Genomic DNA, 60,948 nt, shown 5'->3' with positions numbered 1-60,948 from the left:
AGGTTTACTGACTTTATATTGGAAGGTGAATAGTTCCTTGAAATTTTTTATGTACCCCGTGTCTCTCAATGTAATTTTGGTAAAAGTTGCACAATGGATTCTCAATATCAATTTGACTGTATGCCAGGAATTTACATAACATTTGTTAATTAAATATATAAAAATTGATAATGATAATAAGAAAATGTGTTCTATAATGTAGGGACTTGGAGAGGGATATATGGTGCTTCTTGAATAAAAACTTCTTTGAGTACAGGTGTGTCAGTTGCTACAAGAGGCAAGTTTATTGAGGTCATGGCTCTGTGCATAAAACTGGGTTCAGGTCACTGATTTTGGATCAAAGAAATTTGTGGAAATAGGCAGCACTTGATGTTTAGCTCTGAAGAACCAATAGGTTATTAGTGAAAGTAAAATACTCTGAATTGGCTGTGAGGCATGGTGAGAAACATCAAAGAGATGTTTGTTGAGAAATTAAGCTAATCAGTTTCAGTAGTAATTAGCTAGGATGGCAGAGTTTAATGAGTAGTGGAACTGGCCACATGAGCAGGACCACCCTTAGTCCCCCAAGACTGGGAGAAGCCAGGGCCCTTGGGGGTTCTCTAACCCCAGCCCTGCAGCATCCTGGCTAGGGAATGGCCACTGCTTTCATTGTCTATGAGGATGACCCCTGGAGACTCGAGAACCACCTGGCACCTGGAGGATCTTAAAGGCCTGATTTCCTCCTGGGATATGAGGCCCAGGGGAAAAATATGGCTTCAAGGGCTGGGTGAACTTGCTTTTGAAAGTATAGAGAATGGAAGATGCCTTCACATCATAGAAAGAGATCAACCCTTTCTCATACTGTAAAAATATCCCCACTATTTTAAGGGGTGGGTTTTCAACATTAACAACAAAACGTGGCACAGAAAGGGCATCATACCTCCTATCAATTCGGGAAATGGACCAGAAACCATTCTCAGGACTGGTGTAATTATATGATATTTTTCGTTTAACTGAATCCAAGCAGAGCCCTACATTCCACGTGTACTTGTCTGGTACTTCAACCTCCCAGTAGTGATGGCCACTAGAGAAGCTCTTTTGGCCCAGCACAAATGGGGCAAGAGTAAATCGAGCAGATTTATCAGGAACATCTTGCTTCAAAGGCAGGGTTTCGACATGTTTCCCACCATGTGACACATGAAGAGAAGGGTGAGCTGTGTCTGCATCCAGTGTGATGTCCTCTGCAGAAGGAAGGAGATGAGTCACTTGTGAGCAATAAGAAAAGACACTGGGGGAGGGGGGGAGTTAAGATAGAGGAATAGAGAGGGTCACTTTCTTGGCAGTTATGTGGTATGAGACCAAGAAATACACAGGTAGATTCTAAGCAAGGTTGATCAACAAAATAAGGTGTGTGTGTGTGTGGGGGGGGTTCAATTGGAATTTAAAGCAGTTCAAGGACTCAGGAGGTTGAATATAATAAAATAAGGAAGAAATCCCCAGTGCAGCAGCCACTACTGGGGATGGAATCACCAGCCAGAGTGGTCCATCCACCAGCAAAGTGGAGGGAGAAGAGAATTAAAGGTACCTGCATTATAAGAAGGGTCCAAAGAGGTTAGACACCAAAAACACTATCCAGCTAATCTAAAAGTTACACTGCATTGCATCCCTTTGTGGGAAAGAAGCCCCTTCTCTCCTACCTACCTGAAGAGGACAGAAGAATCATTTTGTAGCTATGGCATGGGGGCAGCAGCTGAGGGCACCAATTCCTGGCTAACTCGAGTTTATCCCAAAATATAGGTCTGGCAAACCCACACTTCACTACACAGAATGTGCCTAAGTAACCTGGAGAAAATCAAACTGGGAGAGAGGTTTTCACAGGGGACATAGGTCCTTGAAACCCACCCAGCTCTTCCCCTCCCCCTCCAATCTGCTGCTTGCAGGACAAGCTTGGAGAGACCCACCTAGCTGGGAATTTGATAGTGTGGGGCTGGAAAGTTGGAGTTCGGAGGCTGAATCCAAGACCAGGAAATGTGAGGTCTGCAGGTGACATAGTGGACTGAGAATTGGCTCCTCCGTCACATGAGTGGAACCCTGGGGTGCAGATTTCAGCATGGACTGGCAGATGGAGATGCCTGATTTAAAATCTCCAGACCAACTGGCATGCAGTGAAGGGCCTGGAGCCCCCCCATGCCTAAATCCCACCTCTAGGAGTTCGACCAATGGCATTGCCTCTGTTACTCTAGCAACCCCACCAAGAGAGAGGAGCAAGCATCACACTCCAGAGGACCTCACCTAACACTGCTGAGAAAGGAGTGAGAATCTTGATCTGCAACAGAAAAATTCTGTAATTTTTCATTGAGTTTTTTTTCTTTGTCCTTTTCTCTGTTTAATTGTGACTTTAATAATTCATGGACATTTATACATATTCATATTTGTGAGTTTTTTTCTCATTCCTAGCAGTTTTGAAGCCAGTTATCTTTCATAAATTAGTTTTAGGAAGACTAGGATGTTTGATTAGTATATTTTGGTTTTTGAAAATCTTCTTTTATATTTATTTATGGAATTTTTAATTTATATATGTAAATATATTAAATATATATTATATAAAATATATATATATATATATTCTATCTTTTCTCTTTCCCTGGATTCTCTTTCTCTCTTTTCTTCTGCTAACAGCCAAGCTCTATTGTTCTCTCTTTCATGACTCCTTTAAGTTTTTACTTCTATCTTCTCTCCTCTTTTCTCATAGGCATCACATCTTATATCATTTCTGTTCTCTCCCTGTCCACCATATTTAAAATTGTAAACTCTTTTGTAAACTCATTTCTTTGTGTGTGTAGGCAATAATGTATCATTTCTATTTATTGTGACAATTAACATTTAGAAGTCATAGCAGGAACTTTTGTTTTAATGCTGTATATTGTTTGCATTGTTTGTTGTTATTATTTGTTTCCCCTTAAATGGTGAGGTACTGGAAACCTTCAGGGACAGTATAAGTTCATAGGGTAGAATTTCTATTGCCTCAGATCCATAGTGTTAGATTTGTACATACACACAAACAATGGGAAAAAGTAATGGGACAAATCAAGATGCTTGTTGTCCCAAACAAAGCAAGATACTTCAATAATTGACATCATAGTGGAAGAAATCTATTTACATCACAGTGGAAGAAATGTCAGAGAAGGAGTTCAGAATGTGCATAGTTAAGTTGATCTATGAGGTAAAGAGTGATGTCAGGAGTGAAATCAGAGGAAAAATACAGAAAGTGAAAGATCATTTCAATAAAGAGATAGAAATTCTGAAAAGAAAAATCAAGCAGAAATCCTCAAAGTGAAGGAATCAGGAAACCAAATTAAAAATTCAATGGAAAGCATCACCAACAGAGTAGACCACTTGGAAAACAAAATTTCAGGCAATGAACACAAAATGTGTAATCTTGAAAATATAGTTGACCATGGAGAAAAGATATTAAGATACCATGAACAGAACTTCCAAGAAATATGAGATAACCTGAAAAGACCAAATTTAAGATGTATAAGGATAGATGACGCCTCGGGGGGTTCAAACAAAAACAATGCCCAATCTTTTCAAAGAAGTAATATCATTTCCCAAATCTAAAGAATGAAATAAAAAATAAACTGCAGGAGGCTAACAGAACCACAAATATACAGAATTAGAACATGCCTCCCCAAAGGCACATTATTATGAAAATGCCAACCTGAACTAGGATAGAGTTTTAGAGGCAGCCAGATGACAGCTCACATTTATAGGGAAACCAATCCAGATCTCAGCTGATTTATCCACCAAGACCTTCAATGGTAGGAGGTCTTTAAATGATATATACCAATCTCTGAAACAAATTGGATGCCAGCCAAGAATACTATACCCAGCTAAATTAAGCTTTAGAATTGATGATGAAATAAAACCTTTCATGATAAACAGTGTTAAAAGAATTCACAACTAGAAAGTCTGCACTACAATACACACTCAATTAAGTATTTCATGGAAAAGAAATAAAAAATAAAAGTGAAAACTAGCAAAGGAGGGAAATACACTAAAGAAATAGTAAATCAAGGGAAAACTAATTCAAATTAAAAATCATAAATCAATCACAATGATAAGGAAGGAAAAATCATTTCTCAGTAAAAACATTGAATGTAAATGGCCTTAACTCATTAAGGAAAAGATATAGACTGGCATATTGTATTAAAAAATAAGTCTCAACTATGTGCTGTTTCTAACAAACTGGTCTCATAGGCAAAGACATCCACAGACCGAAGGTCAGAGGATGGGAAGAAAACACGTCGTTTACATGGATCTAGTAAACAAGTAGGGGTTTCCATCTTCATATCAGATAAAGTAGACTTGAAAGCAGAGTTAATCAGAAGAGACAGAGAAGGAAATTTCATACTTTTAAAAGGAATTATATATCTACAGGATACCAATCATAAACACTTATGCCACAAACAATGAAGCATCTATATATATCACATAAACCCTTCTCAATTTCAAGAATCAAATAGACCACAATAGAATAATACTGGGTGACTTTAACTCACCTATCTCACCACTGGATGGATCCCCCAAACATAGACTATATAAAGAAGCTACAGAACAAAAATCACAATTAATAATTTGGATGTAACAGACATATATCGACTATTTCATCCATCAATAACTAAATATGCTTTCTTCTCAGCAGCACACACATCCTTCTCTAAAAGAGACCGTAACTTATGCCACAATGCAACTCTTAGAAAATACAAAAAACAAAGATAATACCTGGCATTTTATCAGATCATAATAGACTAAAATTAGAAATCAATGATAAAATAAAAAAATAGAAGCTACTCTAACACTGAAGACACTTAAATAATATGCTATTGAATATCCAATGGGTAGCAGAAGAAATCAGGGATAAAATTAAAAATACTTACACGTAAATGAGAATAGTGATACAATATACAAAATCTCTGGAACACTATGAAGGCAGTACTAAGAGGAAAGTTCATTGTATTGAGCTCATTCATTAAAAGAATAGAGGGTCAACAAATAAATAGTCCAACATTATATCTTAAAGCACTAGAAAGAGAACAAATCAACATCAAAAGCACTAGAAGACATCAAATGATTAAAATTAGTGCTAAAATCAATGAACTTGAAACAAACAAAAAATCCCCCCAAAAAACCAATGAAAGAAAAAGTTGATTCTTTGCAAAAAATAAATAAATATGATAAACCCTTAGCCAAACTACAAAGAGAGAAGTCTCATATTACTAAATTACTTGCTATAATTAATTAATTATTTGCTATGAAAAAGGAATTATCACAGGGGACACTACTGAAATAGAAATAATAATCAGAAATTATCCTGAAAATTGATACTCTAATAAAATAGAAAGTCTTGAGATATCAGAAAATTTCTAGAGATATATGACCTATGCAAACTGAATCAGAAGGACATAGAAAATTTAAACAGATAAATTTCAAGCAATGAAATTGTAAATGCCATCAAAAGCCTACCAACAAACCAAAGCCCAGGACCAGATGGATTCTCAATGGAGTTCTACCAGACCATCAGAGACGAACTAACACAATCCTCCTCATTTTATTCCATGAAATAGAAAAAGAGGGAACCCTTTCAACTCATACCATGAAGCTTGTATCACCCTGATACCAAAACTGGACAAACATATGAAGAAAAGAAAACTTCAGAAAAATATACCTGATGAACATAGATGCAAAAATTCTTAATAAAATACTGGCAAATTTCCTACAAACACATATTTTAAAAAAATGGTGCACCATGATAAAGTGTGGTTCATCACAGGGATTCAACTATGGTTCAACATATGGAAATCAATAAATGGAATTTATCATATCAATACATTTAAATAAAAGAATCACATGATTAACTTGATAGATGCCAATAGAGAAAAACTGAAAGCATTCCTTGGAAAACTGGAACAAGACAGGAATGCCTTCTTTCCCCATTTCTATTTAACAGTCCTGGAAACCCCAGCCAGAGCAATTAGAAGAAAAAAATTAAAGGGTTATGAATAGGAAAATAAGAACCCCAAACTATCACTATTTGCTGATGACATGATTCTATTTTTAGAAGACCCCCCAAAAACAGCAACAGAAAACTTTTAGAACTCATAAATGAATTCATTAAATTAGCGAGATATAAAATTAATAGCCAAAGATCAATTGCTTCCCTACATCAGTGATGAATCAACTGAAAGAGAAATTAATAAACTACCCCATTTACAATAGCCCCAGAAAATGTTTGGGAATCAATCTAACAAAAGAGGTGAAGGACAATAAAATACAATGAAAACTACAGAACACTATGTTGTCACCTCAGAGCTTGCAAGGCCTCAGCTGGTAGGAGATGGGTGGAGCATGGAAACCCCTTGGGAAAGGTCTTTACCAAGGTTCTGACACTCAGAAGGTCTCCAGGTGTTAGCACTAAGAACACAGGGCCCTCCATGGACAGAAGGGACATAAAAGGAGGGTCAAGGAAAGTCAAGGAGATGATCCCCCTGCTCAGCTCAGAGGCAGAAGCTCAGCAGTGGGTTCAGAGGGCAGGAGACTGGCCAGTGCCTCAGGAGGAGGGAGAGGGAGGAGGTGGAGCTAGGAGGCAGCAGGAGGGTGTTGAGGACCACCGAGGACCAAGAGGGCAGTTATCAGGCTCAGGGTGTTTGTGGAGCTGGGGTGGGAAGAGAGCAGAGGGTACAAATTAGGAAGGAGGATGCACAAGTATGTAATGAGGCTGTTTTGGAGAGGGAGAGGGAAGTAGGAAAACAGCCCTATGGAGAGACTGGGTTAACTGAGATTGCTGTTTACTTTATTGTTAAGAAAACTAAGGAGAAAAAAGAGTGTGTGTCCTGTTGATGAGAATGACCTGAGGGACACGGAGGGCTTGATTTGAATGGAGATTCCATCCAGTTACCAGCAAATTCCATCTCTTCTTCATCACCCCAGAGAGTCTTGTGGTGGTGTTCACAAGGGGATGGTGGGGACTTACTCCTTATGGAGCAGAGCTTGCCTGTCAGGTCAGGAGGCCCTGAAGTGTCTGTTCTGCCCAGAGCTCATGCATGCATTTATGATAGTCTAGCTAGACCACCTCTCCCACAGTGGGACTGGGGTCCTAACCAACTTAGGTCCCTACATGCAGTGTCTAAGCATTGTCTTTGCCTACTTGTATCCTCTGGATAATTTGGGAAGAAATTTTCTTATACAATAGAATCCCGGATAGCTTAGAGGACAGGCATGAGGCCATTCTTAGCCACACCTCCTTCTCTGTGCACCTACCTGCATATCTCCGAGCTTCCTCCAGATCTGCAATGAGATGGACACATCTAGGGTTAGCTGGGTGACGGGGACAGTGAGGTTTTGCAGTAATGGGCATGAGGGACAAGGGGGATGAGCTTCACTTACCTATCCCTCCTATTGAACTTCGTTCCTCTGTAATCAATCACAGGGAGAGATCAGTGTTTGGAGGACAAAATAGCTGGAATTTTAAGTGAGCATAGAACAGAGACATAGAACTTACCAAGTTCTTCAGAGAGAATCTCTAAAGAGAAAACACAGAGGTAAATGGAAATGAGTCTCTGAAATTCCAAGCAAGTTCATCCTGGGTTTTGCTATGTGATGGGAAGGGACCACTGAATGTGTGGGACATGTTGCTGGACACTGAGGGGCACAGACTGATAGGACACCGTATCTTATGTTCCCACACTGGACATGCCCAGCACCTAAAATCCTGAATGCCCTGAGCCTTTACAATTTGCTTCTTATGTCCACCACATTCTGCTGCTCATCAGTGGCCATTACTCTGGGTCAGTTTATCTCCATGGCATTTCTGAGGTCACAGCCACTCTTTCCTGTCCACTCAGCACACACTTATTGAGGATGCACTTCAGTGCAGCTACTGCCCTATGTACTAGGGACATCACCATGAGAAAATAGGGTATCTTCCCCTCAGGGTCATTGAGAGACACCTGTCAATCATAGCTCAATGCTAGGAGCATGGGCTACAGAGAACAAAGACCTCTGCTCCCCTGCAGACTTAGCAAGTGATTTTATTCATTTCGAATTACACATAAAATTTTCTGCAGGCCAGTGCCATCCTCAGAAGCCCTGAGCAGAGAACTACCCAATGGGCTTCTTGGGCTGCACCCTACTAACAAGAAGAAAGGCTTTGTCGCACACCTAATGTTAATGATTTGTAGGAATGTAACTAAGTGACAGGCATTTGGCCTCTGTGTCTGGTTTATGGAACCACCTGAAATCCTGTGGGTTCAGGATGAGAAACTCATTAGCTCTGCCCATTAGCTCTTTAAGCAGACATCACAGATCCAGCTCTCCCAATGCATGTGGGTGTGAATTGGTCCCACCAATGCAGCCCCTCACCTGCAACCAGGTTCTACTACTCCTCTATGTTAGGGAATGGCTGCAGTGAATAAGGTCACATGGCCCCATCTGGTCACAAGCACAGAGCCATGCACTGTGACCTTGAGGGAGTCATGGCTGCCATGAACCATATCACATACACTGATTTGTCACATGCACAGAGCTCCATGTGATGTGAGAGTTAGTGAGACAGGGCTGAGAAGACTTGGAGAGGACTCAATCCCTCCAGAACAAGTGGTTCTCCTAGTCTGCATGGGCAGACTAAAGCAAGCACACAGTCCAAGATGAGGTCAAGCACTAGAGCTGATTGTGCAGGTGAATGACCTCTTCCTCCTCAGGTGATTCTTCTGCAATTGTAATGATAAAGGATCCCGAGTCCATTTCTCTGTGACCTTTACAGCTATCCCATGAAAATTCCAAAAATGATGTCAGCCCCACTCTTTCCATTTACCTTTGGCTTTTGTGGTCCTCATGAGGATAGCACCGATGACCGCCAAGCTGATAGCCACAAGAACATCAAACACAGCCAGCACCACAGTCCAGGGGCTGACCCTGGTGAACAGGTCACCTGGAAAACAGGACCATGGCGCTGAGATCTAGGCTGACTGCAGGTGGCCTGGCTGATGGGGACGAGTCCTTCCTGTTTCCTCATGGAGATGTCACCAGGCATCAGAGACCCCAAGCCTTCCCAGCACTCCTAAGAACTTCTGCTTCCTGCCTCTCTCCAGCCTGGGCAGGCCCCGAACTGCCCTGTCAAACAGGCAGCTGTGTGGACAGGCTGAAGAGAGGAAAGTAACCCAGCAGGCACTGTGAGACCAGCTCCACATGCAGTGCTCCTGCTGGGAAGCCCACTGGGTAGTTGTTTGCTCAGGGCTTCTGAGGATGGCGCTGGTCTGCCTGGGACGAGGGCTGAGCTGTTCAGGGTGCCTGAGGGAAATGCCAGGCATCCCAATGCCCCTAATTGTGCTGCCACACAGAGCTCACCTGGAGTAAGATCCGCAGGAAGTTCAGAATCATGTGAGACCCTCTGGGGCCAGCTCTTAGGGAACAGACTGCAGATACAATACACCTTCACCTGCCCTCCCCCTCCCTCCTGAGGTACTAACTGCCTTCATCATGGGTCCATTTGTCCAGTTGTTCTCGTCATCACATAGATGTGTGTCTAAGGGCAGGCTGAGGACTGAAGGGACACAGGTGCACACTGGGTGGGGGAGTTTTCCAGAAAAGAGAGCTCCTGATTTAGGTATTGAAGGACCATCAGGAAATGCCTCTTCAAGGGAGATACAAAGATAATGCCCCCTAGTGCCCATGAGCACCAGAGGGTGGGTAGGGACAGGTGCTGATGTGAGGTGCCAGAAATGGTGAGTCGAGCTGGGGAGAGAAGGGCCTGAGAACACCCTGGAGCAGAGACTGCACTCTGCTCCCTGATTGGGAGAGGGAGGGGTGGTGCAGGGCAGAGATGGGGGCAGGCTGTGTTTCCCTGACAGTCACTCTGCAGAGGTGGAGGGCACACCTGGGTGCTTGGTCCTCTCTGCCTGTGAAAAGAATTGTGTCATTAACCCTCATTCCAAAAAGGACATACTATTATTAGCCCTTTTTACTAGTCCTAACCTGAGCACAAAACAGTCTGCATGTGTCAAGGTCACAGAGGTGGCTGTGATAAGCACATTAGGTAAACTTGACAAGTGGGGGAAGAATCTCAATTGTTGTGCAGGGTGAGTCTGGGCAGTGGAAAGTTCCAAGGGACTCTGACAGACCCCTGTTAGCCCTGTTACCCTTGAAGGCTTTGGCATATCCACTTCTACCCTGTGAAATAATGACCTTGTTGACCTCAGCGGGAGTGCACAGGGGTACATCTGAGAAAGTCCCCACTCAAGAGTGACAAGGCACACTCTGGACCCTCATTGCAGTCTGTGTCAGGGGTCTCTGCTCCTCAAAGCTTCCTATCTGCACTGGAACCTCTGGACGAGCACCTGGGAGGGAACTGACCTGCCATGGACACGTGGCCCTTCTTCTCCTCATTGAGGACAGGGTTCCTGATGGTACAAGTCACATGTTCTCTGGAACTTTCTTCTACTGAGAGAGAGGACTCCACATGGAACAGGCCATCTCCTTCTACTGAGTTTGCCTCTGAGGCAGGTTCCAGTTGGAGTTGTCCTGGGCCACTCCACTGTACCTCTGGCTCTGGGTACCACCCAGAGGATGTGCAGGTCAGCTTAATGCTCCCACTGGGACCAGGTTCAACAAGAATATGAGGATCCAGGCCTGAGGCTGGAGAGAGAGAGAGAGAGAGAGAGAGAGAGAGAGAGAGAGAGAGAGAGAGAGAGAGAGAGAGACTGTTGTGTTAGGAGGCCAATGGCTCTGCCCCCTGAAGCCAATGGACTTTGGCTTACTGGTCAACCTGCAGGCTCTGAACTCTCCTGCTTGTGAAAGCTGGAGTATGAAAATTGTGCAACCAAAAGACGATTTTTATGTTTTTGAGAAAGAAATTGAATTTGTTAGACCAGTGCGTATACAAGTGGTCAAACACCATCTGGACCATTTTCTTTCCCACTTTCCTAGGACTCATGACTCATCCTTTCTTCTCAGGTTCACTACAGTAGGGCTGAGACCCTCCATCCATCCATCCACCATGGTTGAGAACTGAAGAGCACGTCTGGATTAGAGGCTCCTGTGGTAAACTGCTCCCCAACATTCACTCACCCTCCTCCTGCTCAGGCCTCCTGCAGAAATTCTTCTCATGGGGGAAGCCCTGGGGCTGTTGTCTGGTGCAATAGGTCAGGGCTCTGTGTGAGACACACTACCCAGGTGGCTGTGGGACTGGCATTCCTGTATGATTTATAGGGGTTAAGCTGCACCTGCATGGCCACATGCAGGAGGTAGCTGCCTTACCTGGGCAGTGCATTCTAGGGTAATGAACTTCTTAGCTGGGGAAGTGCCTACCCAGCTGTGGAGCACCTTCCCACCTCCTGCTCTAAGGAGTGGCCTTCAGATGCTGACAAGTCTGAATGGAAATGCTCTAGACAATATCAATAGAGAAAGGGGGTGTGGCTTCCCTCAGGCTATCTCTGTCCTCCAGATCTGAAGCATAGGGGTGGTTGTGAGACAGCTACAGCTGGGAGATAAGGGTGTGATATTGTCCTTAGTGGGAAATAAAGTTCAGGATATTTCTACTGCCCATGGTAAACTATAAATTCAACTATACTTTTGGAAATGCTGGAGATACTTTGGCTTCTTACAGTGTTGAGTGGGTTCCTGTGTGTTGTGCCTAATATATGCACATACTTCAAATTCGAAAGCTGAACATAGGCCCTGGTTTCTTTTAATTCTGCGTGTTTTGCGGTAACAAAAACATACCACGTTTTCTTCTGCTGAAGAGAAATTCTGAGGAGTAGTATATGGGAGAACCTCTACTACAATCATGTAATAAAATGTAGATTGCTGGGAATGCATTAGTGACCCACTGCTGAAGCTCAGAACACACATGTGCAAGCATTAGGCCCTGGTATCCTGGGCCAAGCTTCAAGGGGAAAGGTGTGTGCTTAGAAGGGATCTGGGGACAAAGTGGGACAGCTGTGGGAAGCTGTTCTCTGTTTGCTGGCAGAAGTCCTCTGTGCCATAGAAGAAGCATCTGGGATCTAGCAAGTCCAGTGTCTAGGGAAAGAAACCTTCCTCACTCTTTTACACCATCAGGACAGCAGTGGGAGCCACATCTCTGCAGAAGAGGGATGCAAGGCACAAACGCATGCTGTGACCTGAACAGACAAAGGTGTTTAAGAAGAGTGCACAATACCATGTCCTACTGCTCAGTGCACATCTGTGTACATTGGAATGAGGTCAGACAGTCAGGCTTGCTGGTGGGCTGCTCAGAACCCTCCTGCACATCAAGCTGCTTCTGGGTTTTGGAAGAGACATCTTCAGACAAAGAAGTGTCTCTAGGACATTTCAGACTTAGGACACACTGCTCTCTGCTCACACCTTCCCTTCAGCAGTCACATAGAGAAAGAAAAGGGAGGAGAGTGGATTTCTACTGAGACAAGGTACAGCCAGAGTGGGCCGCCCAGGTGACGCTCAGCTCTGGCATTCTGGATTCCAGCTCCCTGTTTGTGTGGACTCAGCCACCTCTGGCCATGCACACCACAGAGTGCTGTTAGGAAAAAACTACAACACACTATGTCTCAGAGTATTCATGCCAGGGCTCACCTGTGACTAACAGCTTGAACTGTGCTTCACTGTATCCTGTAGAGCTTGCAATTAAACACCTGTAGACCCCTGCATCTGAAGTCCGGATGGGCTGGAGCCTCAGGGCCACCTGCCCTTGGCTGATGTTCCCCTTCAGAAACTGGGTCCTCCCGCAATATTCTAGTTGCTGCTGCTCCACGTGTTCCTGGCCATTCCTATAATCGTGCACCAGGCCCGACTGATGATTTTTGTACCATGTCACCTCCATTTGCTGCGCATCCATGGCTGGCTTGAGGTGGCAGGAGAACACAGCCTCTTTTCCTACCATGGCAATGACTGGTGATCTTGGTCCCATCACCTGGAATTGCCCTGCAAATGATGGAGAGAAAGCAGGATGAAGTCATTCCTCAGTCTGTGGAAGGCATGGTTGGGACTGAGGAGAGAAGCAGACCAGCTGCATTAGCACCAAGAGCTGACCTAACACAGGGAGGTTGGCAACATTAGCAGAGGAGGCAAGAGAGGCCCAGATGCTGATGGCACCTCAGGAAAACCTGCAGATGTTCAACTTTGCTCTTCCAGTGGCCTAGGGTGGGAAGTAAGTTCATATAATCCATTATGATTTCCCATAAGAAGTATATGTGTTACAGAGATCAGCCTGATTGTAGATATAACGGAATCAGCCAATGGGTGATTCAGGTACTTGACCTATTGTATGTAATTATTAAGATGAAAAGCAAGCATTATAGTAATGAGTATACTATGTTTCTTTGCTTTAAAGAATGGAGTAAAATATAAGTTCGAAGAATTAAGATATATATTCTACATATATGCTCATACATATTTGTTCTACAACTATATATGTTCTACATATATATTTTATAATATATTTTCAAAGCAATTAGAATAATTTTATGCTGCAAAGAAATACTGACAGAATATTTTCTCAGGTATAAGATCAGTGTGCCAGGTCACACATTCCAGCTCCTGTGCTGGCTGGGCCCATGTCACCTCACCCCAGAGCTGGAGACAGCAGCACCAGGTGGAGGGGAGGGCAGCTCTGCCTGACTCTGGACAGACCTCAGGCTCTGAGCTGCTCCAGCCCCATGTGCCTCCTCAGGGAGGATCCCAAGGCCACAGGCTGGGAAGGTGCAGCAGGGCCTGAGACACTGAGGCAGAGAGCCTTCCTGGAGGTGGAGATGCCCTAGAGCAGCATGAGCTGAGCCCTGGATCCACACCCAGGGGCAGCATCACCAGGACTGATTGTGTTCCAAAACTGTGAAGCACTAGTGGAGGAAATTAAAGAAGCAAAAATAAAAGGAACTGTATCGCAGTATTTATGGACTGAAAAGATGAATTAATATTTTTAAAAGTTCCTACTGCCCACTGAGATCAACATGAGCACTGGTGTCTCTGGCATAAACCAATGTGCCCACAAGTCAGGATGGTACACTGTGTTCTCAAGTGTAGCTGTGAGGTCTCTCCACACAAGGACCACTATGTGCAGCAAAGTGGTTGCTAATTAAGTGGACATAACCATTACACAGTGTGCGATTTTCAGCACACACTGTGTAGGACACAGCACAGTGTTTTAAATTGATTTTAAAAAAGTAAATGTAAAATGGTTTATTCACAATTAATATACTCCAAATCCTGAATGAACCTGTGGAAATGCACAGCTCATGAATAGTGGACACCTTCCAGCAGGCAGAGTGAGGCAGCCTGAGCACAGCTGCTGGTTTCTAAGCACCTCAGTTCTGGAGTGAGCAGAGCACTAGGTGCTGTCATGGACACAGGCACACATCAACACAAGGGACAAGGAGCCCAAAGCTCAGCCCACACCAGGGCTGTGGTCTAAATCCAGCAAGGGTCCAAGAATGTGGACTGTGGAAAGGACACAGCTTAATGAACAGAGCTGAGTGAACTGCATATCCTCAGGTAGAAGAGTAAAATCTGACCCTCTGCACACCAGGGTTAGATAACCTGCATTAGGTGTAAGTGTAAAACCCCAAAATGTATCATTTTTATAAGAAAATGAAAAATGCTGCCTGGAATTGATGTTGCCAATAATTTTTGAATATGACACAAAAAGTAGAGAGGATAAAAGCCAAAATGAACCGGTGGGTACCATCAAATAATCAGCTCACACAGCAGAGACAAGCCCAAGGACACTCAGAGAGGAAAAAGCAGGTGTGCCAGGCACAGATGTGTCAGAGGCCAAAACTCAGGAAAATGAACAGTGAAAAATAAGCTAATAAAAAACCATAAAGAGATATGTGTAGAAATTTTCCAAGGAAAAAACAAATGACCAGCAAGGATATGGAAAGATTTTTATCAGTCATTGAGAAAAGCAAACCAAGCCACCAGGAGATGCTCCCTTTAAACCAAAGTGGAAAGGCTTTTGTAGAAAGAGCAGAAGCATCAGCTAGAGTGTGTAGGAAGGGAGCCTTTGCACACTCGTGCTGGGAATGTGCTGGAGCAGCCTTTGGCAAACAGAAAAATCATAGGATCCTGCAACCTCACCTTCCCGTGTGCCTCCAAGAGAAAACCAAATGATATATCACCTCACTTCCATGAAAAGGCAATTACCATCAGAAAAACAAAGAGAAGAAGATTGGTCAGGATGTGGAGGAATGGAACCCTTGTACACTGTTGTGGAGATGCTAATTAGTCTAGCCATTGTCGGGAACAGCATGGAGGTTCTTAAAATTATTAAAATTAGGCTGGGCATGGTGGCACATGCCAGTGGCTCAGGAAGCTGAGGCTGGAGAATCATGAGTTCAAGGCCACACTTAGCAATTTAGCAAAGTACTAAGCAACTAAATGAGATCCTGTCTCTAATCAAATACAAAATAGGGCTGGGGATGTGGCTCAGTGGTTGAGTACTCCCGAATTCAATCCCCAGTACCTCCCACCAAAATAAATAAATAAATTAAATTAAATTACAACAGGAGGCAGTAATGATTGTACTGTATACATAGACAAAGGAAATGAAATTGGTAGGTACAGTGGTGCACACCTGTATTCCCAGTGACTGGGGAAGCTGAGGCAGGAGGATCTCAAGCTCAAGACAAGCTTTGATATTTTATCAAGACCCCTTTCCGAAAGAAAGAAAGAAAGAAAGAAAGAAAGAAAGAAAGAAAGAAAGAAAGAAAGAAAGAAAGAAAGAAAGAAAGAAAGAAAGAAAGAAAGAAAGAAAGAAAGAAAGAAAGAAAGAAAGAAAAGAAAAGAAAAGAAAAGAAAAGAAAAGAAAAGAAAAGAAAAGAAAAGAAAAGAAAAGAAAAGAAAAGAAAAGAAAAGAAAAATCTGGGGGTGATGTGTCCTCACTTAGTGGTGCTGTGTCCCTGGGTGGAAAGGTTGAAAAAATTAAAATTAATGAAGTGAAACCCCAATCCCAATACCAGAGAGACTTCTATGCTCCTGAGTTTCCTGCGGCACTAAGCAGAGTATTCAGGATACTAAATCAGCCCAGATCTCCAGTAATACGTTGAGTGGATTAAAGAGAAGTGGCACATACACAGAATGGAGTTATTCCAGCTTAAAAAAGAATGAAATCTGTCCTTTATGGACAACAGGGTCGGATCTGCAGATCCTCAGGTGAAGTGAAAGAAGCCAGGCTAGAAGTTCTGCAGGACTGCGCTCCTACCCAGCACCCCAGCAGGGGGAGCTCCAGGAAGCTGAGAGCAGAATGGGCACAAGTGGGAGAGAGGGAGGAGCTACCTGGAGGCTGCACAGTGGGCCCTGGGCCCAGCTCTCTGGGTGGTGGGAGGTGGTGGGCTGCCCACAGCAGAGTATTGGAAGCAACAGCGACCCACTGTGCTTCTCAGAAGCAGAAGGAAGGTACTGAAGACTTCACCATGACAGGTGGTGTGTTTGAGGAGGCACAGATAGTTACCCTGGCTTAACATTTTGCAATAGATAAAAATATGAAAGCATCATATTGTACAACATGAAAATATACATATCTATGTTGATATGTACCAGATAAAATCAATTAAATCAATTAAAATTGAAAAGAAATTATCAAAAGCCTTGAAAGGTATGTGCACTACTTTCCTAGTCCTCAATTCACTTAACATTTTTAATGTTCCATTTACATGAATGAGTTGTTAAACTATAAATTTAAAAAAAAAAACAAAATTTCTGCACAGAAATCTCAGACAAAGCACAAAAACAAATCATTGGGGATTATATCATGTAGGCAGAAAATTAGGCAAACCGATTCATGGTTCCTTTGTCCAGTCCTTTTTTTGTCACATAAGAACAGGAATCTGAACTCCTGCCTTGTTCTTTCTTACATGGAGTCTCCCATCCCTCCCAAAGCCCCAGAAGACCATTTAATAGGAGTTCTGGAAATCTACCTAGTTAAAATTCAGTAATGGCCTGTAGGCTCATCACCTGTCTATACTGATAGGCTTAAGCTTCAAGACAGGCTTCACATTGTTTTTTAAGTTTTCTCTAGTGGACACTAGAAACTTTGGCATATCCACAAAAGAGTGCCAGTACTCTTTTTCCTTACTTCTTACTGTCCCCTCTGACCACTACCACTCTGTGGCTCATTCTAATGGGTTGGCTCCTGGCTGTCCTTACACATGGAGAGGGTGGCTTGGGAAGTGAGAGTTTGACCTATGGGCCACACCCCAGCCTCCAGGGACAGGAGGGGCCTGGAGACTGAGTTCTCTCCCCAGTGGGCAATGACTGGCTCAGCCAGGCCTTTGTGAAGAAACTTTCATGAACTCTGAAACATCCAGGCCAAGTAACCTCCACATGGTGAACACAGCAAGGTACTGCCAGGGGTATACCAGAGTCCACCAGGGAGGGCCCCAACGACCTTGCCCTGAGGACCTCCTGCATGTGAGTTTCCCACATTATATCCCCAGTGATGAAACTGGATGTTAAACATCATGCTTCTTTGAGTTCTGAGGGTTGTCACAAGAACCCCTAAGTCCATGGTCAGGAGAACAAAGGTACATGTAGCCCCTGCTGTGGGTGGTCTTGTGGACTGAGCCCTTAAGCTGTGGTTCCAGCAACTTTGAATGGGTGGTGTCATACCTGAGGCGACTCACTGCACACAGAGCTGGTGTGGATAAATCTAGAACTGAGTGGTGTCAGAGAAGGACTTAAAGTGATCTGACAGCCAATTTAAATGTAAGGGAATAATTGTATCCATCCCTAGGACTTTCCAGAATCAATGCACCATTGAAAATAAGTGTTACCTGCCTAAGAAAGTCACCAGAATGATATAAAACAACATAAAACAAAACAAAATGCTAACAGTTAAAAATGGTTTTCAAGCACCATAGAAAAGGTCAAAAATCAAATTTATTCTGTTTATTTTTTAAAGAGAATTTCCAACATTGAAAGCTAAAGCAGTGGTACTGGCCTGAACTGTCATCATTAGCGTGCTCAGACAGGTTTCAGAATTCAGTTTCTTTGGATTTTGCAATATTTGCATGAACTATACTAGTTCAGTATTCCTACCTGAAAATCACAAAACTAAAATGTTTCAAAACCCAAAATGCTCGATTTGGGAAACTTTTGAGGGTCATCTTGGCATTTTCTTAAAAAATTCCAGTTGTCAGAGCATCATGGAGCTCGGTTTTCAAGTCAGTGTGGCACAGCCTGTGACTAGGTTGACACTGAAGTCACCAGAAGATGATGAGACAGAGGAAGACCTGACCTTGGGGACAAAAGGACATTAAAATAACTAGGACATGGCAGGACTTGCTCGTGCTCTGACAGGAGAAGACCCCTCCTGTGTGTGACACAGCGTGACAAGAGGCCAGAGATGAGCACAGCCTGCTCGTCATCTGCAGGAGGTCCTTCATGGAGGACCTCACTTGTCTCACCTCTTTCAACAGGTACTAACAGTGCCACCAGGGGAGATAACAGAGATCAGGGACTCTCCTGTCAGGCTGCAGGACCTCATCAGGGGCAGCAAATGACAATTGTTTCCAAGAAGAAGAGGCCAGAAGTCCTATATCTGTTTTGCTTGATGACAGAGGACCTCAGACACAAGCTCCTTCTTCAGGTGCCCTGGGGGATGACAGAGGCAGCAAGACACATACCACTAGACCTCTAGGTGGCCCTCCTCCTGCTGGATCCCCTTAGACCCAATCCTGATCCCCTTAGACCCAATCCTGCCCTCATTGCTGATCATGGAACCAGAGGAAAGGACTTCAGAGAATCTTACAGCTAAGGGGAAATTCGAAAAAGGAAGTTTTTCACTGAGGTGACCAGGTTGTCTTGCAAGGTGCCAGGTGCCTTCTTGGGATCTTAACAGATGGTGACTTCTGAGGTGGTGGGCTGACACAGCCTACAATCTAAACTTGTCTCCTACCTGTTTTGTAAACCATGTCTACTGATTTTCTTGTCCATCAGGATGGCTTTCTTGGAGTAAATATGTATTTTCTCTAACATGCTTTGATCTTTCATTTTAATGTTGGTGGTTTTCATTGCAATGGAATGTCTCTGTTTCTATCTATAAGCTCCTGGGTCCTCATGTAGGTCAATTACCTTATTGGAAGTGAGCTTTGCTCTCACATAAACTCTTATTAAACACCAAAAGTTCAAGACATAGGCCACCTCCATGTGTCAAAGCCACTCAGGATGCTGTCTCACACACTGGGTGTACGTTTTTCCCAGTCAGGGCCAAACACAACAGGGAGAGACATAAGAAATCAAATTCTATGAGAGGAAGAAGCTGAAGACTCCGAGAAGGGCCTGCATATTGGGTGGGGGCAGTGGACCCTGGGGTCCCTGAGCTCTGTCCCCAGGTTTGTCATAGGGCAGCCAGTGTCTGCCCTATGACAAAGGCTCTGCTTTAGAGAAGATGCAAACAAAGTTTAGCAGAATTAATCAGAAAAGACCCCTAAGACATAGCTTCAGTAAAAGGTGAAAGATTTACATGATCCTAAAAATAAAGATACTGTGTGTTCATCTACAACTAAATATATATATTTAATTAAAAAAAAAACAGCTTCAGATACTTGGGTCACTTTATCCTCACAAAGGACTGAGAAAACAACAGGAATCAGCAAGAGCCAGAAGGACAGACTAAAATGAGAAGCACCTGGGCTTCAGCTCTAGCAAAGGGTATGAGCTGGGCTCAGGGGCACCTGAGGAGGAGGGGCCCTGAGCCAGGCACCAGGTAAAGGAAGGGACAGCTGTGCCCTTTGTCACTCACCTGCGCCTGGCCAGGGAAGCAGGAGGCAGAGCAGAAGGGTCCTGAGGCTCCTGTTCCAGGGCTGCATTCTGGGTGGTCTCAGACCTCTGTCCTCCCAGGGGCTGTCCTGGGTCAAGTCCTTCCTCTGGTTCACTGCTGTGCACGCTCTTCCTGAAACACTGTGAACAGGATCCCTGGACAGAAAGCTGTCCTCCTGGACACCTGCATGTGGGAAGCAGAAGCAGGAGATAAGTGGACTCTTCTTCCACCTGCTGCATAGTAAGGGCAGCTGAGGAGGAAGAAAAGTGAGGCAGGCTGTTGATCAACTGGGAAGCCAGCGCCTCAGGGCACGGAACATTCTGGCCCAGAAGGCTTTCTATTTTAGGGTCCATGTCGGGTTTTCTGATTCAGAATTGAAAACTGTGCATTAACTGGGGAGGTGACAACTTCATGTGACTGTTATGTCTTCAAATGCTGGTTGGGACAGCCAACCTAAAGCCACAGGAGGATACACTCTTATTAGAGGCCAAATAAAGAATGAGTAAGACTAGCGCCACCTACTGGTGGCCATGCAGGAGGTGCTTTTGAGCTGCAGCCACAGAGGGAACTCTAAAACAGAACCCTGGGGAAAGAAGGTTAATGCTGACTGCTGACATTCACTGACCAAAAGCCTGGGAAGGAGAAACAAGGAGGTCCAGGCAAACTCTTGCACATGGGTTCCTGGAAGCTTTGCCCTCAGAAGTGAGAGCTTAGAATCAAGGATAATAGGCCTGCTGTGGTGAGGATGGAGCTGGTGTCCTTCTGGGATGCAGAGACGATAAGGAAGAGGCTGCCAGGGGAGGTGAGAGGTCCAGTCCCAGAGCCACCTGGAAATGCTGCTTGCTGTATGAGCCACTCACCTGACAGGTGAGTGGGAAAAGGGAGCAGCTCTGCCTCCTGAGGAGGAAGCAGTTAGGCAAATCTAGGGATGGGTTTGAGACTCAGAATCATATAAGAAAATGGACCCATTTTACTGTGGCTGAACTCATAGAAAGACATGTGACTATGATGATGGCAATATAAATACCATAAATAATGCTGAAAATACACAAAACAAAAGAAAAATGTCTCAGTTTATTCAGCAATTCTGTTGATAAATGCAGCTGAACTCTGCATTTCTCTCTAATTGCCACAGAAACTCAGGTTTCCTAAGGACCCAGTGAAGGTCTTGGTCCACCCCCTTAAGGTTCTAGCAAGAACAAGAATCTTTCTTTTATGATGAGACACAACACTGAGCCTGGGTAGATGAAAAGCAGAGTGTTACTTACAGGTTGAAGAAGAGCAGGCTGCCAGGCAGGGCCACTGAGAGAGTTGTCCCCAGGGCCAGGAGACAGGCTGGGCTCTGGGGAGCATCTGAGGCAGGATTGGTGGGTTGGGGCTGTCTAGGGTTCTCTGCACCCTGTGGATTGGCTGATCTGAATAATTCCCCAGGTTCCAGGTTCCAGAGGCAGGGTTTCTGGCTCAGGGAGATAGGTAGGTACATGGGGCTCCTGAATGGGAGCCTGATAAGGAAAGGAGTTGGGGTGTTAACTTAATCGGCTGCTCAAGGAGGGAAGCCTTGGGCCTCTAGCCAGAGCCTCCAACTGGCTGCAGACACCCATTCTCCAGGAAGAAGCCATGTAGTGTTTTTACTTATGTCATGACACTGGTTCTGGACACAATTTGGGGAGATTTTGAGTAGTGTGCCAAGTCCAACTGGTTTTACAGAGGGGATTCTAATTTGCCCTAGGCAGAGAAGAAACATTTCATACTGGTAAAAATGAGGAAAAGCAATAGTGAAAGCTTGGCTTACAAGGTTAGAATGGAGTTTCTCATTATTATGGCATTGTTCATCAAATAGAGCTGAGATATTGGGTACTTAAAACAATATCTCAGTTATCAATGAATGACTGTCATTTTTTAATTGGTGCATTTCATTAATACAGAGCATTAGGATTTATTTTCACATAATTATAAAATCATGTAATATAATTACTCTAGTTCAGTCCCCAGAACTTCTCCTTCCTCTCGCATCCTGCTTTTCCTGATCCCTTCCATCTACTGTACTGATTTTTCTGCTATTTACTTTTTAAAAACAAAAAATAGTGCCTTGTGGATATACCTCAAGGTGAGACATAGTGTGGTACGTTCATAGGAAAGTTGGATCAGATCCATTCCACTGCTCTTCCCTTATTCTATTCCTCCACCCACCCCTCAATCCTCTTGATCTAGTTTATGAGGCTTTCCTCTGTTTTGGTGGAATCCCCCTCTTTCACCTTTCCCTCTCTCCCACTCTATGCCTTGCCTCCCTTACTTTGGACTGGCTTCCACATATCAGAGAAAACATTCATCCTTTGGCTTTCTGAGTGTGGCTTATTTGACTTACCATGATGTTCTTTGGTTCCATCCATTTTTCAGCAAATGCCCTGATTTCTTTTCTTGATGGCTGAGTAATACTCCATTGAATATACACCACATTTTCTTTATCCATTCATCTATTGACGGGCACCTGGGTTGGTTCCACAGTCTGGCTATTGTGAGTTATGCTGCTATAAACAATAATTTGGCTGCATCCCTATAGTATGCTGATTTTAGTTCTTTTAGGTAAATACTAAGGAGTGGGATAGATGGGTTATATGATAGTGCCATTCCTAGTTTTTCAACAAATCTCCAAATGTTTTCCATAGTGTTTGTAATAATTTGCAGTCTCCCCAAACAATGTGTGATTGCACTTTCCCCCACCTCCTCACCAATATTTACTTTTACTTGCATTCTTTAAATTGACATTCTCCCTGGACTGAAATGAAATCTTTATGTAGTTTCAACTTGCATTTCCATGATTGTTATTGATGTTGGATATTTTCTCATATATTCGTTGGCCAGTTGTTTTTCTTCTTTTGAGAAGTATCTTTTTAGTTCTTTTGCCCATTTATATTTTTTGGTTGTTTTTTTTTTACATTATTTGTATATTCTGGATGTTAATGCTCTATCTGGGAAGCAGGTGTCAAAGTCTTCTCCCATTCCCTAGGCTCTTGATTCATGCTGTTAATCACTTCTCTTATTACACTGAATCAGTTTAACTTGATGCCACCCCAATTATTGTTTCTCCCTTTTCTTTCTTATACTTTGGGACTCCTGTTAAGGAAGTCGGTTCTTGTGCTACCATACAGGAGTGTTAGGTACACATTTTCTTCTAGCAGTTGCAGAGTTTCTGGCTGTGGTAAAGGTCTGGGCACTCTCCCTTTAAGCTCCCTGGGGACTCAAGCACCACTGCCCTGCTTTCCCCAGCCACAGCCAAAATCTGGGATCCACACCTTTATATTGTGAACATTCAGGCACCTTCTCTGGCTTTGGCCCATGTGGGTGCATGGTCAGGGGGACAGTCTCTCCAGGTTTCTTACAACTCAGGCTCTTCCTGAGGAGAGCTCTAAGGTCCCCTGCCCCTTCCCTATGCTCAGGCCCTAAATTGCCTTGCTGCCCAGATCTGAGCTCTGACTTCCACCTCCTCCAGCTGTGGGCCTCTGCTGCTTCTCTGTCTGCCTGGTGGCAGCCTAGTTGAGTCCTGAGTCCTTCCTAAACTTCCCAGGTGGGCTGCTCCACCCGTGGTCCTTGTTCCTAGTCAGGGGCAGGGGGTTGTCGCCACTTTCAGCTAGTAGTGATCCAGTTACATGTCCTCTCTAGCTGGATTCTGAAGAGAACCCACTGCAGGTTGTTCTGGTTTAATCTGCTGCTGTCTGGAGGTGGGCAGAGGCTTTGTTGTCTAAGGGGGTCACTTGTCATCCGTGGACTCCCCACAACCATGGCAGTGCCCTCAGGGCTTTCTATTTACAGTTTTGTTTTGTACTGCTTGATCCACTGCTCGAACATCGGTGTACTATCACATTTTAATTTTTTTTCTACTTTTTGTTCCAAACTTGTGAATGGTTAACCTATGTGCTTTTCTCCTCCCTCTTTCTCTCTCTGTTGACCTTTCCCCTTCTCCAACCTGGTCTCGGTTTAGGTTTTAGAAATTTGGGCTTATTTTATTCTCTGAAACCAATCCTCAAGTCTCTGCAGGTCTCAGAGTATTTACTTTGCCTCCCATCTCCTGGATCTGCTATTTTTTCCCATTTTCTTTCTATTTCGATTGGTTTTGGAAGCCCTGGCCAGCTGTTAAGCCATTTGAGAGTGTTTTAACAACCCTCACAGGGTCGTCTGTTTCTTAGATCAATCATAGAGGTGTGGCAGTCATGCTATTGGCAGGTGTGAGTGGAGCTCAGTTATGTGTGCATGAAGGTTAGCAGCATCAGTGTGTTACCAAGGGGTGGTGACTGTGGTTGTGGTGGGAGGGACAGTGAATGGTGTGGAAAGAGGACACTCAGTAGGAGGCATCTTCTGCTTCAGAGGGCAGCGGAGGTCCTTAAGTGGGTGTCATACATGTACATTGTGTATCTTTTAATGTTGCATTTTGGTATGATTTCAGTCTCACAGAGGGTTTGAAGACCAGAAGTATCATGTAAGATCTTCATATGTGCTAAATGCATACACGTGCTACACACCATATATGTGTAGACTTTCTGTGAGTCACTTGGGAGTTACTTGGAAACTTCATGTTTCCCCCTCATTAAATAATTCAATGTGGATGTCCTAAGAACAAGGACATCTATGACTTCTCTGTGAATTGTGAAACCCAATGTTGACCCCATCACCGGCTCCCTCACAGTTCTGCCACTTCTGACAACAACATCCTTTTCACCTGTTAATGTTCTTATTTGGTGAAGAATTCAGGAGCCTGGGCTGCTGTTAGTGTCACTTATTCCATGCTCTTTACCCTGGGACTGTTCCTCTTTCCGTGACCTGAGGATTGCTGGATTGTTGGCTGTGTGCAGCACAGGGAAGGCACAGAACAGCTCTCGGGGATTACTGTGAAGGTTTCTTGAGATTGAACCATGAGAGGGGGTTCGTGGAGAGGCCGCAGAAGAGACTTGAAGCCTCCAGTCCTCTGTGTCAGGGGCGTGACACCATGGTGTCCCCACATCATCCAAGGGAACTGCCGTTGTGGGTCTAGCTGGTGTCCAGCAGGCCTGTGCATTGTGGACAGATGTGACACAGTACTCTGTAGGGGGATGATCTGAGCCCTTGTGAGCACATCACTCCATGTGACAGTTCTAGATTCCTTCTCTGTTTGTCAGCTCACATTCTACTGAATGGAGGAGTTTGTTCTCATGTGGCATAGGGTGCTTTACTCATTATCAATCTCTGTCAACAAGGAACATGGAATATTTATTTAATTATGAATTTTATTATGTTTTCCAAACTTGAACATAGGGCACCTCTTCAGCTGCCTCCTCTGTTCTACAGTTAGTCTCTGTTCATGTCACAGTCTGAGAGCTTCCCTCCTTTACAACAAGACTGAAGAGCCCAGCCCACATGGCTTGCTTGTTCCTGGAAGATACCTTTTCTCTAAAGACCTCTAGTTCCTTTGAATGAAGACATTTTACAGATCAACCTCTAGTCACTGGTGTGCTCACTGCTACTGAGTTTTCAAAGCAAACATCTTAATCTTCCCCTTCATATTTGTAGCTAATGTTTCCAACTATGAGAAACCCAGGTTTCATTTCCTTTAACATACTTTCCCATTTTTCTAAGCCTACACTACACAGATGTATTTCAGAATTACTCACTGATAGTGCCTCAAAGAGCAAACCTACTGATTGTAGGTCATTATTATTTACATGCTTGGTGACACACAATCCACAGACAATCTGCACCCTTCCCATCCAGCTAGGAACACCCCTCAGACTGAGTTAGGTGAGAGAGCCACAGCACTGCACCAGCCATGGTTTCCCCACTGTAGCTCAGGGATTCAGGCCTTGGTCAGAAGCTTCATCTCTGGATCTCTGCACACATTGCAGTTTGAGGTTGGCTCAGTGGGGCTGGAAATTTCACTTCAAGGCTCCTGGTCAACAAGGCTCTGAGCAAGAGACTCAAATTTCCCGGCTCCTCCACAGGGCCATGTGAGCATAATCATGGTGTGGTGCTGGCTTCCCACAGAGTGAGTACTGCTGGAGACCCATTTGGACCTACCCTTGAGGATGAACCATGGATGTGCACACTGTTATCTCCACCACTGGAGGGTCAGCCCTTACTCAATGAAGGCAGCAGCACCTGGACATCATGAACCACAGGAAGCAAGGACGATGAGCAGCCACCTTGCAGGACAGTGGCCAGCACTGGATGCCAGGACCTCCAGGGAGCAGGTGCTGACTCTTCTAGGTTTACATCATGCACCCACTTGGCACACGGGGAGCATTCCCCTCTCCAGACTGTCCTTCCTCCCATCCAGGTAGCCCTCCCACTCGTAACACCACAAACTGAGATTTTTGTGGACACAGGCTGGTTGACCTGTCAAGAATCCCACACATGATAGAGTACAGTCTTCTCAAACCCTGATTCTGTCACCCACCTCAGCTTCTCTGAGCGTCCTATTCTGGTTGAATGTGTCAGGGTTTCATGTTTTAAATGTCAAATTGTAATTCATCTTGTGCATGGATTACAAGTTTATTCATAAAATGTCCAAGTAACAGTACTGGTCCCAATTTTTAGATACTATTAATAATGCTGCTTGAGGTTTTGGTACCTGCTTCTGTGTTCACATGCATTCTTTTCTCTCTAGAATGTACCTGGTTGTTGGGTTGCAGATCATAAGGTGCTTGTCTGGATACCTTCATGAGAATCTGCCAGAACCTTCCCTGAGCTGCTGTGTGATTTGGCACTGTAACCTGAAAATGTGTGAGAGTTTAAATTTCTCTGTATGCTTCCTGGGGTTTTGCTAAAACTTGACCTTCTCTGTAGATACTGTTTGAGCTTTATATCTTGGACTCTGGAGAGGGGTGGCTTGGTTTGTCTCTCAAGGGTTTGGTTCATACTGTCATGTGACTCCAGGAAGAAAGAGATGTCCTGGAGCAGACACTCCTGCTGTGGTGACCATGGCCTTTAACCTAGTTTTGGAAGCTCGGGTTGACCACTTACCACAGAATCCACAGAATATATGCAAAACAAAGCCTGAGGATAGCAGAGGGCAGAGCATGGCTTCCTGGACCTGGAGTAGTCAGTGGGTACTGGAGGGTACTGACAAGGTGTACCCACTTTATATGGGAAAGTGAGTAGGTTTGGACTTTTAATAAACTATATGTGTCTGTTAATGAAAAGTGATTGTGATAAAAAATACACAATGGTCACACACATCCAATATTTTAAGCCATGAATTTACATATAACATTTGTCAATTAAATATATAAAATTTGATAAGGAGGCTAAGGAAATGTGTTATAGAATGTAGGAACTTGGGAGAGGCTTATAAGATGGTTCCTGCATGAAAAAGTCTTAGAGTCCAGGTGTGTCAGCTGCTACAGGATACAAGTTTCTTGAGATCATGATTCTTAGTATAAACCTGTATTCAACACTGGGCATCGTGGCACCCTCCTGTTATCCAGGGGCTCAGGAGGCTGGGGCAGGAGGATCTTGAGTTCAAATTCAGCTTCAGCTACAAGAAGACACTAAGCAACTCAGTGAGACCCTGTCTCTAAATAAAATACAAAAAAAAGGCTGTGGATGTGGCTCAGTGTTTGAGTGCCCTTGAGTTCAATCCTCAGTATATCCCATCTCACCCACAAAACAAAAACTGTGTTTCAGTCAGTTGTTTTGGCTCAAAAATAGTCATGGAAATAGGCAGCACTTGGGGTATACTTCTGAAGAAGCAACAGCTTATTAGTAAAAGTAAAATACTCTGAATAAGCTGTGAAGCATAGTGAGAAATACAGAAGAGATATTTGTTGAGAAATGATGTTCATCAGTTGCAGCAGTGAATCCAGCTAGGATGGCAGAGTTTGATGAGCAGTGGAGCTGGCCCCATGAGGAGGATCATTCAGTCGCCACAGCACTGGGAGCAGCCAGGGTCCTTGGGGGATCCTCACACCCCTGCCCCCCAGCATCCTGCCTGGGGAATGGCCACTGTGCCCATGGTCCATAAGGATGACCCTTAGGGAATGTTTCTCCATTCTTCTCTAGGGAAAAATCAGAAGCTCATGGAAAATGCAGGATGGTTAGGCCCTGAGTGCTTCCTGGAGTAGGAGGTCCAGGGTAGAAATATGGCCTCAGGGGCTGGGTGAACTTGCTTTTGAGAGTAAAGAGAATGGTAAGTTCTATCACATCATAGAAAGAGATCAAACCTTCTTCATATTGCAAAAAAATTCCAACTACTTCTGGCACTAGTGGGACATTGATATTATAAGAGTGCATTGAAAGCACCTTTAACTGACCATCCTCCAGGGAGAGGGTCCAGAAACCAGCTTCAGGACAAGACTCCTCGTAAGCTCTTCCTCTGTCTACTGAATCCAAGCAGAGGCCTATAGCCCACCTGATCTTTCCTGGTACTTTAACCTCCCAGTAGTGACTGCCACTAGAGAAGCTGTTCCGACCCAGCACAAATGGCATTAGAGTAAATCGCTCAGGATTATCAGGAACATTTCGATTCACAGACAGGGAATAAACTTGCTTCCCATTTTGTGTCATAAATAGGGAGGGGTGAGCCGTGCTTTCATCCAATATGATGTTCTCTGCAGAAGGAAGGACATCAGTTACTAGTAAGCAATAAGAAAAGACCCTTCACCTTCTCTGAGACGGGTCAAAGCAGGGCAGATGAACAAGGTACATGTGTTCTAGGCCATTTTCATCAACACAGAAAATAAACACCAAGCTATTAAAATCCAGGACTCCATCCCACATACAGGTTTGAAGGTCCTTTCCTAAAGGAAAGGAACAGATTTCTGTTGTCACCTCAGAGCTTGCAAGGCCTCAGCTGATGGGAGATGGGTGGAGCATGGAAACTCCTTGGGAAAGGTCTTTACCAAGGTTCTGACACTCAGAAGGTCTCCTGGTGTTAGCACTAGGAACACCAGGCTCTCCATGGACAGAGGGGACATAACAGAAGGGTCGGGGAAGGTCAAGGAGACGATTCCCCTGCTCAGCTCAGAGGCAGAAGCTCAGCAGTGTGTTCAGAGGGCAGGAGACTGGCCAGTGCTGCAGGAGGAGGGAGAGGGAGGAGGTGGAGCTAGGAGGCAGCAGGAGGGTGGTAGTGACCACTGAAGATCAGGAAGGCCATTGTCAGGCTGTGGGTATTTGTGGAGCTGGGGTGGGAAGGCAACAGAAGGTACAAATTAGGAAAGAGGATTTACAAGTATGAAATGAGACTGTTCTGGAAAGGGAGAGGTGAGTAGGATAATAGCCCGATGGAGAGACTAGGTTAACTGAGATTACTGTTTACTTTATTGTTAAGAAAACTAAGGAGGAAAAAGTGTTTGTTCCTGTGGTTGTTAGAGTCTGTAAACAAGTCAAAATAACACCTGATATTTTGCCAGGGGAATGTTAGAGTTTGTAAACAAGTCTGGATGGTGCCTGGCAAAATGCCAGAGGGAGTGGTTTGAGAAGTAACAAAAGTGAGCCATTAAGTGTGGAGATTCCTTATTGGTTGACTGATGTATCTAGTTTATGCTAATTAAGATAAGCTGTGCAAAATGTATAAATAGTTCTGTTGTCCTACAATAAATGGCTTCTACTCCTGCTGTATCAACATACACAAGTTATTCCTCACCCCCCTGATTATTCTGCTGCAGCCGGACTGCGGCAGTTGGTGAGAATGACCTGGTGGACACGGAGGGTTTGAAGTTGGAAAAGAAAGGAGAGACAAGAGACCTAACCCTTCATCATCTCTTCATCATCACCCCTGACAGTTCTATGGTGTTCCTAGAGAAGCTGCTCCAATCCAACTTCTATGGTGGTGGTCACAAGAGGATGGTGAGGACCTGCTCCTAACTGACGAGAGCCTGCCTGTCAGTGTTAGGAGACCCTGATATGTCTGTGCCGCCCAGAGCTAATGCCTTAGCCGACTTAGGTCCCTATATCCAGCATCTGAGGATTTTCTTTTTTTGCCTACTTGTAACCCATATATCATTAGGGAATAACCTAATGAATTCTCTCACAATAGAATCCCAGAGAGGTTAGAGAACAGGCATAAGGTTATCCTAATCACACTTCCTTCTCTGTGCACCTACCTGTAAAACTTCGAGCTTCCTCCAGATCTACAATGAGATGGACACATTCAAGGTTAGAAGAGTGATTGATAAAAGACTGTTGAAGGTAAATGGTTTGTGGGGTATCAGTGGTGTGAAATGTAACTTTGCTTACCTTTTATTGACAGAGATGTTCTTTTTTCTGCAACCAACCACACAGAGAGATAATTGCTTTGGGGGTATGGAGGCTGAATTTCCAATTTAGCATGGAAAAAAGATATAAAACTTACCAAGTTCTTCAATTATTTTCTCTAAAAAAAGAAAAATATATATATATATAAAAGAAGGGTTAGTTAGTGATCTGACACTCCAATAAGTTTCATCCTAGACTACATCTTTGTAGGATTCTAGTGACCATTTGATTCAGATTGCTGGACTCTGCGAGACACAGACTGAAAGGGTATCTTATTTTGTTTCCACACTGGACATCCCTAGATCCTGAGATCCTGAATGTCCTGAGTCTTATACAGTTTGCTTCTTATGTCCATCACAGTCTACTGCTCATCAGTGGCCACCGTGTTGTCTCCGTTTGTCTTCTTGGCATTCCTGAGGCCACTGCCACTCTTTCCTGTCCACTCAGTGAACTTTTTTTTTCTTTGTACCAGGGATTGAACCCAGGGGACTTAACGACTGAGCCACATGCCCAGCCTTTTTATTTTTAGTTTGAGATAGGGTCTTGGCAAGTTGCTTAGGACTTCAATAAGTTGCTGAGTCTGGCTTTGTAATTTAATCCTCCTGCCTCAGCCTCTAGAGCCATTAGGATTACAGACATGTGCCACCACACCTGGCCAGCAAACACTTACTGGACCCACATTAATCCAGGTTCTGCCTTCTGTACTAGGGATATCACCATGAGCAAGATAGGGTCTTTTCCCTACAGGGCCATTGACAGGCACCTGTCAATTATAGATCAATGCTATGAGCAGACTGCTATAGAGAATGAAAATGGGATCTCAGGTTCTCCTTTGGATTTTGACAAAGGATTTTATGCTTTTGTTGTATTACAAATACAAATTTTAAAAATAGCATATATTCATTTTATTAAACAAATCACATGAAGAGACAAATAATCCTATTGGATTTCAGTTACTGAGCTTTAATACTTTAATTTTTTAAATAAGCATTAGTATATTTTTTCCACTCAATGATGAGAAAGGATCAAATTATCCTTTGTCATTATCCAGTTTAAAAGCAATTTTCAATACTTATCATGAAAATAAGCTCTCTTCTATAGCAACACTGAATTGCTAAATAGTACTTACTTTTCTAAACTGTATACAGTGAAATCGTTCTTTCTGGTTATTTACTGACTCCCCACCACCGCCCCATTTTTTTTCTTTTCTCTTTTTTGGTGGTGGGGTTTGAACCCAGGGCCTTGTTCCTGCAACGGAAAACTCTACCAACTGAGCTATATCCCCAGCACCTGTCTTTTCCTCCTATTTAGATAAGTTCAAAGAAAAAAATCTCTATTTCTCATGATGAAAAAAGGGAAATAGAAATAAAATAGATGTGGAGAAAAATGACCTTTGGAGTGAATCAAGTTAAAATGTAAAAATTCAGCTTTTTGAACTTAAAGACTAAAGACAATGCAAAAAATAAAAATTTAAAAAATGAAAGAAATATGATTCAACCTGGCAGATGAGAGGAAAGATGGATTGGCGGTTGTTTATAGGTTTGGTACTCAAGCAAAAGGTACTGTTCCTCAGCAAGTTTGGTGAAAGAGGGATTTAGGTGAAGTTCAATAAGTGGCAATCAGAGTCTCTGAGAGATTTAGAAATTTGGGTGCATTGAACAGAGAACAAGAAAGTACATTGTAGTCCAGCTGGTGGTGGCAGTGGCACTAGCAGTGGTGCCAGATCCCTGGGAGGGGAAACATGAAACAAACAGAGAAAGAAACACAGTGGCACCTTTGGCAGAGAAAAACTGTATAAGAGAAAAGGATCCTCAACTTAGTGGGTTCAGAGGCTGCACAGTGAACTTGGATCTAAATAATGCTCTGTGTTTTTCATTTGGCAAGTGGAGAGCTAAGTGAAAGCCATCTGGAGAAGGTCACATTGACATTTGCTGCAAGAGATTATAACAAATATTGCCATGCTGCACCTACTGTATGATCTAGGGTGTACCTAGCAAAATGTGAGTGAAACAGGCAAAGAGAAGAGAGTGCCCAGTGGGATTCCAGTCAGAGATAAGGAGAGGAAAGAATCTGCTCCTCAGATAAACTGAGTCAAGAAACAATGCAACTTAGTCCCCACATATATTAACCAAATTCAAACTCTGTTGACACTTGAATACAAAGAGCAGAAGTGAAAAAAAAAAAAACCCAAGAAAATGAGCATGCCCCAGGAGGAATGGTTAGGTCCACTCATGAACATTCTCCTCTAGATGAAAATAGTATTAATACAAATGCTATTGATACCACACCCATAAGGGGTATCAATCTATATCATTCTAGAATACCTTGAAAAAAGAAAATTGTCTCAGTGGTCCACAGATCAGTGTGAAAGATAAATCCATCTCAACTGATGCACAAACCAATTACAGGAATGCAAGAAATATGAAAAAAAAAAAGGCAACATGACACCTGTAAAGTTTATACTTTATCAGTAATTGATTCCAAATATGAAGTGGATGAAAAAAATCAAAATAATAAAAAAAATCAAAAGAATGATTATACAAATTGTCAATGGATATCAATAGGATACAGAAAAACAACTGAATAAATTAAGAAACTCAGTACAGAATATGAATATAAAATTCACTGAGGTGGTACAGGTAATGAAAAAGAAATCTTGGGAATAAAAGATTCATTAAGTAAAATAAATATATTCAGTTAAATTTATCTCTAATAAAGTAGATCATAATGAAGACAGGATAACAGAATATCAGAACATTACTTTAGGAGAAAAAGTGTTTGCCTTGAGAATTCATACCGTATTAGAAAAGAGAAAACAAGTAAGCATAACCTAAATATACAAGAATACTTTGATGACATTAAAAGACCTGATTTCAGAATCAGTGGAATGGAACAGGATTGCCAGGTTTAGGCTAAGGACACAGATAACCTCTTCAGAGAAAAAAAATTTTTTTTTCAAACTGAAAATAAGACATTTTTCCAGATACAGAAGGCATTAAAAATCCCAAATAGACAACAAAGATCCTCTTCATGACACATTAAAATGTCTAACATGCAGAACGCAGCTTTAAAAATCTCAAGAGAAAGACATCAGATTATATTTAGAGACAAGCCTATCAGAATTAGTTCCAATTTCTCAGCATAAACTTTAAAACCCACTGGGACTTAGAATGAGACTTTCCTAGTCCTGAAAGAAATTAAGTGTCAACCAACATTGCTATATCCTATAAAACTATCCTTCAGACTCAAAGAAGAATTAAATTCTTCAAAGATAAGCAGAAAATAAGATTCATGACTAAAGCCAGCACTATAAAAAATACTTACAGAAATAATACACACAGAAGAAATTTTAAAAAAATCTCAGAGCTTACAAATGGACAAATCTCATTTGAAGAGTAGTTAAGCAAGTAAGAAACAGGACCAAATGAAACACTGAAAATAAATCAAAATTGCAGTAGTTAGTGAATATCTCTCTATAATAATATTGACTATAAATGGTCTCAAATATCCAATTAAATGATGTAGATTGGCAGGTTGTATTTTTTAAAAAAACTAACTGTATATTGTTTTCAAGTGAGTCACCTTACGGCACAAGACAGTCAGTGGCTGAAAGTGAAATAATATAAATTGATATAACAAGCAAATGGAAACCCAAAGCAAGCAATAGTAGCCACTCTCATCTCATATTGAAAAAAGCAGACTTCAAGCCAAAATTAATCAGAAAAAAACAAAGGTTACATCATAGTCGTAAAAAGAACAATTCAACAAGAATAGATAATGATAGTAAATATTGATGTCACAAATGTGGATGCACCTAGTTACATAAAACAGAAACTACTTGAACTGAAGATTCAGACAGACCCCAGTGATTGAAATCACTGAATATATTTGTCATTCAAGAAACAGGGACAAGTTTTTGTACTGCCTTTTCCATCAGCTCCCAGTGTACTCCCAGGTTCATTCTGGGCATCAGAAATATGTCCCCCCCACTCCCCCACTCCCAGCAGCTCCACTGCTCTGTTGACTCTTCCTCAGCAATGGAGCAGGACCTTCACTAGTCCTCCAGTGCCCTCTCTTGAACACACCAATGGATTCTGTAATGCAGTCTTTTCAAAGCCCAAATATATACAATAGCCAAGTATTGAACTAGTGAAGGTATACTTCAGGAGAAGAAAGTATAAAGAATATGTACACATGGAGTTTTACTCAGCCATAAAGAAGAATGAAGTATTATGATTCATAGGAAAATAGATAGAAATGGAGAACATCATGGTAAGTGAAACAAGCCAGAATTAGAAAGTCAAAGGTCAAATATTTTCTTTCATATGCATAAACTAGAGCAATAAAAGGCATAAAAAGAATCACATGAAAGCAGAAGGGAGATCAGTAAAACAGAAAATGTGGATGAGGGGGAATAAGAATGGGAGGAGAAGTGAAAATACTGGGAAATAAAATTCACCAAATTATATTGTATGCATTTATAGATATACCACAGTGGAACCAACTCTTATGTATAATTTTAATTCACCCATTAAAAATGAAATAAAGCGGTAGTGCGCTTGCCTGGCATGCGTGCTTGCCTGGCATGCGTGCGGCCCGGGTTCGATCCTCAGCACCACATACCAACAAAGATGTTGTGTCCGCCGAGAACTAAAAAAAAAAATAAATGTTGGAAATTCTCTCTCTCTCTCTCTCTCTCTCTCTCTCTCTCTCTCTCTCTCTCTCTCTCTCTCTCTCCCCTCTCTCCTCTCACTCTCTCTTTAAAAAAAAAAAAGAAAGAAAGAAATAAAGCTCAACTGTAATCATCATATTGTTAAACCACTCTCACTCTAAATCCTTGGGAATTTTTTACCACTTAGGGAATAAAATCTAAAATCCAAATATTGCCTAAGAGGTGCCTCATGATCCACTCTCTGCCTCTTTCCGCTTATCTTTTCTGCTGGTTCTTCCACAGCTCATCTGTTTAACATTTGTTATTTCTGTTTGAATATTGAATGACAGGTTTGAGGACCATTTCCATCTGGCTTACCCAAATGTCACACTGTGAAGAACAATATTTGCACAGGAGGGCTTTAGATTAGGTGTAAAATGACATCTATGTTGGTGAAACAACCTTCTTGTCAGGAATGTTTTCAGGTGACTCCCTTAGACTGCTTATAGATAAATGGTCTCTTCTTCCAGATTTTTTTTTCTAATTCATTCATTTTCTCCTTCACTGCAAACAGAACTGATTCAGTTCTAGGAATACAGGTTAAGCAGAATTACTGGGAATGTGAAAAAGTGGAGGTATCATTTCAGATGGGGATCAGTTCACAGTTGATGCTGCAACCAGCCTGAGTGGAGTTTTGTCCTTCAGGTCCACTGGGGACAGCTCACAGCTGATGCACAGCTTGTCTTGTGGGGAAGATCCTTCTCAGCAGATGGTCTGGATCTGAGTGTGACTTCAAAGTGAGAAAAGGCAGGGGCAGCTAAGAGAGCACCATCTCCCAGGGCTGGGCCAAGATCAGAACTGTGCCAGGTGTCTGAAGCAAGTAAGGCTGTGCACACAAACTTTGCAATGTTGTTTTTTACATGGTTTTCTTAGTTTACCACAAATGTGTTCACGAATAGAGAAGCCCACTTTGGAAAAGTTGTAGGAGAAGCAGGATTCTGGTGGAGGGGATTGCTCACTCTGTGGAGTTGGCAGCCACCCCAGAACCATCTCACGATGCAGCTGCACAAGGTCGGCAAGCTTTAGAGGGCCCAGCAGGCCCTGCAGTGGATCAGCTCTACCTCTCTGGACACCATGCCCTAGCTCTCGTGGTGGAGCATCGTGTCCTGGTGGCACCGTGTGCAACGGAGCAGACCCAAGTATTACTACAGAGGCATTGTAGGGAGGTGTGGCTGGCTCTCCCTTCTGAAAACCAGGGGATGGGTTCTCTTGGTATCTGCATTCACTGGGAACTTTATCTGAGGGTACAGTGTATGATCTGAAAAAGTAAAATTGCATTACACTGTTGTCTCTGAGGAAGGAACCCTGGGCAGGTAACTGGTACCTGTTGTCCACATGCTGATGTTTATGACATTGTGACTAGTATGCTCTAGAATTAGGAGGAAACCTCACTGAGGGTTAAAAATTTAGCCCACTGCCATTTCTTGGACAAATTATCAGGTTCATGAGGTTAGTAAAGATTTTTCCTACTAAAAGAAAATGGCTAATATAAGATGCCAATTTTTTAAAATCTCTTTTCTTTGTGACTTTTGTCAAGAAGAAAACTAACAAACGAAAAATAAAAATTACATGAACTAGTGAAAATAGAAATGTAACCAATATCAAAAATCCCTTCTCCATTCCATGTGTATAGGTGATGCCTGGGATCCTTGACACAGCAATACCACAGGCTTAGTGTTATCAACACCATCAGCTGGACCATGAAGCTGGAGCCGTCACGTGAGAGAAGTTTCTGTCCAGTGACACCTTGTTTTCTATGTGATGACTTAAATGAGTCAGTTTGTTCTTTAAACAGAAAGGTCAAAACTAAGCGGTTGCACTAAGTTCATTTTAGCCCCACAGGGTCCCAGATGTAGCTATAAAACCATCTCCCCTTCCCAGACCCAATAACTGCACAATTACCACGAAAATACAAGCTCTGTTTCGATCATATCAATTTTAACTGTACCCTTGTCTTAGCATTATTGAGGCCTTGTTGCAAAGGCAGAAGGTGCCCAGGAGGTTGAAAGTATTTTGAGAGATGGATGAAGCTACTAAGTGATAAGAGACATAACTTAAACCCAGAAAGTTTAGCTCCAGGGCAGGTTCTTTGAAAACAAGGATGAACATCACTTGCTCCCCTCCTTCCTAAGGCACATCAGAATGAACAATGAATCTAGCCATCCACAGCAAGACGAAGCACTCAGTTACACAGGATTCCTCCCTTTGGCTCTACCTCTAGTCCTTAAGTGGGTTACACACTACTTAATCTTCATAATGAACCAGGAGTGGACAGGAGTCGTTGCATTGAAGACCAAACACTGACAAGTGAATGATCAAGCATGACTTTTAGCTCTATTTACTCTGGTGACAACAGGACCTAACTTCCATGGAACCTTCCTGACTTCCTCCTGAAAATTGCACCCTAGTCACCTATCCTGTTCCCAGGGAATAAATGCCACGTCCCAAAGTCACTCCAGTCACAACAGCCCTTTTTTTGAATGAACCTTCCCTGTTCTGTCGCCCTCTAAATCCTTAGCAAGGTGGTAAAATGCCATGTGCCCTGGAGTCTGCTTTGGAGCCTTCTGAGTCTGTCTCCTGTCTACTGTTCATCTCCTCTGCTAGAAACAGGGGCTCAGCCACTCCAGGGTTCAGGGACTTCCTTTCCTCACATGTCCTGCTGCTCTCCTCGCTGTCCCCAGCCCTGTCCTAACCTCAGTGTTAGCTCGTCAGCAGCTCCACAGCCTGGTGACAAGGCTCAGCCTCACATCTATGAGCACTATTGTCACCTCCTTCATTACTTGTTAATGACCACACAGAACAGGTGGTCTGTGCTAAGTTCACGGAATAACCAACTTTCCCCTAATAGACATAGGCAAGCTCTGCAGCTTCCAGAAAACCAGCCCATCTCCTCCAGCTGCACATATGTGAAAAACTTCCCCGGGGCAAATACTTGTAGAGAAATATGTGTTGGCTGCTTCGTGCCTGAGGTCATAGAGGCACATTCAATTCTATGTGGACTCTGGTGTTCTATAATAATAAAAGAGCATGAACGAGGCAATGTTGGTTTTAAAGGTCCAACACTGCCTGTCAAACCTCAGTAATCACATCATTCACTCTGTCCACTGCTTCTGTGGAAAGAAACAGCAACCTTAACAACAAGCATGATGGAGAGCACCCTCCTCTCCCTAGTAGATGAGGCCCATCTCACCACTCAGCCCCAAGGACGAAGAAGCCCCAGGGCCCAGGCTTGTCAGCCCAGCTCAGGAGAGGCACAGAGAGGACTCCAGGTTTCTGAATAAACAACCATGTCCAAACTGGAAACCACCTTTAGATTTCCAACTGTGTTTACTTGGAATTAGGATGAGAGAGTGAATAGGATCCCTTCTCTTTTCAAGTTTTGTCTGAAGTCCCAAAGATGAGAAAATAGGTATTAATATCTATAAATTCTGCACATCATTCTCTGGGATTTCAGAGATTTGTATGAAACTAGCTTCAAGATTCTCAATCTCACCAGAGTATTTTTGGGGAGAATTTATAACTGACACACACACACAAATTCCACATTATAAGTGGAATAATTCAAAGGGAGGACTTCCTTAATGGACAGATTTCACTGGACAGAGGACTGGGTGGGGACTGCTTCATCCTCCCTTGGGAAAATGAGCAGGGCTCCTCTTCAAAGTCAAGCAACGGGCATTCCATAAAAGTGCACTTCATGTGTCCACAGTTTAAAAAAATAATAATCCTGTTGTTTTCTGATCCACACCTTAAAATGTCCCCAAGTACATCCTGCCCAGGTGTCATCAGCCACAGAAGGTGGCCTCAGTGCAACTCATGTAATCCAATCCCCAGACTCATTTGCCCCCAGATGGGCTCCACGTGGCCAAAGAACCACTGTCAGTTACACTGTCCAACAGTTGCATCCTCCAACACCTCGGACAGCTTCTCCATGCAGGAATTCCATGCCACAGGTTTCAGCACATGTCCTCAGAAGCCCTTCCACAAGTTCCAAAGTAGAAACTATCTAGTATGCTTCAGGATTGTGCCCAACCCATATAAACAGGCTTTTGAACAAAATTGGTCTCCATGTGATTGTATGACAGCCATGCTGGCCTTTGTGACGGTTTAAGAGCCACCTGAAAGCCAGGGGGTTGAGAAGGAGCAGACTCATTAGCTCTCCAATTAGCCCTTTCAACAAGCTCTCCAACCAGACCCCACTCTCTTTGGAATGTGGAGTCTGTGGCCCTGCCCATGCTCCCTCCCCTCCACCTGGTCTGTTGCTCCTCTAGCTCTCAGGATTTCCAATTCCCTGGTTCCTCTTGGTCAGAAAGCTTCAGACAGAGCACAAGGAGGTTTCAGACAGGAAGGAGAGTATGAGCCCTACAGGAGGATCATCTATGTGCTTAGAGGCCTAAGAACAATCTGGTCCTTGCAGGGCATTTGGTGGGTTCCTGGGTATTCCCGTATGGTCCATCTCCACTTATGTCCCCATGGGAGGACTGAATACTTCAGGACTGCCCTAAGACCCCTCCTCTTGTCCTTTCTCCTGCAGTCAGGTAGAGCCTGATTGGGTGTCCCTGGGCAGGTGCACTAGGCATCCCTGGCCATAGCTCTTACCTGGGGCTATCTTTGTCTCAGAGAAGGCAAACCCAAGGCATGAGGTTCAGGTCATTATGAGATCAAGTCAGAGAGGAGACAGATTATAAGACAGGAGAGATTTTGTAACTATTATATGTCATCTGACATTTAATCTATAGAACACCTGAGAAAACAGAACTCTTCATTCTCTTGACAAATATAACCCAGTAAGCACACACCGACACACACCAAATGTAGAGAAAGGAAGGAAACATTCTATTATGAATCATTTTTTCCCTCACCAATATTTCTGCATCAGGAGCCATGTACAGGTCAGCAGGAAGGCCACTAGAAAAAGTAGTGAAGAAGGAAGATGGGTTCTATTATGTGGTTCAGAGGTAGAGCTGGCCTACCAGGCCCAAGGCCTTGTGTCCCACGTGTAGGACCCAACATGTAGTAAAAAGGAAAAAAAATAAAAGACAGATGGAAGATGGTGGATGGCAGATGGTGCTTGGTGGATGGTACTTGGTGGACAGCGGATGGCCCACTCTTTTCCATACACAGAGTTCTCTGTGATGTGCCTTGAGGACAGAGTGTGTGGCTACAGGGTCCTGGAGAGCACCCAGAACCCTCCTTAATAAGCAGCTCACCTCTATCCTGCATGGAAAGCATGTTTTCTAGAAATTATCAAGAAGGAAATGAGTCAAGAAGTGGGTGAAGTGAGTACAAAGGCAAATTGAAGTTCAGACATAGCACCTAAGAGTGTGTCCATGGAGCATTCCTACTCTTCATGTTTTCCTAGTCAACAGTAAAAGAACCCTAAGTAGACTTATGATCTACATGTAAGTCTAATTGCTACACAAATGATGTCAGCCCACTTGTTCAAGCTTACCTTTGGCTTTTCTGGTTCTCAGGAGGACAATACCGGTGACCACCAAGCAGAGAGTCAAGAGGCTGAAGAGCACCCCCAGCACCACAGTCCAGGGGCTGACCCTGGGGAACAGGTCACCTGGAAAACAGGACCATGGCGCTGAGATCTAGACTGACTGCAGGTGGCCTGGCTGATGGGGACGAGTCCTTCCTGTTTCCTCATGGAGACGTCACCAGGCAGCAGAGACCCCAAGCCTCCCCAGCCCTCCCAGCACTCCTAAGGACCTCCACTTCCTGCCTCCTCCCAGCCTGGGCAGGCCCTGAGCTGCCCTGTCAAACTAGGCAGCTGTGTGGACTGGCTGAAGAGAGGAAAGTAACGCAGCAGACACCGTGTGACCAGCTCCAGATTTCACCAAAGCCTATATGACGCGAGTGGCACACAGTGCTCCTATAATAAGGAACAGGCTGCAGATGCCACAGAGACTCTCCTTCACCTGCCTGCCCTGCCCTCCTGAGGCCCCAACTGCCTTCATCATGGGCCTGTTCCTCCAGTTGTCCTCCTCATCACGAGGATGTGAGTCTAAGGACAGGCTGAGGACTGAGATCCTCTGGAGCTCTTCTCAGATTAGAGCAGGAACTGTGAGGTGTCAGCGCCTAGTCCAGGCACATCTCCTGGCCAGGTCCCAGAAACAGAGTTCCAGCTGGGCTGGAGGGGTACTGAGGTCAGTAACAGTGGCTCTGAGGCCAACACCCATCTGCAGAAGAGGCCCTGAGCAGCCCTCACTCCAGGCTGTTTCATTCAGTCCTTCAGCCAGATGGCTAGGAAATCGCCATGGAGCTCAGCTGGTCGTCAGGTTGTGAGTTACCGCTCAGCTCAGCAGACCTCCTGCACTCACATGAAGAAGGCCCTTCTCCTTCACATCCTCCATGTGGATTTCAAGACCTTCCACGTGAGGTCCTGAGGGTTGCTGAGGTTTGCTAAGCTCAGCCCCGACTCACCAGTGTCTCCCAAGTTTTCTATACACCTTTCTTCACTGTCAAAGTCTAAGGAAGAGTGAGTTAATTTTCCCCCATGGAGATTTGTATTTCCAAGAATGACATTTAGAAAAAAAAAAGAAAAGAAAGAAAAAAGCAAACCTCCCGCCCAGCACACACACACACACACACAAAAAAAAAAAAAAACCCTATCCGCTAATATATTTTCTTTTATTTTCAAATTCCCAACGTCATTTCAGTTCTCTCTTTCTAATGATCTACAACACATGTGACCCACATATGGGATCTGGTGGTCCTGATAAAGTCCTGTAGATGTTCACTTACACACCCACCAGGCAATCTGTTCTTGGGAGCAAGTGTCTGCTAAGAAGTGGGGAGTTCAAGGCCTGAGAGAGCCTCTCTTCAGGGGCTCACACACCCAGCCTGAGAGGAAGCAAAAATAATCCAGGGTAAAGGGGATGGGAAGAGGCACACTTGGTGCACATGGGATAGGGGAGTTCCCTAGAAAAGATGGCTCCTGGGTTAGGTCTTGAAGGACCAGCAGGAAAGGGCGCTTGAGGGAACATAGAAGAAAAGTGGCTCCCAGTGCCCATGAGCCCCAGCGGGTGGGTATGCCCAAGGAATGATTCCAGGAATGAGGAGGGAAAGGAAGGAAGGGTGGGGACAAGCTGAGAAGAGAAGGGCCTGAGAACACCCTGGAGCACAGGCTGCACTCTGCTCCCTGACTGGGAAAGGGAGAGGGTGGTGCAGGGCAGTGTTGGAGCCAGACTGTGTCCTCTGGACAGTCACTCTGTGTATGTGAAGGGCATACCTGGGTGCTTGGTGCTCTCTGCCTGCAAAATGAGTTGTATCATTAGCCCTCATGACAACTACATGAGGCCACACTATTATTAGCCCTTTTTAGTAGTTGGAAACTGGGCGCAAGACGGTCTGCATGTTCCACGGTCACAGAGGTGGCTGTGGCCAGCATTTTAGCTAATTTGACAGGTGGGGAAAAAGCCCATATTGTTATGTGTGGATAAGTCTGAGCAGGAGGTTTTGGAAAGGTTCCAAGGGACTCTGAAAGATCCTCTTGTTGCTGTCACTCTTGAAGGCCTTGGCATATCCACTTCTACCCTGTGAAATAATGACCTTGTTGACCTCAGCGGGAGTGCACAGGGGAAGTGGGTATATCTGAGGAGGTCCCCACTCAGGAGTGGCAAGGCACCCACTGGACCCTCACTGCAGTCTGTGTCAGGGATCTCTGCTCCTCACAGCTTCCTATCTGCACTGGAAACTCTGGACGAGCACCTGGGAGGGAACTGACCTGCCATGGACACGTGGGTCTTTTTCTCCTCATTGAGGACAGGGTTCCTGATGGAACAAGTCAGGTGTCCTGTGGAATTTTCCCCAACTGAGAGAGAGGACTCCACATGGAACAGGCCGTCTCCTGCTATAGTCCTGGTCTCGGAGGCAGGTTCCAGTTGGAGTTGTCCTGGTCCACTCCATTGTACCTCTGGCTCCGGGTACCACCCTGGGGACATGCAGGTCAGCTTAATTCTCCCACTGGGACCAGGTTCAACATGAATACGAGGATCCAGGCCTGAGGCTGGGAATGAGAGAGGGAGAGAGAGAGAGAAACAGAGAGACTGTTGTGTTAGGTGTTCAACGACTCTGGCCCCCCTGAGACCTATGGACTTGGGCTTCCTGGTGGATCTACCGGAGTCCGAACTCTTCTGCTTGTGAAAGTTGGAGTATGAAAATACTGTCTCCAAAATAATTTCTTTCCTATGTACTTAGAGAAATCAATTGAATTATCTATACCAGTGTGTGAACAAGTGGTTAAACACCCTCTGAACCATTTTCTTTCCCCCTTTCCTTTGAATTCAGGACTCATCCTTTCTTTTTATGCTCACTATAGTTGGGCTGAGACCCCTCCATCCATCCATTTAGCGTGGTTGAAAACTGAAGGGCACGTGTGGATTAGAGGCTCCTGTGGTAAACTACTCCCCAACATTCACTCACCCTCCTCCAGCTCAGGCCTCCTGCAGAAATTCTTCTCATGGGGGAAGCCCAGGAAGGTCAGGGCTCTGTGTGAGACTCACTAGCCAGGTGGCTGTGGAACTGGCATTCCTGTATGATTTAGTAGGGGTTAAGCTGCACCTGCTTCGCCACATGCAGGGGGTAGCTGCCTTACCTGGGCAGCGCAGTTTGGGGGTAATGAAGTTTTAATCTGTGGAAGTGCCTCCCCAGCTGTGGAACACATGTCCCACCTCCTTGTGCTTAGGAGTGGTCTCCAGATGCTGATGGAAGGCTCACTGGAATTTGTTGAGCCTCCTGTAGATGATGACCTTAATAGCAGGGAGCTTGCCTTTTCCTCAAGTACTCTTTATCTTCTAGGGCTAGGCACAGACAAGGCTGTAAGACATCTACAGCCCCAAGTTTAAGGCTACATTTGTTGTTGAGAAAATAGCCTCCAGGTGATTGATGTGGAAACCTGATATGTCTTGCACTCCTTTCGCCCTGTGCTCTTTCTCTGCAGGCCTCTGTGGGGAAGTGGCTTGGGATAAAGCACAGTGACTACCATTTCTGTATGGCACTGGATAATTATATCTCTACTGAAACAGTCTGAACAGAGCAGACAGGCCATCGGGCTGTGTAGGATCTCTATATGGGATCTGAGAAAGCAGAAGAGAAAGCAAGGAAAGGCAAAGGTTTAGTTTGGGAGATGAGAAGAGCAAGAGAAGGACATCCTTGCTGGCAGGTGTGCTGCTTCTCCTCCCTGGGAAGATTAAGGAGCCTGACAGAGGTAAAACTCTGGGGGTCTTGGCACAGACTGATTCTCCAGGGAACCCTTCCTGACCTGGCCAGGCCTCACTACTATAGGAAGGAGGGGACAGATGAAGAAAGGCATGCTAGAACCCAACCAGCCTAGAAAATTACAGGACAGCCTGAGGCCACAGTGGGGAGGACCAGGGCTTTGTCTGGGGCTGACCTTTGCCCACATGAGCACATATGACACCTACTATTTGCAGAGCCCAGGCACTGCCTTGCACTGGGCATGGGCAGTAGGTACTCAGGGAAAACACCCCAGGGTCCAGGAAGCCCCATGGACAGTGCTGGGCAGCAGGAGAAGAGGAGGTTGGCTCAGCACAGTGCTCAGGGTGACTGGTTCACCAGGAGTGTGAACTGCAAAGCCAGCAGTGACTTCCTACCACACTCTAGGACACGTACAAAAAGCAGCCTGCCTGGAAATCACAGAACCCTGAGCTCCTGGATGTAGGGACCAGAGAAACCTTCCCTTTGGAAAACTCTATTGGTTCTTCAAAAAACACCTGTGGTTATTTGTTATTGCAATATTTGCATCCAGACTTATATTGTAGCAGACCAGAAGCATCAGCAATTGCCTGCAAAGGTAGAAGAACATCTCACTCCTGAGCTCAGAATCCACCTCACTGAAGTGCTATCAGAGATGCCATCTGCAGACATTCAACTAGCTAGGATGCGAAATCTGGGATATTTACACAGCGTTTACAACTGACAAGAGAGTCAGCCCTGGGTTTGAAAGGACACAGTGCCTCCACAGAATGGTGATGGATTCATAGGCATGCTGCTGCACAGACACACAGTGCTAACCAGGAAGTCTGACACAGGCTTGAATTTGCATTAATTTTTTTGTTTGCATCCTTAAAAAATTAAAATCCTTTACTACTTTGTTTGGGAAACACCTATGCTTTCCTATCTGCTTTAGAGAAGTCAAAGAGTTAGTATAAAAATATTTCCTGCTATGGATTCATGAGACTAAAATATGTTAGGCACCCTCTGTTGAAGCTCAGAACACATTCATTTGCAAGGAGAAGGCCCATCAGCCCAGCCACTAGCTTCAAGGAGGGAGTTGTGTGCTTGCAGGGAATCTGGGGTATAGTGGGACAGCAGTGGGAAGCTGTTCTCTGTTTGCTAGTGGAATTCCTCTGGGCCAAGAGCAAAAGTATCTGGGATCAGGCAAATCCACCAGTTCAGAGAATGGAAGGACTTTTTTTTTCTTTGAAGAAACAGTACTACCAACTGGCTCTCAAGATGACAGCCACTAATTAGGTTTCACCAAAGCTTTAGGAAGTATGTGAAATACCTTTAGAAGTAGATGTCTCCTCCTGGTTTTCTCTAGAAATCATTGTCACAGACAAACCTCTCTGCCCAGAAAATGAGGACAAGCCACTGCACGAGCCCAGCTGGCCTGGCTCTTGAGGCTCTGGGAGGGCCTCTGGATGGCCTCTGCAGGTGGCACTCCACCACACAGGGCTGGCTCTTGCAGTAAGAACTCTAAGACCACCCTGGAGCCTGCTACAAGAAGGAGGCTTTCTCTAGCCACAGACAGGGATCACTGTCCTCTCTGAGACTCTACTGAGATTCAACTGGTAGATTTATAAAGGGTTTGGTTGGCAGAAGCTTTGGCACCAACTGTTGTTTAAAACTTGCCAGCAAGCTGCTTATCAGTATTTACCTACTGTCCAGGAAGAATCAGGTAAATGCTGCCATTTATTGTGTAAACTTGTTCTAATGTAACTAGGCCAAGCACAATCTCTGTGATGGGCAGATTCTTCTCCCAATCATCTTGACTTTCAGGATTGTCATTGAATGGCAGGTGGATATCTGTACACAGGTCACAGGGGCCTAGAAGAAAGCTTCCCTGCTCTGCAAGGTTATGAATGCTATGCTCCTTGAGATGGACCAGGCTGGTTTCTCCCAGGATTCATTCAAGGAATGGGAGAGAGAAACTCCTCCCGGAGACCGCACAAGGCTCTGTGCTGGTGTTGATGGAGGCTGAATCAGGCTGAGGTAATGTTTTCACTAGAAACCTTCCTTACTCTTCCACCCCGGCACCACAGGAGTTTCTGGGGTGACTGTGTGCACAGATGTGGGATGTAAGTGCTTCACCTTAGGCAGAGATGTGAGCACATAAGAATATCCCAGGATGAGTGTGCAAGTCTGTGCCCATCTAGGGGTACTGGGATTGTTGTCTCTGTTCAGCAGAGTTGGAGATCAGGACACAGAGATAGCAAGCAAGCATCCAGTTTATTGCAAAAGCAACAGAGATACAGAGAGAGACTTCTCCAAAGGGAACTGGCCCAAGAGCTGGAATCCAGTGTGGGAGGTTGGGCTGTTCTTTTTATGTGTCTAGAATTTCCTCCTTTTCTTTTTTCCTCCCCTGTCCACATTCTCCTCACTATTGTTGAGTGGTGTCCCCTGTGTCCATGCATCTATTCTGTTTTTCTATTGGATCCTCTGCTTAGGAGTACTAGTACGGAAATGTCTATCTGATGGGTCCCCAGCTTGTGTCCAAAAGCAATTTTGTCAACCAGAAAGTTGACTTCACCAGAAGACCCTCTCGAGACCCGCCCCTTTATTCTCACTGGCCATCTTGCCCTAGCTGCCCACACCCTTCTACATCTCCCTCAAAAGTCAGATTCCAGTCAACCAGGGCACATTCGGCCTGGATGGAATGAGGTTCAGAACCCAGGGCCTGCGGCTGGGAGATCACATTCCCTCCTCCTCCCTTGAGCTCCTCCTGTGTTTCTGAAATAAGAACAACATCTCTAGACAGAGACATGTTTCTGGGGGCTCTGCACAGACAGGCCACACTTAGATGCCCTGCTTACACCTGCCCTTCATCAGTGTGTTGGAAAGGAAAAGAGATGTCAGTGTCCTTTTATCAAAACACGAATCAGTGGGAAGACACTCTAGACGAATCTCAAACCTGGCCTTCTGGCACTCCTCCCTAGTGTCCTTGGGACACTGCCATCTGCCCTTACACACTGTAGGGTACTGGTTGAACAAAAATGCACCTCCAATCACCTGACAGCTTTCAGGCCAGACGCTCACCTGTGACCTCCACACTGAACTGTGCTGCACTGTGGTGTGTGGAGCTTGTAAATGAACAATTGTAGTCCCCTCCATCTGAAGGGCGGATGGAGCGGATCCTCAGGGCCACCTGCCCTTGGCTGATCTTATCCTTGAGGAGCTCTGTCCTCCCTCGGTACTCTGGCTGCTGCTTTTCCAGGATGTCCTGGGAACTCCTATAGTAATGCACCAGGTCTGAGTTCTTGGTGTGGAACCACTTGATCTCCATGTCCTGGGCATCTGTGGAGGGGTTGAGGTGGCAGGAGAACACGGCCTCTGCTCCAACTTTGGCGATGACTGGTGAGCTTGGTCCCATCACGTAGAATTGCCCTGGAAATCATGAAGATAAAGCATCACAGCCCAGGGCTGTCAGGGGAGGCTGCAAGTGTCTGATGAGAGCAGCAGACCAGCTCCCTGAGCACACAGAGCTGTGCCAAGCTATTGAGCAGACCTAACACCAGGATGCCAGAGCACCATTGGTATAAAAAGTCACAGCCACACAGAGCCACTGTGCAAGGGTCAGATGAGCTAAACCAAGATTCAGGTGTTCCCTGTTTGCCTAGAGTTTGAAATCAAATTCATATAAATTACATTATTAAAGTCTCATAGAGCTCTGTGTATTATAGAGCATTGCCCTCACTCTGCGATGAGAAATCTGAGTCAGAGAGTGACTTGGTAACTTGCCCCACAACCCATGATTAGTATGGCATAAAATGAGAATTGCAATACTATTCAGCAAATGTCCCCTTGCTTTAAATTATGTTACTCAATACATAAAAACAAATAGTGAGATATAATATGAAAGCATTTAAAGTAAAGATTTTGTGCTAGGGGAAAATCAAAGATGAGATGCCACAGAGTTTTCCCAGTGTCGTATATTAACATGAGGGAAAGGCCTAGGATAAATATCCTGAAACGTGACCTCAGGTTATCTCTGACACATCGTCGGGAGTGGAAAATTCAGCTGGAGCATCCCCAATCCAGTAGTCTGAAATTGAAGGACCAAGTCAGAACTTTTTGAGCATCAACATGTGGAACTGCCCACCTGAGGCAGGTCTCTGTCAAGACTAGGCTCACTGAGAATAATGCCACATCACCTGCAGGCTCTGTGTGTAAGTACACATATAACACAAGTGAATGTCATCGTTAGGGTCACAGCCCAAGATGTGCCATTTAAATATACAAAAATCCCAGCATTCGAAAACTTCTGATATTCAAAAGACTTCTAGTACCAAGCTTTCAGATAAGGGAAGCTCAACCTCTACAAATCCAAGGGAAAACATGGAACTTTCCTGGTGCCAAAACAGAGATATTTCTTCCCCTCTCTCTCCTTAGTCAGCTTCCTTGAGAATACTTGAGATTGTTGACAGCCTTTTTCTGTCTCTGTGAAATGTATGGAAATCTTCTAAAAAGGCACATGTGCCTCTTGCCAGTTTTAAATCAGCTGTGTTTGTCTGAAGGCCTGGGACTTTTCAGTTTTAACTGTGTACCTCACAGATGGAGACTCTTCTCCTTGTGGCAGTGCAGTTTGGGCCCAGGCATCTGGCCCCCGGTTTTGCTACCTATTTATTATAGCAGAGCGAGTTCCAATTTACCTTTGGAAAACAGCAAATAACTAAAACAAATGGCAACTTCAATTACAAGATTAATGTAAGGTGAAAGATGTGTGGCAAAGCTACTTTCACATCTTACTCAAGAGCAATGTATCAGTTGCTTGTTTTAGAGTGTATATGTGAGAGAGGGCATCTGGGGACCAGCACCCAGGGGAGATCTCATCCATCTCTGCAATGGCTGAGTGGGTCCCCTGGGGCCTGATGGATTCCATCAGCAGATAGCCTAGCATGTGCATCAGTTTTCTCTAATGTTCAGTTAAACAACGAGGTTCTATATCCTTTTTTCATTTCTGGAGACACTTTTTTGGCTTGGCAGGACACTTCATTTCTCCTATTTCCTCAATAATCTTTATATTTTTTATTATATACATATGTTCATATGTGACCATCATATCCCTAACAATCCAGAACCCTTCAGTTTCAGTTTTATGTATTTTAACTTTGTGTTGTCACATGGCAGGGAAACTAGAACTGTCAAGAAAGATGTGGTTTCCTCATCTGCACTAACTGCCCTTCTTCACTTACTGTGTGGTTCAAGCCTGCTGTGCAGAAATAAGGCGTCCACTGTTTGGGGACATACAGAAATGACCAAAATTGGCATCAGAAGCATTAAGTAAGAGAGAATGTCAGGAAGATCCCACTCAGTTTCTGCCTAGACTGCTTTTTCTACCTGATAAACTTGTAATTCAAATATTCAATGTTACTGCAGACACTGCTCTAGGAATTAGGGATTCACAGAGAACAAAGGAAAGTTGTTGTCAAGCTCACACATTCCAGCTCCTGTGCTGGCTGTGCCCATGACACCTCACCTCAGAGCTGGAGAGAGCAGGTAGAGGGGCGGGCAGCTCTGCCTTGGTCTGGACTGACCTCAGGCTCTGAGCTGCTCCAGCCCCATGTGCCTCCTCAGGGAGGATCTCAAGGCCACAGGCTGGGAAGGTGCAACAGGGCCTGAGAGGCTGAGAGCCTTCCTGTCTGATAGGTCCTCAGCTTGTGGAGATGGAGATTCCCCAGAGCAGCATGAGCTGCGCCCTGGATCCACACCTAGGGGTGGCATTGGCAGGTGCCTGAAAATGAGGAAACTCTTTGAGGGAAATAAAGAAGCAGAAATATATGGAAAGACTTTACACTTTAAAAATCTCTTTTTCCCATTGGCACCAACACAAGCAATGCAGCCTCTACTAGGTGGTGAGTAGAGGGCCATTCTCAAGGATGGTTGAGCTCTGGAAGACTTCACAGAGGGAGTGTCCAGCCCTCTCTCCACAAAGACAGCAACTACAAGAGGTCTCCATTGCTCCCAGCTAGACTTGACCACAGCACAGCATGTGTGCACTTCCAGTGCTGTACTTGATAAAGACACAGATTTATCTGTTGATGTAAATATACAAATATAATTCCTATGGCTCTTTTCACAAAAATTTTAAAAAGTTATAAACATTCATGCAGAAGCACATAAGACCATGATGACCTAGTTGATAATCTCAGCCAGAAGAGTAAAGCTGCAGCCATCCCACTTTTCTAACTGCAAAGCTGCATGGAAATGCAGGGTACAGCACAAGCAGTAGGACAGATGGATGGGCCTCTGGAACAGAACAGGGAGCCCAGAGACACCCACAAGCATGTGGTCAGTTGTCTCCACCAGGGCATCATTATGGGTGTTATGGAAAGCAGTCCAAGTGATGAGATTAGGAAAACTGGCCATCTGCCTGGAGAAGGGGATCTCACCCTTAGTCACACTTAGAAGTCTGCCGAAAATAGGTTCAAGTGTCAAACATCAGACCAAGGATGGAGGTTCTAAGAAATTTCAGAAAAAAAAGCCACGAGACAGTGGTGTAACCAGTGATTTTTTTTTTTTTTTGAAACCATAACAAAGCACAGGCAACAGAAACCAAAATAATGAAGTAGACTACACCCAACTAAAAAGCAAAGCAGTCAATGAAGGCCATGACAGGGCAGCCCAGGGGACAGGAGGAAACATGGCAAGCCTTGTGTTGGACAAGATTGATATTCAGATACAGAAATGACCTGGCAATCAAATACCACAAAACAAACTAATAAAAGTATTCCAAAAGAAAACAGGAAAGGACATGCAAAGACACTTCCTTCAAGGACATATGCAAAAGACCATGCAGCTTCTGTAAGGTGATCCATGCTAGGAATCCCCAAGGAAATGCAACAAAGCCACAGTGGATTATCCACTCATACCCAACTCCTGGCTGTCAGCCAAAGAACAAAGGAGGAGTGCTGGCAAAGGTGAGGAGCAGAGAGGCCTGGCCCCTCCTGCTGGGAATGGGCACAGTTCCACCACTGCAGGCAACAGCTTGGATCTGGGCTGTGCATACTACCCAGAAATGCCCCCTGCTCCAGTCCTCTCACCTCAGGACACACACATGAAAGAGGAGAACTCTGAGCAGGAAGAGGAACCCGCATTTTCATGCACATTACTGTGTCCCTCACCAGGGTGCAGACAGAGATGTCTGCTGCCCAATGAAGGGCTGAAGGAAAAGCGGTTACACCTCAGAGCTATGTGTTCAGCTCCCAGAACAAGGACACCACGCCATTATGACCACAGGCACAGTCCTGAAGACACTGTGCCAAGTGGAGCAGCTGACACAGGCAGACCCACACTGCATGAGAGCGTGGTGTGACGAGGAGCAGGGAAAGAGCAAGTCAGGGTCTGAAGGATCCATGGGATCTCCGTCCTGTGAGATCAACAATCTGAGGTCTAATGGCTAACATGCTGTACAGTACCCAGAGGCTTGCTAAGGAGAAGGTCTTGTGCTAAGCATCCTCAACACACACACACACACACACACACACACACACACACACACACACACACACACGGTGATAATAATAACAAAAGCAAGATGGTAGAAGGAGACACTGGAGTAAGGTCTCTTTGCTAATTCCCAAACTCCTCCACATGTGTCCTTTAAAATACATGCAACTTTAAAAATGTTTGTCATGGGGCTGGGGATGTGGCTCAAGTGGTAGTGTGCTCGCCTGGCATGCACGCAGCCCTGGGTTCGATCCTCAGCACCACATAAAATGAAGATGTTGTGTCCACCAAAAACTAAAAAATATATATTAAAAAAATTCCCTCTCTCTCTCTCTCTCTCTCTCTCTCTCTCTCTCTCTCTCTTAAAAAAATGTTTATAATACCTCAATGCTATCTTCCAAAAATATCTGAATAACTGAAAAAAATAAAGATAAGAAACAGGGATCAAAATGGTCACCCAGTGTGATCATTTCAAGAAAACTGTAGGGCTCTACATCAAGCCTTCCTATAGGCAGCTCCAAGCACATCATACTTTTCTACCATCATGTCATTCACGAGTTCTGTGATCTAAGATGGCTTCAACAGGCTTGTGTGTTAATTTTCTAGTCTTCAAACCCCTTAGTATTTGAAAAATAAGCCTGGGCATCCAAAGGAGTTGGAAACCAGTACTTATCCTCACAAATAGGTTTACATCAGTGCTATCTGTACCTGATGCGGCAGAGGAAATAGCTGAGCTCTACTGCAAAACAGTTCACATCATTGCAGAATAGCCCAATGTTCCTTCTCTGATGAAGAAAGTACCCTCTATAAAGTAGATCAATTCCTAATATCCTGTGAGTGGCAACTGAGTAGAATGTCAATGGTGGGAGATGAAGGGATCAAAGGACATTCATCCCATGCTGAAAGATTTCCAGGACAGCTGATGAGTTTTTCCCTGGCTGAGAGAAAAGCCACTGCCCCTGGGTAAGCAGATGTGTCCTAGACAGGACCTTCTCCTGTGCACCCTAGGTGACAGCAGAGGCAGATGCACCCTTCATCTGGGTCTCCAGGGGTGTCCCTCTGGGTGGCCCTTTCTCCCACCTCCTTTCTTGCAGACAATTCCAGACTTCAATGGGTGGCTGGAGAAACAGGGTAGAACCAAACACCACTTTCCTAGAGCTCCCAGCCCGCGGCTGTGTCCCTGAACGTCATGGGGAACCAGAGATGGGAACAGGGAAGGCTGTTAAGGGCCCTTCAGGGAGGGAAGCCGATTTCCAGAGTGGGATCTCTGCTGGGGTCTGAGACCCAGAGCCCAAGTAGGAGCACTGCATCCCCCAGGCAGTGTTCTGGGGCCACTTGCCTTCTCATTATCTTCCAACCTACTCTGCACAGAAAGTTCAGACAAGTTGCACAGGAGGAAGGAAGCCTGCAAGGCCTGGAGCAGCAGGGGAGAGCAGACCTTTCATAGAGGAACTGCACTGTGCTGAGAGTTAACTGAGCCCCTTAGAGCTCCCAGGCCTGGAGACTAAGGCGATGGGACCAGGAGGCCTGCTCAGCACACACAGGCAGAGGCATTGCCCGGGAGCCTTGGGGGCTCCTCACTCAGCATGAAGAGGCCCTTCTAGGGCCTGAGATGCCTAAGATGCTAGTATTTGTAATCTCTCCTATGAAGTGCCCACCACACTGCACCAAAATAGGGGGCTGTGTTTCAGAATTCAGAGGCCATCTTAAATCTTCGCCAAACTGTATTCTGAATTTGATGACATAATAGAAGAATTCCTGGAGTTGGAGCTTCAAAACGCACCACTTCTGCATGCATGTTAAGGGACCATAGCAAGATGTGACTCAGCCAAAAAAAGAGGAAAAACCAAGAGGAAGACAGCAGATGGGATTCTACACAGGAAACCCCAAAAGAACCTCAGAGTGATGCATGGTGAGAGGGCGGGGGAGAGCTCCATGAATTCCCAGAACCAGTAATGGGAGGAACTGGAAAGCATATCTTGGAAAAATAAGTCGTTGATAGACATTGAAAGAACTGCTGGGAATATGCAAATGAGAAAACCAGGGCAGGTGCCAGCTCAGGGAACTGAAGAGTCCCCCAGACTGCCTGTGGGGTCAGCACCTCCCAGCAGCAGTGAAGGGCACGAGGTGGCCAGGATGACCCCCGAACTTAGGGCTGGTCTGACCTGACGTTGGGATGAACTTCCACTGAAGGTGGATGAGGGAGGGAAGCAGAAGGAGAGGATGTGGTGTCTACAATGTGACAGGGAAGGTCAGAAGCCACAGCCCACAGTCAACAGAGAGGATTGAGGAGGATCAGGGGAAGGAATTCTGACCTTGGCCTAAAGCTTCCAGTACTGTGTGCTTTTAAAATATTGATCACCCAAAAGCAAACTTCAGAATGAAAGCCCTGCTGTGCAGTTAGGGTGAGCTGACACCTGCAGGCGTTGGGAGCCAGGAAATGAACTGGATTCCTTATCCCCATGGGAAGATCATGAGCAAATTCACGGGAACAGCAGGTTTCTCCAGGTGTCCTCCAGTGGATGCGGAGGGATCTTAATTATAGACAAGGTGCATTTGGTGAATTATCAATTTCTAAAAGTCTCATTTATAAAATGAGACAAATGTCACAGGGCACTGATAATTCAAAAACACTCATTCAAAATTTTAGGGCACCAAAAAGTAATTCTCCTGTTATCAACTGTTATTATTAGGTGGTACAAAAAGAAATATAATAATATATATGCATAATGTTCATCTCCTCCATAGATTTTCTTACATTCTGAGCATATATTTTGGTAATTTGTTTCTATTTATTTTGTCTGTGTCTCTGTGAGTATATTCACTCACTTTTTAGGACAAGTCCTAAAGAGATTTTACTAGGAAAACTATTTATACATATTACAAGGTCTTTGTGTGTAATTTTTTTTTCTTTTGTACTTATGACTGAACCCAGGGGCACTGAGCTACATCCCAGTCCCTTTTTATTTATTTGAAGTTGCTGAGGCTGGCTCCAACCTCCAACCTCTTGCCTCTGTCTCCCAGTCCCTGGGATTGCAGGCATGGCCATGACGCCTGGCATGCATCTTTCTCTTTAATGCTAGAGTATTTCACAATTTCAACTAATTGAAAAAAAAAAAAAAAAGATCTCCAGCCAAGGCTGGAATATTTTTTTTTCCTTAGTAAAAGTCTACTAATGTTGGAAATACTATCATGTGATGATAATTAAACTGAGCAGTATTAAGATGAAAGAGAAATTCATAGATTTAGTAGGTTTTTTAAAAAAATAATAAACATATTCCTATTGCAATGTTCCATTGGATTTCTAGTGTTTTAGTAGAAAATATTTTCTAAGGTAGAGGGCTGAGCTACTATTTTAGAGTTTAAAATTGTCTGTTTTATTTTTGTATTGTTCAACAAGACATTTCTCAATAAAATCATTGAGATGTACAGACATTTCACTCCTACACTGATATCTTCCATTTATGGGAACACATGCTGGTGTCAAGCAATATGTTGTTTGGCCCGTGTGTGTGTGTCTTCTCTTGGATCAGTTTCCATATTGTAAACATTTAATCATAACAGCTCAAACCCAAGCACTTATCAAACAGGAGACCAGCTCTGTGGGCAACAGGGGAACAATGCAGGGCCCCTGCTGTGCTCCCTCCTTTCCAGCCAGGACCAAACACAACAGGGATAATATAAGAAATGAATTCCTAAGAAAGGATGAAACTAAAGACTCTGACAAGGGCCTGCACTAGGTGGGGGCAGCGGGGCCCTGGGGTCCCAGAGCTTGTCCCCAGGTTTGTTGGCCTAGTGCCTTTGCATATACCTTGATTCTCATCACCTTTCCCCAGAACACTTGTAAAACACTAGAACTTCAAGACAGACATCAGCTCAGTGTGTTAGAGGATGCACTATGTGTTGCACACACTGGGGCTCCCTCCTGCCCAAACACACAGGGCCAAACACAACAGGGAATAACAGGAGAGATCAAAGCACAACAGAGGGTGAGCACAGAGACTCTGACAAGGGAACTATGGGAACTGAGCCCTCAACCCAGGTTTGTCAGCAGGTGGCCACTGTCCCCAGGAGCACCTACACTCAGGGCTCAGCTTTAGAGAAGGTGCAAACAAACTTGAGCACATCACAGAAACCACCTAAGACACAGCTTCTACAGCACCTCCATTAAAAACCAGCTTTAGGTGACTGGATCATTTGATCCTCACAAAGGAAAGAGAAAAGCACAGTTGTCAACAGACTGAATTCAGAAGCACCTGGGCTTCAGCTTCAGCAAAAGGGCATGAGCTGGGCTCAGGGACACCTGAGGAGGGGGGAGCCTGAGCCATGCACCAGGGAAAGGAAAGTGCAGCTGTGCCCTTTGTCACTCACCTGCGCCTGGCCAGGGAAGCAGGAGGCAGAGCAGGAGGGTTCTGAGGCTCCTGCTCCAGGGCTGCATCCTGGGGGGACTCAGACCTCTGTCTTCCCAGGGGCTGTCCTGGGTCATGTCCTTCCTCTGAATCACTGCCATTCACACTCTTCCTGAAACACTGTGAACAGGATCTCTGGACAGAAAGCTGGTTGTTAGAAACCCACAGAAGGGCATGTGGAAGTGGGGGGGGGAGGGGACTTGCTGCACCTTTACAGCCTGGAGTTCAAATAGCCAAAGGAGTTCAAGGCAGGGTCAGCAACCACAGGGTGACACTAGCTTCTAGGACACAAGGAGAGCTCCAACCCATACTCTCCTTATTTTAGATTCCAGACTTGGTTTTCTGAGCAGAGTCAACCCTGTTCATTCACTCTTAAGTGACCATCACATTATCACACTAGTTGTCACTAGAAAAAGACAACATGAAACACACCAGACTTATTGTAAAGGTAAAATTTCTAAGCTGACTCTAAGCTGCAAGAGTCTGAGTTAAAGTGTAAAAGACTGGGGATTGTAAGGTTTCTAAATTGAAAGGCTTGGGCTAAAAATAATAATAATAGGCTAGGTATTGTTAAAATTCCTCTGCTACCCCCAGAACCTGTAATCTCTGTAGCTGTTAGAACAATACCTGAACTGCCCAGTAAATATTTTCATTGATTCCCTGGTTGTTTATTAGCTAAGGGCTCCAAATAGCTCAGACGTAAGCATCCAGGCCACAAAACCAATCAGTTTAAATGTGTACCCCACTCAGGGGTGACCAATCACCTCTGCCCAGACTGTTCCCGCCAATAGATGTACTAATCATGGCTCAGGGTTGTTGTTCAATTTTCCCGTGCCTCAAGATGATTTGTTCTGATGTATGCAAAGCCCCCCACCCTCTCCAAAAAGTGTACTTAAGCTCTGCTTGACCTCTGCTCTGGGCTCTGGGCTGCTCTCCCTTCCTGAGTGAGCCTTGAGCCCCAGCATGCTGGTTCAATAAAACTCCCCCCTGCAGTTGCATGAAGCTGGTCTCTTGTGTGGTCTCTCCCTCCGACGCTCCGCCAGACCCTTACATTATTAGAGTGGAAAAAGGAAAACTAACAGGTTCCATGAGTGATCTGAGAAGATGGCCTTCCTGTGCACTGTGGAAAGTGGGGGGACACAGAAATCTAGCCCTACTGGAGAAAATGGTGGCTTCCTGTCATCAGTCACCTGCTGTGTGACCCAGGCAGAGAAATGACTCTTGTCCACATGAAAATGTGTGTGCACACAATCCAATTTTATTCATAGGAGACAAAATTTAGAAACAAGTCCAATATTCTCCAAGTAATGGGGGAAAGGCATGAGGTATCACTCTGGGGCAAACATTCACAGAGGAAGGTGCATCAGCAGGGTCTGTGCTGGGAGGAGCCAGGCTGCAGAGGCTGCATGCTGGAGGCACTCCCATGGTGCTCTAAGAATGCAACAGCAAAGCCAGCCCTGGGGTCCAGGTTCCCAGAATTCAGTTCCTGAGGAGAGGGCAGAGGAAGGGCTGAGTCACCAGGGACAGCACTGGAGCTCCCTGGGGGAGAGGAGCAGTTTTACATCCTGATGGGGGTGGGTCTGCAAATCCATGTGCATGTCAAGGTTCAGAACTGGGCCTTGCTGATGCCTCTATATTTATAAAAAGATTGTTAATACAAAGGATGGAATAAAAAGCTTGAAACAAAACAAGCAAATAACAACAACAAAAGGATATGTAGCAATCAGGAGAATCTGCCTTTCTTCTCTGATCACTTCAGTACCCATGAAGGTTCTGGCCCCAGCATATTTAGGGTTTTTACAAGAACAAGATTTTTTATGATGAGACACAACACTGAGCCTGGGTAGATGAAAAGCAGAAGTCTTACTTACAGTTTGAAGAAGAGCAGGCTGCCAGGCAGGGCCACTGAGGGAGACAGGCTAGGCTCTGGGAAGCATCTGAAGCAGGGTTGCTGGGCTGGTACTGGCCAGGGTTCTCTGCACCTTGTGGATTGGCTGATTTAAATAATTCTCCAGGCCCTGGCCACAGGGCTGCCCCTCCTTGTGGTTTTTGTCTCAGGGTGATAGGCAGGTACATGGAGGCCCTGAGTGGGAGTTTGATAAGGAAAGGAGTTGGGGTGTGGACTTAATCGGCTGCTCAAGGAGGGGAAGCCATGGGCCTCTAGCCAGAGCCTCCAACTGGTACAGACAGCAGATGCTTTTATTTTTACATTTTTTAGTTGAAAATGTTTATTATAAAGCAGGTGAAAGCCCCTTTTTCAACAGGGTAAGATAATAGGAGGGTTTTTCATTTTACCAGGGTTAAACCCAGGGCACTTTAACACTGATCCACATCCCCAACCACATTTTAAATTTTATGTGGAGACAGGGTCTCTATGAGTTGCTTCTGGCAATTCACAATCCTCTTCCTCAGTCCACTGAGCACTGGGATTACAAGGTGTGCATCACCAAGGCCATCAGTTTTAGTTTTTAAAATAATTTTATAGAGAACAATTTAGTAGTATTGTCGTAGAATTTAAATGGCATGCACATTTTGACCCAAGTCTTGACCCTTCAGAAATCTATCTTGTGATGATCCACAATATGAACACTTTTTTACTAAAGCAATTTCTCTTTAGGCTTTTAGCCTAAAGAAGAAAGTAGAAAAGTACCCAGACATGTACAGAAGATTCCCATTATAATATTATTTGTCAATGAAAATAACTGGAAATTGGAAATAAGTCAAATATCCTTTAAATATTTATTTTAATAAATTTTTATTTAGTCATCAATGGGACATTTTTAGACATTAAAATTATGTTATATAACTGTATTTTGATATAGTTCAGTATAACAATATAAACAAATCCGCAATATGTCATTACAGAAAGTTAAAATATATATATGTGTATAGATATATATATGATAATCTTTCCTTTTTTAAGTAAATAAGAAGCAAGTGATATGGGTATGATTTCATGGGTATGCACAATAGAAAAATAACTATAAATGTCAACAGACAATTGTTCATAGTAATTTTCTCAGGCTAGTGGAATTTCTACATTATTTTTGGTATTAATTTATTGCTGCATGGAAGATACATTAATTTTACAATCATTGTTAAACTAATGAAAATATTTCCTTTTGGTAAAAATGCTTCTTAAGTAGATTATCCCAATTCTCTTACATATATATTTTAACTTCACCTACACCTTTCAATGAGAACTTTCTGCTAATTACAATGCGTTTCACTTTGGTGAAAGAGGAAAAATGTGTTATTGTTGTTGTTTTACTTGTTGATTTTTATCATTCTTTTAACATGTTCTTGAACTCATTGATACTTTTAAACATTTTTGTTTATTTCTCTACTCAGAATTTTTGTGAAGTTTTGACTCATCAGGCTTAATTTGCAAGCTAGATTTTTTTTAAATTTATTACTTAGGCAATTTATAGGTGGATTCATATCACTAATTTTAATGGCCCTGTATTTAATACCATGGATATCATCTTTGAGTAATAGGTAAGCCACCAACTCAACATCAGATGACCAGACTGGCACTCTGACAGGTCATCTGTGCTAGGTGGGATTCTGATTTCTTAAGAACATTTCCAATAGGAGCATCGTCATTGACTTAGGTCATCGTCTGGCTGGTTTATGGGTTCTGTCTTGGCACATCAGTCCAGTCTGATGGGATCATCGTGAATGTTTCCCTCAAATGCCTGGCTTTCTGGGGAGACTCTCCACCAAGTTGGTCTTAGAAATGCTGGCGTCCCCTGCATGTGATTTGTCTTTCTCTGCCTCTAACAAGTGGGCATTCTGTTTCATGGGCTTCCTGGCTTCCCCTTTAGGCTGTGACTAAGGGAGGTGCAGCAGGCACATATGCAGATGGAGCAGCTTCTTGCATGCCATTTATAGACCTCTCTTGTCGGGCTTTCATTTGTTCATAGAAATTTTCATGTATTGGTCCTGGATTATATTATACTGAAGACATAAATTGGTATGTCTTCAGTATAATTTTCCTCAACCCTGGGAATGTAGTCCTTGGAATATCTGTGCATTTTATCTTGTTGTCGCTTTTTTACATAGTGGAAGATGTTGAAGTTTAATAAAGTAACCAGGGCCAATCCAAGGAAGATAGGAATCTCCAGAGATAAAAAAGGACATCCAGAGTTTCTTGAAAGGCATGCTGTGCAATATCCCCGAGCAGGAAAAGAGTGGATTCTTCAGACAGAAGCCATGTTAGTGTTGCTCCTTGGTGTCTAGACACTGGTTCTGAATGTGGTTACTTGAATCATTTGAGTGGTATTCATAGCAGAGGAGCCTTTTATAGAGTAGGCTACAATGTTCCCTAAATAGCAAAGGAAATATTGGTCATGAGAAATGAGAAAGTGAGGAATAAGAGGAAGGGGCTGGAGGAAAGAGTCTCTGTGGGCCAGGTGTAACCCAGTGCCCTCACTTCCATAGTAATATGCAAGAAAACAGTCCTGAAGCTCTGGGGTTTCCAATGATATCTTGGTAGAATTAGAAACTTTGCTTAAACTGTTTTTTTATAGCAATGATATCATAGTGTATTCTTTTGGTCAATGGGGTAGATGTGGTAACTTAGTTGTTTGGTTACGCACATATGAAGTGCAGTGGTATTCATGTCATTAAGGAGAAGGTGACTGTGTTCATGGTTGGAGGAACAGGAGAAGGGATCATGGGTGAGATCTGGAAGGATGCAGGCAGAAGACCACATGATGGAACCAAAGGACCCAATCTTAGAGGGCAGAGTAGTGGAGGGCCTGCCCAGGGTGAAGAGAGGGGGCATGCTGCAGACAGATTTTAATTCACAGGACCATCCCTGCCCGATGGTGTTCTTGGATGCTGTCACTCTCTGTTTCATGAAGTGTAGCATCTGGGCTGATGGTGGGGCTCCTGCACCAACCTGGGGTCACCCGCTCACTGGCCAATTAGCCCTTGGCCTTTCACCTGCCTAATGGTTGAACTGGAAAGGTCCACCAATGAGTGTTCAGACTGTAGGGATAACTCTGATGAAAGTTGGTGGCATGTGGCTCTCGGCACTCATGTGGATTGTGGGAAATGATGGCTACTTGGAGGGTTTGGGCCTCCTGGCTGTCAATCAAAGCACCCAGACCAGCAGTAACAAG

At 44.3% G+C, this 60,948-nt stretch overlaps 1 protein-coding gene across 1 annotated transcript; it reads right to left on the bottom strand.

Annotated features, from left to right (window-relative positions):
* Positions 1–357: 357 nt before the first annotated feature.
* On the bottom strand, positions 358–47,334 carry LOC120885694 (butyrophilin subfamily 1 member A1-like). Its single transcript, XM_078022824.1, has 7 exons — positions 47,001–47,334; positions 12,604–12,951; positions 8,852–8,968; positions 7,541–7,561; positions 7,426–7,452; positions 7,300–7,326; positions 358–1,220 (listed from the first exon to the last, which is right to left on the bottom strand). The coding sequence occupies exons 1-7, from the start codon at positions 47,332–47,334 to the stop codon at positions 646–648; spliced, it is 1,449 nt and encodes a 482-aa protein (XP_077878950.1). The 3' UTR covers positions 358–645.
* Between the last annotated feature and the right edge of the window lie 13,614 nt (positions 47,335–60,948).

This window comes from Ictidomys tridecemlineatus, chromosome 1 (genome assembly GCF_052094955.1).
Source record: "Ictidomys tridecemlineatus isolate mIctTri1 chromosome 1, mIctTri1.hap1, whole genome shotgun sequence".
Lineage (NCBI taxonomy): Eukaryota > Metazoa > Chordata > Mammalia > Rodentia > Sciuridae > Ictidomys > Ictidomys tridecemlineatus.
The sequence above is the reverse complement of the archived record's forward strand: the minus strand, read 5'-3'. Positions and strand labels throughout refer to the sequence as shown.

Bases quoted from the DNA above. Each gene is read 5' to 3' on its own strand.
- LOC120885694 (XM_078022824.1), bottom strand. From the start codon at position 47,334: ATGGGACCAAGCTCACCAGTCATCGCCAAAGTTGGAGCAGAGGCCGTG. The intron at 12,952-47,000 runs GTGAGCGTCTGG...CATCATTTGCAG, and splicing joins GTTCAGTGTGGAGGTCACAG to GGCAATTCCAGGTGATGGGA. The intron at 7,562-8,851 runs GTAAATGGAAAG...TTTTCTCTTTAG, and splicing joins GAGGACCACAAAAGCCAAAG to AGATTCTCTCTGAAGAACTT.